The sequence below is a fragment of the Henckelia pumila genome, chromosome 4 (genome assembly GCF_033568475.1).
Source record: "Henckelia pumila isolate YLH828 chromosome 4, ASM3356847v2, whole genome shotgun sequence".
NCBI lineage: Eukaryota > Viridiplantae > Streptophyta > Magnoliopsida > Lamiales > Gesneriaceae > Henckelia > Henckelia pumila.
Window position 1 is genome coordinate 123683675 of NC_133123.1, and position 72089 is coordinate 123755763.

Here is a 72089-nt window from a genome sequence, read left to right on the forward strand (position 1 = left end):
TGGCTGTTCGGGTGTGGGTTCCACAATCGTGGGTGTTTCTCGAACTTCTTCGAGTTCTATCATCTCCCATTTTCTATCCAATAGAAATTCCTTCTCCAAGAAGGTTGCATTCCTAGAAACAAACACCTTTGTTTCTTTGGGATGATAGAAATAATATCCAACCGAATTCCTTGGATATCCCACGAAGTAGCATAAAATGGATCGAGCATCCAATTTATCTCCCACTATCTGCTTCACATAAGCAGGGCACCCCCATATTCTAAGATAAGAATACTTTGGATGCTTTCCCATCCATATCTCATATGGTGTTTTATCAACTGCCTTTGAATGGACATTGTTCAACAACAGTGCCGCTGTCTTAAGCGCATATCCCCAAAAGGATGGCGGCAACTCCGTGAACCCCATCATAGACCGAACCATGTCCATCAAAGTTCGGTTACGACGTTCCGAAACACCATTCAACTGAGGTGTACCAGGAGGAGTCCACTGTGAGAGAATCTCATTCTCCCTAAGATACTCTTGGAATTCAGTACTCAAGTATTCACCACCTCGATCCGATCGAAGTGCCTTGATGCTTCGTCCCAATTGTTTTTCTATTTCATTTCTGAATTCTTTGAACTTTTCAAAAGCTTCAGATTTGTATTTCATCAAATACACATACCCATACCTAGAGAAGTCATCGGTAAAGGTAATGAAGTAAGAATGTCCGTGCTTAGTGGTGATGCTAAGTGGACCACACACATCTGTATGGATCAAATCCAACAGTCCATTGGCTTGCTCCACATGGCCCTTAAAGGGAATTTTGGTCATCTTTCCTTTTAGACAGGGTTCACAAGTAGTAAGAGAATTAATATCAAACATATCAAATATGCCTTCTCCCACTAGCTTGTTCATCCTTTTAAAAGATATATGACCTAATCGAGCATGCCATAAGTGTGCTGGATTTAGAGTATCTTGTTTTCTTTTGGATGTTGTTGATATCTCTTGGACATTATACATAGGAATATCTTTCAATTTTAAATTATAGAGATCATTTTCCAATTGTCATGTACCAATTAAACATTCATTCTTGTAAATATTGCAAACACCTTTGCCAAATAAACAAGAATATCCATCTTTATCAAGCATAGAAATGGAAACAATGTTTTTCACCAAATCTGGTACAAACAAAACATCTCTCAAACATAATTTAAAATCATTGTCCAACAATAAGTAAACATCTCCAATAGCTTTGGCTGCAACTCTTGCCCCATTGCCCATCCTCAAGAAGGTCTCACCATTCCTAAGTCTCCTACTTCTTGCCATCACCTGCAAATCATTACAGAGATGTGAGACACAGCCGGTATCTAATACCCAAGAAGAAGAGTTAAGTGAAATTTTTACTTCAATGTAGAACATACCCTTTCCAGAACCATTCTGATCAAGATATTCCTTGCAATTACGCTTCCAATGTCCAGGTTTCTTGCAGTGATGACATACGTCATTATTCTTGTTAGCCTTAACTGGTGTGGCTACCACAATGGGACTCGGAGCTTGCCTCTTCAAGGGCACGTTCGTTTTGGGAGCATGGCAGGAACGCTTCTTTCCTTTCCCATGTGGTCTATTCTTTGAACCAGATGAAGATCCCACATAAAGAACCGGCTTCTCTTTCTTGATTGTGGATTCAAACGTAACAAGCATGTTAACCAACTCCTCAAGGGTTGGATCTAACTTGTTCATGTTGAAATTCACCACAAAAGGATCAAATGAGCTAGGCAGTGACAAGAGCAACACGTCTGTGGTCAACTCAGTTGGTAGCACAAGATCCATGCTAACGAGTTTCTCCACGAGCCCAATCAACTTCAGGCCATGCTCATGGACCGAAGCCCCATCTCGCATGCGCAAAATGATTAGCTCCTTGACAATCGCATGTCAAAGTGGACGTGTTTGTTCACCAAAGAGTTCTTTGAGATGCAAATGAATGTCAGCAGCATGCTTTGCACTCTCAAAACGTCGCTGAAGCTCATCATTCATAGAAGCCTGCATATAACACTTGACTTTCAAGTCATGGTCACACCAATCCTTGTAAGTCTGTAACTCCTCAGGGCTACAATCAGTCGGAGCCTTATCAGGGGGCGACTCATTAAGTGTATATGCAATCCTTTCTGAGTTCAAGACGATTTTCAGATTTCTTAGCCAATCGAGGTAATTTGGACCGGTCAGTAAATGTTTGTCGAGTATGGTAGATAGCGGATTGCGAATTGATGACATTTTCAAAACTTGTACTGAAAAATAATAACAGATAAATGTCAATGACTATTTTAAAATATTTAATAAGATATAAAGTGTGGACTTTAACTTTATAAATATTTACTCCCACTGTTTTGACATTTTTACTACCCTCTAGTAAAAACGGGAAACTCCTTTCCTCAGTAGGTACATAAGGTCCAATTAGCCAATCATGATCCCGAATAAAATCAGCCAATCATGATTTCTAAAAGGTAGTTTCCAATTGCATCTCCATGCAACCCTTACGTAAACTTTTGTCTCACGCTTGATTAGGACCCAATAAAATGACGTCGTTCATCTTTACGTGTCAAGCCTTACCCATTGATATCGAACCTTAATGGACGGTCGTCATGAGTTCCCCCAATAATATGAGCCGAAGTCATGGGAGTTCCACGTAGTTCACATCACCATGTCAATGGATGTCACAACTTTCCGGCATCCAAGCCCCCCCCCCCCCCCCAACCAAAAAAAATATGAGCCGAGCATTGAATACGGGTAGCGTTCGTCATGCATCCATTGTCGATGGAAGACATGAAAATTATAAACAAATTTATAATTCCCCTTTTCGTGCTTGATATAAATTTTGAATCTAATTCAAAATGAGAGTTTTTTTTTTAATTTTGAAAAGGTCTCATCATTAATTTTTAAAAATCGCCATGTTTGATCGTATGTTTGTCGGATTCATACAACTTTATTATTATAAAATAATAACGCACATACTAATTAACAAGGATGATCAATCGCCCCAAAAACTATTTGGCCCGTGTGAGCCAAACACGGGCCTAGGTCCAATTCTAGGGAATGCATGGGATGCAAATGCAACAATTACATAAGCTTCCAATATTTACATGTCATGGATCTTCATAATTCATCATGACCCACCATCTTCCAATCTTGAACTTTCGCTATAAAATATTTTACATTAAAATATCCATGGCAAATAGGGATACATCTCATGGGGTGGGAACGGGCCATAAACCAAGCCCACTTTATAATTTGATAATTATTACAACCATACAACACAAAATATCCTAGCATACACCTAGCAAATTGGTCTTGGGCTTTTGATCATCTTTTATGCACAATATCACATATCATACACCATCAATTAATTATCACAATAATCAATTGATCAAATATTATATATCTTGGTCCAATTACTAACCACCACAATTATAAAATAAATTAACAAAATAAACAAACACCTTTGTTTACTTTCAAATTAATTTATTTATAATTGAATTTCTTGTAAATCAAAATTTACTATAAATAATCAAAGTCACACTTTAACTATTTATTTTATGAGAAAAATCACATATTATAAAGTTTAAATTTTTCATAAAAATCAACTATAATATATTTAACAATTTAGGGCCTATGACACATGATATTCCAAAACACCTTTTGAAAAACTCAAGTCGTCATAGTCGTCACCGAAACTCCGTCGCCGGATTCCGGCCAAATTTTTTTTATTTATTTATTAGAAAGTATGGGGCATCCCACGGCTGCCCCTAGGACACCTTGGGCTGCCCGAAAATAAAAAAAATAATTTTTATAAAATTTGCCCTAAAAGTTAAAATATTGATTTTCTCATGCGGTTAGAAATTGACCTCAACATAATATCCAACAAATACTACACAAAAGAGTAACCTAGGCTTTGATACCACTGAAGGGGATCGGTTAACTCATGCCCGGAAATGCAGCGGAAATATAAAAAATTTTAATAAAAGAAATCCGAGCATTTGTGTAGTATTCAAAACTCAAACAACCATTGGGTGTTTAGAATTTTACCTATCAATCTCAAAGATTGATTTATGACTCTAACCAAGTTGATAAACAACTAGGCTCTTGAAAAGGGTAGACTCAATCTACAAGCTTCCAAGAGCACTCCTTGCTCATAATGGATTCAACACTTCGAGCCTCCGAATTAGGTCCACGACTAGACGATCTAGATCCGCTCTAAATATGCACTAGAATATTTAGAGAATTTTCCATTGAGATTTCTTTTCTTTCTCCCTCAAAAATGAAAAGAAAAACTTGGAGAGTTTTTGAACAAAGTGCTCGGCCACCATAAGAATTGGAATTGAATATTGTGTAATGTGTGTATATTATATTAATGGAGAATAATTGATTAGATACAATTCAAACCATGCATAGAAAAATGCATGACTTGCATGAAAAATTGCATCCAATCTTCCAACCCTTCAAATTCCATCACACACATACATATATATATTATATATATATAAATATATATATTAAAATGGTTTTTGAACTTATTTTAATTAATTATTAAACCTAAATCCATTTAAGTTTAATCAATTAATCAAATTCAACTTGAACTCATTCAAGTACACTAGTAACAATAATTATATATAACACTATTTTATTTGAGCTCTACTAGACTCAATAGTGTTTATAATTCAACACTTGAATTAATTTAATTATTAAAATGTCTACTAGTGTTAAATTAATTCAATACTTGAATTAATTAACTAAGTTCAAAATAATAGTTTAGAAAATCACCATTTTCATAAACTAATTATTTTAAGTCAACTTTTAATCTTGGAACACATTCACAAATTAAAAGTTACTAATTCCATTCATTCTCCAATTTAGATGTCAAACTTCTAATTTATTTTACTTATAAACTCCTTTATAAGTTGTTCAACACATTGAACTTATTTTAATCTCAACGGGATCTAGAAAGCTAGTACTTGTGTGATCTTCAATGGTTCACTGATACAACTAGCAGTGGGTTCACATTTTCATGTGATTCAGGATCAACAAGTCCCTTATATGAGCATACCCTATATAGCTCCATTCTTATTGATCAACTCATTGATAATAAGAACGTCAGAAAACTCAAGTCTGATAGTACCCCAACCAGTCATGTGAAACGTCTAGCAGCATCGCTTACATGACTCCCTAGGTATCAAATGATAGTGCCTGCAAGAACCAATCAATTATGGTTAGCGTACAGTACGGTCCCTTCAACTCATATATCCCGACCGATTCGACAACCATTGGTTTATCGAGAGTTGTCATTGAATCGATAACTATGTGTCATGCCATAGTTGCATCGAAGGTGTAATTCAAGAAACCCCTTTCTTAATTACCACCTACTCTGATCAGAGATTTCAAGCTACGTATGCATGAGATAACATAGGATATCCATACCCGTAGGTAATGTAGCGACCCAGCCCGGATCCAATACCTAATCAGAGTTTAGGAGCATAATTAAACATGCATTAAATAAATCGCTGCGGAAGACTTAAATTAAAATAGACCGGCAGAATACAACCGGATAAATAAATTCGATTATACAACCCAATCGAAATAAATAACCCTAAAGGCAAAACCTACAGCTAAATCTTGCTGTCTTCACTGGTCACTGGCTACTCCAAGCTCCTGGTGCCCAACCATGCACCTATAACTGCCCCGTCGAATGGGGTGTCCAGAAATACAGAAACACTGGACGTGAGCTCTAAGCTCAATACGAAAGCAATGATATATATATATATATATTATATGCAACACATAAGTGATTTTTTAAAAAAAAATCAGGTTTAAATCACTTTCTCTGGGCGCCTGGAATACACAGTACCGGGCTAGAGAGCGACTCCGCGTGGTACTCGTATATTCCCAAGACACGAATCCTGAGTAAGAATCGCTTCGACTGATGGAAACTGTCATGACTCACATCATCCCGATGCAGTCTCCGTAAAAACATATGCATGTGCTAAAGCCGTAAAACATGGTAAAACATATAGTACATACTCATGCAACACATATAATATATATCATGTTGGCCATCTCAGTCAGTACTTACGTACCTCACTACAGGCAAATCCTAGCAGTCCCACTCTAGGTTCCAAGCCTATCATCAACTCTACAATGCAAATATTTATGCATCATTCAATAAGCTCTAAAAGCCTTAACCAAGCTATTGCATACTCCTAAATAATTTAAGGAGACCATAGCTATACCTGTGTCCGTCGTCAGCCCACTGATGGCGACTATCCCGCAACTAGGGGCACACTCCTGCTGCAGCTCCACAGCTTCGAGCACTGCTCCGCTACACGAGCACTGCCCCGCTACTATGTCAGACACTGTCTGACTATACTAAAATATATTTCCTACTCCAAATCTAAAATAAGAGTACCCAAAGCCCAAAATAGAGCTACTAGGGCGAAAGAGAAGAATTCGGAATTGGCAAGAAATGAGGAGCTCGGACCCTATATTTATAGACGTTGATCGGAAGTTCCGTTCCTTGATCGGACGTTCCGTTCCGGCAGATCGGAAGCTCCGTTCCTTGATCGGACGCTCCGTTCGCCACGTGTCAATTCGGTCCACATGCAACCACACACCTGTCACCGACAGCCATCGGAAGCTCCGTTCTTGATCGGACGTTCCGATCGTCGATCGGACGCTCCGATCCTTGATCGTTGCTTCCGATCCCACTCGAGTCTTGGAACCCTCTAAACCAATTTCGAGTGTCCTGGATCCATTTTTGGGCTCCGTTAATCCTCATAGAATTTCCTTAATCATGTTTTACTTAACCCAAACATAATTACATGATTAATTACTCATTAATCATTAATCACGGATACGGGTCACTACAGGTAAGCGGTGAATCCCCGACTACAATGCATTGACTCCTATATGTTTCGTCACAACACCCAACATTGCCACCTGATGACTCCAGATGAGTCGGTAAACAAGTCAAAGTGAAGCACTAGCATATAGAGTCTCCATGTTGTCCCGGGTCATAAGGACTAATGGTGTACAACCATAAACTAGGACTTCTCCACTCGATAAATGAGAACCACTTGGAAAATCCTTTAGGGAGGGTTGTTCAGTGCACTCTACAAGGAGCATCTATTTGCATGCTTGGACATCTCTATGTCCCCTACCAATGAAACATGGTACTCACATCGCAAATACTAGTCTCAAGCTCGAGCGGCCTTTATCCTTCTTTATGGAGGCTGAATCGACTAGGAACATTTTAGAATATACAGTATTCCAAATATGAGTTTCATGATAGTCATCACATGACCATCTCATATTCTTTATACTATTTGTATATTCAAGGGCTTCATCTATGCAGCTAGCATGAGTATAAAGATAAAGATGTGTCAAATTAAATAATGTAAAATATTATTAAAATAAAGATTGTCATACAAGAGTTCTCTCAAGGACCATCGGCCAACACATTGGCTCGACGGGCACCTACTCTAACAGAAATATGAAGTTTGCTCATCAAAGGTGACATCAACAGATACAAAGAATCATTTGGTAGACGAATGATAACACTTGTAACCCTTCTTGGTTGATGAGTATCCCACAAAAACACACTTAACAGCTCTAGGATCAAGTTTCCCCTTGTTTTGGCTATGAATGTGAACAAATGCAATACATCTAAAGACTCGTGGGGTGAGATTATTTTCTATCTGTAGGTCAGGATAGAATTGAGAGAGAATCTCCAATGGTGATTTGAATCCCAAGATTTTGGAGGGCAAACGATTAATGATATACGTGGCTGTGAGAACTCCTTCCCCCCAATAAATTTTAGGAACATTCTGATGAAAGAGAAGTGCTCGAGTGGTAGCTAGTAAGTGACCATTTTTGTGTTCAACTATTCCATTTTGTTGTGGAGTATTAACGCAGAAAGACTCATGGATGATCCCTTCTGTCTCAAGATATGAGGATAATGTCTGGTTGAAATAATCTCTCGCATTATCCGACCTAAATTTTTTTATTTTTACCCCAAATTGATTCTGAATCATGTTGTGAAAATTTCAAAATACACCACTTATTTCTGTCTTGGATTTGAGAAGAAAGACCCATGAAATCCTAGTGCAATCATCAACAAACAAAACAAACCAACGAGAACCAGACACATTCAAAATATTGGAAGGTTCCCAAATATCGATGTGAATTAAATAAAAAGGAGTAGAACTTATTTTATTGCTGATTGAAAAAGATACACGCTTGTGTTTTGCAAACTCACACACATCATAATGAAGATGTTTATTTTCTAATCCCTTGAACAAAGATGGAAACATAACTTTTTAAAATCCCAAATGATGGATGCCCTAGCATAAAATGTTGAAGCCACAGATTATTGGGGAATGACGAGAGAAAGAATGAATGGGGTTTATTGGTGCTGGTTTCCTCGAGAAGATAAAGCCCATTGGCCTCCTTAGCCAGTCCAATCTTCCTCCCCGAACCCTGGTCCTGAAAAACACATAATGAAGGATAAAATAGGACATTACAATTCATAATATTAGTTGTGAGTTTTTTAATGGATATTAGGTTCGTGCATAACTTTGGCACATGAAGTACATTTTTTAAGGTAAGTAATTCACTAATGTGTATATCACCTATTCCAGCAACAGTAGTGAAAGATCCATCAGCCATAGTTATTTTCTGACTACTAGGACATGGTGTATAGGTTGTAAACTTATGTGGGGAGTGGGCCATATGGTCAATAGCTCCCGAGTCTATAACCCATGAATTTCTAATAGCTTTATCTGAGACGTTTATCCCTAAAGAAATTGGATACTTACCTGAAAGTGCTCGGTAGCAATCTCCAGATTTTTCTCCATCGGATTTCTCGAGAGACGTGATCATGACCTTGAGCTTTTCAATCTCATCTTTAACGTCGTTCTGTTTTGAATTACTTTCCATGCTTGACTGACCGAGATGTGCATGTGCAAGGTTTCTTGGTTGTCCTCCTCGCGGGTTCCACTCATGTGGTCTGCCATGAAGTTTCCAACAATTATCTATTGTATGTCTACTCTTCTTGCAATAAGAGCACCAAAGATCCTTCTTATTGTCACGTGCCATAGCTTTTGGCTGCCCCGCCTTTCCATTTCGTTGAACTGAACGTGAAAGTTCTGAATTTGCCGCTACCATTGCTGATCTATCCAAATGTTGATTTTCCAGCATCACACTCCTTCGACTCTCCTCGACTTGTATTAAGGAGATTGTTTCCTCCAGTAAAGGGACTTCATCCTTTCCAAGGATTTGAACTCTGACTTGATCAAATTCAGAATTTTATCCAGTTAAAAAATCATATACCCTGTCTTTATCAATGAAATTTCTGAGAGTAGTTGCATCTTCTGAATTTTTCATCTCAATCACTCGATATCCGAATGTTCTGTAAATCTCCAATCGACATGTTAGAGTACACATCTTGGGATTGGGTTGACTTTTTTGAGTCTTCAGAGGTCGACATCATTAATAGGAAGAAAACAACAATGGTTGAGGAAGAAAGAAACTCGACAACTCGCGTAAAGCAGCGATGAAGTGGGCCAGAAGTTTGGGCCCAAATATCACCTAGGGTTTTTTTTAAAGGAATATCACCTAGGGTTTGTGATATGAAAATAGGTGAGAAAAAATTAAACTCTCACAAAAACATGCAGCCGGAGAAGATTAGAATAAACGACCGGGGAAATTGATTTTTTTTTTATTTTATGATCTGGTCGACTTTGATACCATGTGAAAAGTAATGGTAAAATTCTGATCTTATTTCTCAACAGTTTACACAACTATTTATACACTTTACAAGGAATAATTTTAGGAAATAATATCACTATAATCTAATCCCTTAATCTATGCTAATCAAAGATACATGTTATCAATCTAAATATTTAGAAGATCAATTTAATTATCTCAATCTCCAACATATCATTTAGGTTGATAGTATAATTACATGAATTGGGTGGAATGCATAATATAAAAATGATAAATTATCAATATATTTGGATAAGATAATGATATATAATATTGAGTTTTTTGTACAACTTGAGTCAAACATTAGACAAAACAAGGATTATTAATCAATCAATCAATATATTATCTTTCATATACGTTCATGATTCATAGCATATATCTACCATTACAAAATTAATCTTGGAAAAAATTATTAGTAACTGTACGTAATGTAATATCTATTTAAAATTTCATGTTCATATTTTAACTGAATAATTATGACCTTACAATTCTCTAAAATATATATGTGATGTGTTTGGCTATATATCTATTAGCTATATGTATTTTTTTGAACAGGTGGGTTTTTTCAAATTATATCACGTAAGTAATTTTTGAATTTATTTTTAGTGCTAATTTTTTGTTTCCCTAAATTCTCGTTCGAATATATCATTGGATAAAAAATTTAATTCGACATGCGTGAATAATAAATCAAATAGACCTTAAATGTAATTTGCAGAAAACTTACAATTCGAAGAACGATGGTTCAGCCTTGATGTTCAATATTTCAGAGTTAATTTTTATGTGTAGTTTAGTGAATGCTTTGGTTAAATTTATATTTCCAAAAATTATTAGGTACTGAGAAATTTTTTCACTTCACGTACTTATTAAAAATATAAAATTCTCTAACACGAAAGCAAGACTTTGATATCATAGAATATATAGTTGGATCGATAAAGTATTCTATATCGACTGACCACCTATATTATTTGATAAACTCATGACAAGTATGATTGTTTCTATAGATCAATTTTTCCTAGATAATATATTAATGAAAATTTTCATAATAATTTTTATTTATTACATTTTCGATTTTGCAAATGTTCAACAAATGTTTCATGCTACAAGAGAAAACCTAAAGATCGGACTACACTCAAATTAACGCAAAGAGATTGAAGTTGAAAAGACTGTGTTGGCGATTAATAATCTCTGTTGGGAGAATGATCCAAATTAGATGTGGGTATTAGACTCTGCCACCGTTTAAAATATTTGTATCATATATATTACTAAATTGTTCGTTAGATTTTTCAATGACAAACGAAGGTGTCTATTATATTTTTCCGTAAAAGCTTAATTAGCTTTAATAATGAACAAATGAGATATTTGTAACGATGAATAAACCCTATATTTCATGTTTGGAAAATATAATTTCTCCCCAGCATCATGTTAACTCATAAGTCATATCAGTGGGAAAAGTTTGACTAATTTGCCCGAGAAAAAGAAAAAAAGAAAAAGAAAAACCGACTTATTAATTATAATAACAATTTTTTTCATAACGTAAGAACTCGCAGCCGCTACTTTTCAGTGTGCGTTAATTAAACCTGTGAAGTAACTCAATAGCTTGCAAATTGCGTTAATCAAATAAACCACACTAATCAAGTTGTGTTATATGCTAGTCCAAAAGGTACCAAATTAAATTTTGACTCGAGTAGAATATCAAAGTCCTTACTCTGTACACACAAATTTAGCGGACCAAATTTAAAATATATTTTAGTTATATATATCTATATGTATATGGAGTTGTGATACTGAACCAAAATATCGACATTTCGGGATACCGTACTGAATTTTTTTCGATATATATATATTTTTTTGGTATATCAAATTTTTTTCGATATCTATACGGTATTAGTATGAATTTTTTTCATGCCAAAATTTCAGAATTTCGATATCGGTATCGGTATGAATTTTTTTCAATTCAATATTTTTGATACGCTATACCGAAAATCCACACCTATATGTATATAATTGATTTATTTTATTATATTTTATCTTGATATTTATCTTATTATATTTTTATAATATATTAATATTTTATTTATATATGCAGTTTATTTAGTGAGTTCTAAATTTAATAAATATGTATATTTATAATAGTACTATATCGTAGATAGAAAAGTATCATATCAATTTATTTTATATTTAAATGTTTTAAAAATATATTATATTTGAGTGCATAATTTTTTATTGAGATATAATAATTTTAATATTTAATTAATTCAAAGAGTATGATATTTTTTTATCATAATATATTTTTTAATAAATATAATATTTTTACAAATTTCAGTGAACAAAACTGTAACACCCGGTATTTTTAATTACATAAATCCGCCTGCATAATTAGGATATTTAATTATTTAAATTTATGATTTATGGGTTAAATAATTATGTGAATTATTTGTGCATGATTTAATTTATTTTTAAGCATTTAACCCATAATTAGTGATTTTTATGATTTTTAGTATTTTTATTATTTGATCGCGTAGACGGGACCGTGGACGGACGAGATGACAACTTTCCACCCAAATTATTTTATGAGCCTTTTTGGAGCCTTAAAATATTATTTTGAGTTTTATTATCTCAAAATTTTAAGTATTTAATTTTATTTAATTTTAGGAGTCATTTTTATCCAAAATTAGTCAAAATATTGACTTTTTAGTATTTTTAAAATTCCCCTAAATTATTATTTCGAGTTTATTTTATATTATCAGATTTCTAAAGGTTTATTTAAGAGTTAACTTGTATTTTAATTATCTTAAAAAACCTTTTTATTTTATTATTTAACCTATATCTTAATTAATACAAAATTAAGCCTAATCAACCCTAAAACCAACTAGCCGATCCATTGTTCCTCCTAGCAGCCGTCATTCACCCCCATCACCTTCTTCCTCACCGATCCAACCTTCAAGGAGACTCCATAGCCATTTTCGAAGGTTCCAAGCAAGCCATCGTCGTCCCGGCGTCCCGAAGTCCGTCCTACGCGTGTTAAATCCTCATTTTCGGTGCAAGGCATGGTTTTTCTTCCCTTTTCAACATTATATCAGATATGTTAGTGTGTGTGTTGTGAAAGCTTCGAAATTCATTAAACCTTTTCAGAAAATTTAATTGAATGTTGATGGTATGCGTTCGTTTCTTGGAAATTTATAAGCATGCTCACGTTTTTCCTCTCTAGGCTTGGTTCGACTGATGGCTAGGTTCCCTGGGGTGTGAGGGCACGGTCTGGGTTCGGTTGGCTCGAGTGGTTCGAGCCAAACGAACCCAGGAGGTCACCTTGTTCAGTATGGGCTTCGGCCGAACACAGTTTAGGGTTCTGAGTTCAGAGGGCTCGGGGTCTTGGCTCGGGCTGCATGGGGACGGGGGCCGGTTATGGTTCGAACCGGCAGGACCCTGGGGAGGTCCTGCCGGCGGGGCTCCGGCCACGGCGGCCGGAGCTGGGCTGCAGCAGGCCGGGAAGGCCTGCTGCACATGGGAGTCGGCGGCCGAGAGAAAGGAGAGGTAAGGGGGTTCGGGTCCTAGGGTTTCTGATGGGTCCGGGTCGGGTCTTGGGTCCGGGTCGGGTCTAAAATAATATGGATTAAGTTAAGTGGGTCGGGTCCGGGTATTTTATTTGGGCTCGGGTATTTTTATTTTTTAAGTTTTTAAGTTAATTAGGAATTTAATGGACTAATTAAATTCCCAAAAATTTAATTAGTACCATTTAAATTATTTTGGTGTCCATTAAATTATTTTGGGTTAATTTAATTATTTTTGGGCTTTTTAATGATTTTTATTTAAATCTTAAGTTGGCCAGAAGTTTTTATGGGCTTGGGAGCCCATGAAAGTTATCGGGCCTGTTAATGGGCTTTTGGGCCCATTGGGCTAGAGACAGTGTTATTGGGCCTAAGCTAGTCTTAATGGGCTTTGATATGTTAGTGGGCCAAGTTTTAAGTTAATGGGCTTGTGTGTAGGGCCAGCAGTCCAGGACCATCCATGAGAAAATTTGCATGTGTCCTGATTATATATTTAATTATTTTTATGCATTTGAGTTATTTTAATATTTATATGTTAATAAGAAATTAAATTAAATATATATGATGGACACACATTTTATTCAAGTACATGCATTCATGAAATAATATTTTATGCATGATTTAATGTTTAAGTTGAGCAATAAAAATATTTTATGTTGGAAGTTGAAGTAGTGTGACAATTTAAGGGGGATTCGTCCCCATATGATTGAAGGGCAGTTTACTGCCAATTTAAGAGGTGATTCGTCACCGGCCACGTACGTAGGTTTCCACGCTGATCAGTATTTAATGTATGATTTAAGGTTACACTACGGATACAACCATGCTATGTTAGAAAATAAATTGCTCAGTATTGTTATGTATTATGTTATGTAGTATGTTTATTTAAGTAAGTTATGTTATGTAATTTTTAAGCATGCTCATTCATGTATATGTATGTATTAGTATTAAATTGGTTTAAATTATTTTAAACCCTTGTTATGTTAGCATGTTGGGCCTCTAGGCTCACTACACTGGTATGGTGCAGGTGAGTACGTTGAGGATGACATTGTACCCACCGGAGGCGAGGACGTATGAGCATGCATGCAGTGGCCCCGTGACCGTGAAATATTCTGAGTCACTATGCATGTTATTATTTTTGTCAGTATGATACAGTTTGTTTATTTTACAGCAGTTGGGAGTCTCGAATATTTTATTTAATATTTTCAGTGCATGCACACTTTTTATTCATTTTATTTATGCAGTATATTTTTAATTATAGGGTCGACTCAGATATTTATTTATTTTAAAGAATGCATTTGATTTAAGTATTTATTATTTATTTATTTAGTTATTTTTAAATCTTTTTCTGTGCATATATGTATGGGCATATATGTACATATTTTATTTAGTAGTAAATAAAAAAAAAAAAAAAAAAATTTCCGCATATTTATTTATTATAGAGTTAGGGTCGTTTCAGTTGGTATCAGAGCACGGTCCTCGGAGGGGTCCTCACTGCTATGCGAGCTCAGAAATCCACGCTACCGGTCTGTAAGTTTTAAATGTTTATAGCATGATTTAATTTCTAGAATTTAAGTTAGTATTAATTTCAAAACACTTAGTTATGCATGGCGATTTACGTAAATAAATATGTGGTGGTGCAGAATGCCTCCCAGACCAGTGAACCGACGTGGGGGGACCTCCACCTCCACCTCCACCGCCACCTCAGCAGCACCCCATGACAGCACTGGAGCAGGCCAGTGCCACGATGATGGCGGGTATTACTGCCTTGCTGGAGCAGCAGGCAGCCCGTCCCAGACTGTCCCACGAGGAGGACGTCGCCGAGAGGTTCCAGAAGAAGGGGCCTAAGGAGTTCTTGGGGACCACCGATCCGTTGGTGGCTGAGGGATGGATTCGCTCACTTGAGTCCATCTTTGACTATATGGGGATCACAGACGCCGACAGGGTGAGCTGTGCTACTTACATGATGCGAGGCGATGCAGCCTCATGGTGGGAGGGTGCAGTACGAGGAGTCCATCTACCTACTCTGACATGGGCGGAGTTTAGGCGTATCTTCTACGCCAAATATTTCACTGAGGATGTGCGCAGTCGCATGATCCGAGAGTTCATGAGTCTCCGTCAGGGGGACAGATCTGTGGTGGAGTACATAAGCCAGTTTGAGAGGGGCTGTCGTTTTGTGCCCATGATTGCTGATAGTCCGCAGGAGAAGCTGCGACAGTTTGTTGAGGGCCTGAAGGCTGAGATCAGGCATGACGTGCGCATGGCAGACGTGTTTACATATGAGTCTGCAGTCAGCAGGGCTTTGCGTTCTGAGGAGGGTCGGAGAGCGATCCAGAGAGAGCAGCAGGGTAAGAGGCAGTTTGTGCAGACAGGGTATCAGCGACCATCTTCGCAGCCACCTGCGAAGAAGCAGTATACAGGGCCGGCTAAGGGCCCGAATCAGCAGCAGAGGCCACAGCAGCAGAGGCCGCAGCAGCAGCAGAGGGGCGGGGCCCCTAATGCCATAGCTCATCCCACTTGCCCGAAGTGCCAGAAGATGCATTCGGGACCTTGCCTATTGGGAGCAGGAGTTTGCTTCCACTGCAGAGAGCCGGGGCATCAGATTGCTAACTGCCCCAGGAAGAAGAACACCGCTGGTAGGGTGTTCGTGATGCAGGCTGAGGAGGTCGATCCAGACACCTCCTTGATCACCGGTACATCATATCCCTAGTATTTTCATAAATTCTCCTTTGGTTAAAGATTTAGTATTTAATTTGAAATTCTTGTTATTTGGGTCATTTAACTGCATGTTAGAATAGGAAGCATGTTTTACTTGTGATTAGAATTAAGAACTTGTAGTGACTCGTTTGGGAAAAAAATTAGAAGTGGTATGAAACTGTTGGGAATTTTCTGCGTGCAGGGAGAATTCTAGTTGGGGGCAACTCCACGTTTGCGTTGCTAGATTCAGGGGCTACGCATTCGTTTATCTCCCTGGAGTTTATCAGACGGGTAGGCATCACACCTGAGAGTAGTGACAGCGGGTATGATGTTACTATGCCGTCAGGGCAGATTATGTCTACCTCGAAGGTTATTCGAGGACTGGAGTTAGAGCTGCAGGGACACTCCGTTCGAGCAGATGTAGTAGTCTTGCCTTTGAGTGGTTTTGATCTTATTTTGGGTATGGACTGGTTGACAGTCAATGGAGCTTCGATTGATTTTCGTCGGAGATCAGTGTCAGTGAGACCTACAGGGGGCGACCCGTTCACTTTTTATGCATCTCAGAGCAGTGATATTCCTCAGGTGATATCCTATATTCAGGCGAGGAAGTTGTTGAGACGGGGTTGCCAGGGGTTTCTAGCGAGTATTGTCACGACTTCAGAGCCATCTAGCAGATCATTATCAGAGTTAGAGGTGGTTCGTGACTTTCCGGATGTCTTTCCGGAGGATGTGGCAGGAATTCCACCAGTGAGAGAGGTGGAGTTCAGTATTGACTTAGTGCCAGACACCGTGCCTATCTCTAAGGCACCGTACAGGCTTGCTCCTACCGAGATGAAAGAGTTGAAGGAGCAGATACAGGAGTTGTTAGAGAAAGGCTTTGTTCGACCTAGCTTTTCTCCTTGGGGAGCTCCGGTGTTGTTTGTGAAGAAGAAGGATGGCAGTATGAGACTGTGCATCGATTACCGAGAGCTTAACAGAGTCACAGTGAAGAACAAGTATCCACTGCCGAGGATAGAGGACTTGTTTGACCAGTTGCAGGGAGCTTCAGTGTTCTCCAAGATCGATCTGCGATCTGGTTACCATCAGTTGCGTGTTAGGGATGCAGATGTGTCCAAGACTGCTTTCCGGACACGATATGGGCATTACGAGTTCTTGGTGATGCCATTTGGGTTGACCAATGCTCCAGCGGTTTTCATGGATCTCATGAACCGAGTCTTTCAGCCATATCTGGATCAGTTCATCATAGTCTTTATTGATGATATTTTGATCTATTCTAGGAGCATCGAGGAGCATAGACAGCACCTTCAGACCGCATTGCAGACTTTGAGGGAGCATCGGTTGTATGCCAAGTTCAGCAAGTGCGAGTTTTGGCTTGAGCAGGTGGCATTTCTTGGCCACATTATTTCGAGAGATGGAGTTGCAGTCGATCAGTCTAAGGTGGAGGCAGTGCAGAATTGGGGCATTCCGAAGAATGCTTCAGAGATTCGCAGTTTCTTGGGTTTGGCCGGATACTACAGGAAGTTCATCAAGGGTTTTTCCTCTATTGCAGTACCCTTGACTTCCTTGACCAAGAAGAATGCGAAGTTTATATGGAGTTCAGACTGTCAGAGGAGCTTCGATCAGCTGAAGGAAGCACTCACTACAGCACCAGTGTTAGCGATGACAGTACCACATGAGGAGTTAGTGGTTTACACCGACGCGTCTAAACTTGGTTTAGGCGCAGTGCTTATGCAGTGTGGTAAGGTTATTGCGTATGCGTCGAGACAGTTGAAGATTCATGAGCAGAACTACCCGACGCATGACTTGGAGTTGGCAGCAGTGGTTTTCGCTTTGAAAATCTGGAGGCACTATCTTTACGGCGAGAAGTGCAAGATTTTCACCGATCACAAGAGCCTCAAGTACTTCTTCACCCAGAAGGAGTTGAACATGAGACAGCGCAGATGGTTGGAGTTGGTGAAGGACTATGATTGTGACATTAGCTACCATCCGGGTAAAGCTAATGTAGTGGCCGATGCTTTGAGTCGGAAGTCATCAGTGGTAACATGTTTGACTGTGCAGTTACCACTACAGACCGAGATTCAGAGATTTGGTTTGGAGTGCTATCCGAGTGGCCATGCACCGAGCTTGTCAGTGTTGACGGTGCAGCCAGTTTTGAGAGATCGGATTAGAGAGGGACAGTCCACTGATGAGGAGTTACAGCGATGGAGACAGAGAGATGAGGCTAGAGGTAATCTCTTGTATACAGTGGAGGATGGCATCGTTCAGTACCGTGGTAGGATGTGGGTACCGAACGTCGATCAGTTGCGAGCTGAGATTTTGACAGAGGCTCACGCATCTCCGTACTCCATTCACCCCGGAAGTACGAAGATGTACAAGGACTTGCAGCTATTGTATTGGTGGCCCGGGATGAAGAGTGACATCGGGAGAGTGGTGTCAGAGTGCTTGACTTGTCAGCAAGTCAAAGCAGAGCATCAGCGTCCAGCAGGACTTCTTAGACCTCTCCCTATTCCGGAATGGAAATGGGAGAATATTACGATGGACTTTGTAGTTGGCTTACCGAGGAGTACGAGAGGGTGTACAGCGATTTGGGTGATTGTGGATAGACTCACCAAGTCAGCTCATTTCTTGCCGGTAAGGATTAACTACACTTTGACACAGTATGCAGAGCTTTACATCAGAGAGATTGTTAGACTGCATGGCATACCAGTGTCTATTGTGTCAGACAGAGATCCGAGGTTCACCTCAGCGTTTTGGAAGAGTCTGCACACAGCTTTGGGGACTAGACTTTTGTTCAGTACAGCTTTTCATCCCCAGACAGATGGTCAGTCCGAGAGAGTGATCCAGGTTCTCGAGGATCTCTTGAGAGCTTGTGTCATCGATTTTCGAGGATCTTGGGAGACTAGACTGCCATTAGTGGAGTTTACCTATAACAACAGCTTTCAGTCGTCTATAGGTATGGCTCCATATGCAGCATTGTATGGGAGGAGATGCAGATCTCCGGTGCATTGGGATGAGGTTGGTGAGAGGATTTTGTTGGGTCCGGAGATTGTGCAGCAGACAGCTGACATTGTGACGCAGATTCGAGATAGGATGAGGACTGCGCAGAGTCGGCAGAAGAGTTATGCAGATGCCAGACGACGAGATTTGGAGTTCGCTGTAGGTGATCACGTATTCTTGAAGGTGTCACCTATGAAGGGAGTAGCGCGTTTTGGACGAAGAGGCAAGCTTAATCCGAGGTATATAGGGCCATTCGAGATCTTGGAGCGAGTTGGCACGTTGGCCTATCGCTTAGCTCTACCTCCACGGCTAGCGGCAGTGCACAACGTTTTCCATGTATCCATGCTTCGGAGATATGTCTCCAACCCGTCGCATGTGTTGGATTTCGAGCCCTTACAGTTGCCACCAGATCTAGTGTATGAGGAGAGGCCAGTACGGATCTTGGCTAGGGAGGAGCGGAGGCTTAGGACGCGGGTCATACCGATGGTCAGAGTCCAGTGGCTGAATCACTCGGAGGAGGAAGCTACTTGGGAGACCGAGGCTGACATGAGGACTCGCTACCCGGAGTTGTTCGGGTAAGTACTTTAATTTCGAGGACGAAATTCAATTTAAGGGGGGGAGAATTGTAACACCCGGTATTTTTAATTACATAAATCCGCCTGCATAATTAGGATATTTAATTATTTAAATTTATGATTTATGGGTTAAATAATTATGTGAATTATTTGTGCATGATTTAATTTATTTTTAAGCATTTAACCCATAATTAGTGATTTTTATGATTTTTAGTATTTTTATTATTTGATCGCGTAGACGGGACCGTGGACGGACGAGATGACAACTTTCCACCCAAATTATTTTATGAGCCTTTTTGGAGCCTTAAAATATTATTTTGAGTTTTATTATCTCAAAATTTTAAGTATTTAATTTTATTTAATTTTAGGAGTCATTTTTATCCAAAATTAGTCAAAATATTGACTTTTTAGTATTTTTTAAAATTCCCCTAAATTATTATTTCGAGTTTATTTTATATTATCAGATTTCTAAAGGTTTTATTAAGAGTTAACTTGTATTTTAATTATCTTAAAAAACCTTTTTATTTTATTATTTAACCTATATCTTAATTAATACAAAATTAAGCCTAATCAACCCTAAAACCAACTAGCCGATCCATTGTTCCTCCTAGCAGCCGTCATTCACCCCCATCACCTTCTTCCTCACCGATCCAACCTTCAAGGAGACTCCATAGCCATTTTCGAAGGTTCCAAGCAAGCCATCGTCGTCCCGGCGTCCCGAAGTCCGTCCTACGCGTGTTAAATCCTCATTTTCGGTGCAAGGCATGGTTTTTCTTCCCTTTTCAACATTATATCAGATATGTTAGTGTGTGTGTTGTGAAAGCTTCGAAATTCATTAAACCTTTTCAGAAAATTTAATTGAATGTTGATGGTATGCGTTCGTTTCTTGGAAATTTATAAGCATGCTCACGTTTTTCCTCTCTAGGCTTGGTTCGACTGATGGCTAGGTTCCCTGGGGTGTGAGGGCACGGTCTGGGTTCGGTTGGCTCGAGTGGTTCGAGCCAAACGAACCCAGGAGGTCACCTTGTTCAGTATGGGCTTCGGCCGAACACAGTTTAGGGTTCTGAGTTCAGAGGGCTCGGGGTCTTGGCTCGGGCTGCATGGGGACGGGGGCCGGTTATGGTTCGAACCGGCAGGACCCTGGGGAGGTCCTGCCGGCGGGGCTCCGGCCACGGCGGCCGGAGCTGGGCTGCAGCAGGCCGGGAAGGCCTGCTGCACATGGGAGTCGGCGGCCGAGAGAAAGGAGAGGTAAGGGGGTTCGGGTCCTAGGGTTTCTGATGGGTCCGGGTCGGGTCTTGGGTCCGGGTCGGGTCTAAAATAATATGGATTAAGTTAAGTGGGTCCGGGTCCGGGGTATTTTATTTGGGCTCGGGTATTTTTATTTTTTAAGTTTTTAAGTTAATTAGGAATTTAATGGACTAATTAAATTCCCAAAAATTTAATTAGTACCATTTAAATTATTTTGGTGTCCATTAAATTATTTTGGGTTAATTTAATTATTTTTGGGCTTTTTAATGATTTTTATTTAAATCTTAAGTTGGCCAGAAGTTTTTATGGGCTTGGGAGCCCATGAAAGTTATCGGGCCTGTTAATGGGCTTTTGGGCCCATTGGGCTAGAGACAGTGTTATTGGGCCTAAGCTAGTCTTAATGGGCTTTGATATGTTAGTGGGCCAAGTTTTAAGTTAATGGGCTTGTGTGTAGGGCCAGCAGTCCAGGACCATCCATGAGAAAATTTGCATGTGTCCTGATTATATATTTAATTATTTTTATGCATTTGAGTTATTTTAATATTTATATGTTAATAAGAAATTAAATTAAATATATATGATGGACACACATTTTATTCAAGTACATGCATTCATGAAATAATATTTTATGCATGATTTAATGTTTAAGTTGAGCAATAAAAATATTTTATGTTGGAAGTTGAAGTAGTGTGACAATTTAAGGGGGATTCGTCCCCATATGATTGAAGGGCAGTTTACTGCCAATTTAAGAGGTGATTCGTCACCGGCCACGTACGTAGGTTTCCACGCTGATCAGTATTTAATGTATGATTTAAGGTTACACTACGGATACAACCATGCTATGTTAGAAAATAAATTGCTCAGTATTGTTATGTATTATGTTATGTAGTATGTTTATTTAAGTAAGTTATGTTATGTAATTTTTAAGCATGCTCATTCATGTATATGTATGTATTAGTATTAAATTGGTTTAAATTATTTTAAACCCTTGTTATGTTAGCATGTTGGGCCTCTAGGCTCACTACACTGGTATGGTGCAGGTGAGTACGTTGAGGATGACATTGTACCCACCGGAGGCGAGGACGTATGAGCATGCATGCAGTGGCCCCGTGACCGTGAAATATTCTGAGTCACTATGCATGTTATTATTTTTGTCAGTATGATACAGTTTGTTTATTTTACAGCAGTTGGGAGTCTCGAATATTTTATTTAATATTTTCAGTGCATGCACACTTTTTATTCATTTTATTTATGCAGTATATTTTTAATTATAGGGTCGACTCAGATATTTATTTATTTTAAAGAATGCATTTGATTTAAGTATTTATTATTTATTTATTTAGTTATTTTTAAATCTTTTTCTGTGCATATATGTATGGGCATATATGTACATATTTTATTTAGTAGTAAATAAAAAAAAAAAAAAAAAATTTCCGCATATTTATTTATTATAGAGTTAGGGTCGTTTCAAAAACAACCTTGAAAAAAGATTTCGGATTTCATTGAATTTAATTGTAGTGATTCATGAATTTAAAAACAGTTTAGACTAAAAAGTAAAATTGACTATTTTCATTTGGGTCGTTTAACAATTAAGCAATTTAAAACTATTCATATACTAATTTAAAAATTTATTAATAATTTGTTTTTCTTTACTAGAATGATTTTAATAATTATCCCATATACGTTATCGTAACTCGTAAAATTAAAACATTTATAACATGGAAACACAATAAACAATGTGGATTTCATTAACTTATCATTGTAATGAGACCCACATTTTTTTTAACATACGTACTCTTACACAAATTAATGCCATGCATTTTATTTCACACATTATATTCTAATTAACATTAGCACATGGCATATTATATATAGTACAATTACTTAGTTATGGGTTCGAGTAAATTTAGGTTGTCTCTCCATGAAGGCTTTGGCCTCTTGTGCGCTGTGGCAACATCGGCAATCCCAACTTCCGCTTCCGCCATCCCATCCCCATGCATGTCCGCCGCCGCAGCAGTTGCCCCATTCGCAAGATCCCGATCCTCCACCACCTCCGCCACCACCATATCCACCACCACCGCCACCACCATATCCACCGCCACCACCGCCGCCGCCTCCTTGACCACCACCTTGCCCACCACCACCATAGCCTACACCTTGTCCGCCACCTTGTCCACCAAAGCCACCACCTTGTCCGCCACCCTTTCCACCAGACCCTTGTCCGCCGCCGCCATAGCCTCCACCTTGTCCTCCTCCTTGTCCACCACCCCCACCAACGCCTCCACCTTGTCCACCACCATAGCCTCCACCTTCTCCGCCGCCACCATAGCCTCCACCTTGTCCCCCGCCCTGTCCACCACCTCCATACCCATCTGAACCATGTCCGTCACCGCTATTAACTACATAGCTTCCTGGCCCGCGGGCTCCATTTCCTGCTTCACACAAACAATTAAAAATGAATAATTAATAAACATGCATGCCTCTGCATGACAGCTTCTATATTATACATTACAAAATCTCAGCTAGCTCGATCTCACCTGAGCTATAGCAATAACGATAACATCGGCCATTGCGCCACCCACCGCAGCACCATTGATTCCGGTAGGAACCACCACCTACCAAATTTTGATCAAAGTTAATTTAATCATATATATGCATTAATTGAGAATCAAATCAAAACCAACCCTTTTCTTGATTTCCTTGGGCTGCTTCCTGAGTCTGATGCTGAGCTTTTTCCTCTGCAAAAGCTGAGCAAACAAGAAGAAGAAGGACCCCGAACACCATAAAAACTAATTTAGACTTCATTCTTAGCTAGGCTCTTTGATGGATATATATTTTACGTAAGAACATGAGATGTATGTTGCAACATGAGTCGACCCTATTATTTATAGGTATAATGCATCAGTAAAAGACATGAAATTAAAGATGGTGAGATCATGAGAGTAGACGCATTGATGGCGGATAGGTAGCAGCAGCTTAATTAATTTCACCGATTCGATTTAGATAAGTAAGTTCGAAGCATTTGTTGAATTTCTGAGTAGATTCGGGGGTTCTTATCGATTTGATTACGTTTCAATGTGAAGAAAAAAATGTGAATGAATACATCAGGAGTTTGAAAGTGGCAATTCACATTTCACATTGCATGGCTGCCGGGTATACATATATGGAATCCTATGTTAGAGAGAGTAATAAAATTTTATAGTTTCCAAAAAATTAATTAATTAAGATGTATAAAATTCTATGATATATTCCGATGACGTGTAGCTCATCTGGCATCAAGGTCCCAAGTATGAGACGAAGAAGTCTCGAGTTCGAGATCCAATTGTGACAATCCTCTTCCCCCAACTAAAAAAAAAATCTATGATATATTAATATGGGAAAATAAGTTTTTTAGTCCAGTAACTTTTTTCCCTTTGGGTTTTGGTACTGTTTCGATGTGGGTTTGGGTACATTAACTTTGCATTTTCAGTGTTTTTTTATCTAACTGCATACGTGTCGGCTTCTGATTGGTCCATGTCTTCATTTTGGACCAATCAGAAGGTGATACATATGTTGTTGGACAAAAAAACACTGAAAATGCAAAATTAGTGTACCAAAACCCACATCAAAAAAGTTAATGGACCAAAACCAAAACATGGACAAGTTAATGGACCAAAAAACTTATTTTCCCTATTAATATCGAGTGCTGCTTAAGTTTGTATACATTAAACTTATTAATCATGATTATTTAATTAGGCCTGTATCTTCAAAGTATCTGAAATTTGGGATCTTTAAGGAAAAATTAAATAAATATAAATATTCCATCCTAATTGATAGATTGTTATATTTTCATCAAACCCTCGAATTTGCTATATATTTTGGGTCGATGTGTTCTTGAAGGCAGAGATTAATTAGAAGAATTTTTGGGGCTTTTATAAACTGATCAATACCCACAATCAGATGAATAAAATTAAGATTGAATTTGAAAAAATGCATTTGGGGAGTAATAATTTCGCAATCGGAGGAGATTGAATAACCCAAATATTGCACTTATTAGCTCGCACTCATGTCTCATTTAAAATAGTTTAATTATTTTAAAATAGTTGAATTATACCGTCAAAAAAAAAAATAGTTGAATTATACTAGCTCCTATAACTATTAACTCATTAGAGATTTTTTTTTTTGAGAGATATTAACTCATTAGAGTTATTGTTAAAATAGCAACTGTTTCGTTCTTATGGGCGGTGGTGCGTTTAGTTGGGTTAAAGCTAAGCTTTAATCCAAAACACGAATAATATTTTTGTAGTGATTATATAAAATTTTCTCTAATGTAAAAGTACTTGATGGGAACTGTATTTTTTATAATATATTTTTAACTCACTGTGATTTTGATTCGCTGTGTTGTTAAATAAAAAATAAATAAAGATATCATATTAAAACTAAATTTTGGAGCAAAGATAGATATATAGGACAAAAGATGCAATTTTTCCGAAGTATTTATTCTCTCAGTACAACGTGAACATTTACTTTAAAACTTTGATATATTTGACATATTTAAATTTTTAGGTAAACAAAGAATCGAAATAAAATAAATAATATGTTTGAAAGTGATCAATAAATCAAATTAACAAAAAAATTAACGTTTAATTGATTGAATCAATCATTGAAATAATCAATTTATATGTCGTCCTATCAAATTTAAGGTAGATCTTGAGTTATATTAATTAAATAATGAGGTTTCTTTCGAACAAATTAAAGAATATGGTGTTGTATATTATCATATAGTAGAAAAATCGTTGATAAAAACTTTATTTTTTTCATTCAATTTAAAATTAAAAGAAAAACTACTTTGTTATCCATTTTTTTCTATAGACTATACGTATTATACGTATCATGTGTGTCATAATTTGTTAGTATATACATAGACCAGTGCGAGAGAAAGATATTTAAACTCCACTAGTTTGACAATTTCTATATTCGTTTACTAAGTTTTCAAAGTTTGACTTTTGACTTTGGTGCACTAACTTTCATTTGTTTTTGGATTTCATTTATATTTTTTCAAAGTACTAAAGTTGCATCAAAAGATTTTGAAGTGATATAAAAAAATGTAGATATCTCATCGAAAAATGCTAGCGCAACATAGAAATTGCTAACTTGCATGTCTTATGACACGTCAACAATTGGACCAAAATCAACGAAAATTACAAGTTAGTGTACTAAAATAAAATTTTGAAAAATTAATAAATCAAAACCCAAAACTGGACAAGTTGTTAGCACAAAAAAAAAGTTATTTTACCTTTTGTAAATGAAATAAGTTAATGGTGTCACCAGACTTGGGAAAATTATATTTTTGCTCCTATAATTTGCCATCTTTTTTATTTTTGGTCTTGTTAATGATAAATTCACATTTTTAGTCATATAATTTGTAAATTTTTTTCCTTTCTTGACCAGAACCCAATCAGTTGGTCGAAAATTGATTATGTGGCGGGCGTAGATGCGGATATGAATTTTTGGAAGGTCGCGTATATTTTAAAAAGAATCATAACACATATGCAAGTTTCCTTCCAAAAATTCATGTCTGCATCTGCATCTACTATATAAGAAATTTTGGACAAACACGATGGACTCCGGTCAAAAAAAGGACAAAAATGAAATAGAAAAAAAAAACATCTACAGAACTAAAATGTAAATTCATTATTAACAAGACCAAAATTTATAAAATATAGATCACATAACTAAAAATATAATTCATTGCACAAAGCATGGAGACATTAAGCAGCAAAATTCATTTCTTACACTTGGAAAATCATGTGTTCAATCACAAGGCAAATACCACGCATACATACATATACATGTAAATTTATATGTATATGTAACTATATATATAGACACACCAATTAAAGAATTTACATTTTCAAAAAAAAAAAAAAAAAAAAAAACTTCATGATCAATATATGCATCATCACCAACTGAAACTGATGGATTCGAAATGCAGGTTTTTGGCGGAAGCAGATGCACAAATTCTTGCAACATCATGTCTCATGCTCTTTGGGCCACAAACCAAAACACCAACATCCGATCCTTTGCATTCAAAAAGAATTCCTGCCACAATTGTATCAAATATCTCTAATTATTTCCAGAAGCACGAATAAAGCACGAAAATTGGGATTTGGGTTCCATAAGTTACTCTATTTTGAATTTTAATTTAATAATGTAACTTGTCAAAGTTTGGTTTTCATCCAATTTTTTTTTTTTTGTTCTTTTTTCGCCAGACACCACTAAAGTCATCGAATATTATTTATTTAACATTTAACACCGGTTGTCCTTTTCTTTTCTTTTTTTAAAAGTAACATGACCGACTGTCTCTTATGTGGCTTATATGAGGACAATAAAGCTCATGATACACATTAAAATTCATCTAAGTGAAAATAAAAGAAAAAAATTAAACTAGAACGACACATAATATTTCAAAATGGGAGAGAAAAAGCTTTTGATCATTTCGCTTAGGTAATGTTGATATATGATATATCTAATAATATAGGCTTCATTATATCGTTACATGAGCTAAGCATTCAAGCAGCAATGATGTCAAATGAACATATTCATTTGTAGTGGTTTCGGGCAAAAAAAACAGAATATATTGTATGAGAAACCAAACTTTGACAAATTACAAGACTAAAATCCAAAACATGCCAACTTATCGAACCAAAATCTTAATTTTCCCCAAATAAATTAAGCAGTGCAAAATATTCTTATACATTTAGTACTACTTCTTCTGCCACATTACATAAATGTTCACCAATCAACTCGTGTTGTATTATGAACAATTTCATTTGTTTAGAGTCAATCTAGCTAGTCGCTGTTGTTGCCATGTTATTTGTACGTTTCGAGTTTTCGTGCCTAATCCCCCTCTCATTTTTCATTTTGTTTACCGGTACATATCTATGTTTAAAGGCTATATGTCCTCTGCTAATGCCTTAATCAACTTACAAAGTTGTATGCATATATTTTGATGGCAATGCTTATTAATCCTGGGCATGATTGAAACACCAAAAGAAAAGATATCAAACTAGAACAGAGAGAGCACTTACTCTTTAAATCAGGTCTAGCGCCAAAATGCACCTTCGTAGACTGTACAAGAGACTGATGAGGGAGACTCTCAAGCTCCGTATCCATGCTACATAACCAAGAAGCCGGCGACATCGTTGGTGTCGCAAAATCGACACTCTGAATCTGTTTCCCTTCAGCAGAAATCTTCCTCTTTTGCCACAAGAAAACAGCACTAGCTGATACAAAAATACAAGCACACACCAGAAACATGTCCCAAAGAATCTTGAAGCTGTAATGGTAATTCTCCTTTCTACGTTCCACCGGATAGATATGGTAACGCGTAACAAGGCCTAAAGTTATCAAAAACAAGACAAATGAGGATGATATTATCACAGCAAGACTCAGCCAGCTATTCTCGCCAAGAACTGGGGAAATAGGGGAATCCAATGGATTTGGCTTGAACAGTATGGTTTGGATTTGTTTCTTGGAATCTTCTATGGGTTTTTCGGTTTCTCTTGTAATGTATGCTTCAATCTGTAGTTGTAGCTTTGAGAGGTCTAAAGGGGTGCCAGATAAGGGAAGCAAAAGGTCAAGCATCGTGAGATCGGTTGTGTTCTTGAAAGCAGAGATTAGGAGAATTTTTGGAGCTTTAATGGTGGATCCTGCAGTGGTTTTGTGAATGATCTCGCGTAGTATGGAGATAAATGGAGTGATGCCGCTTCCTCCGCTAATCATCACCAATGCATCGCGACTGTCACAAGTTTTAACTTCGTTAGCATGTGTGATAAGTTATAGTTGTCAAGAAATTTTTTGAAATTTTGTTAAGGAAAAGCCGAGAAGTGCTTCATAAAAGTTTTCCCAAACACTACTTAAAAGAAATATATAGCTAAGATTTGAATCCGAGTAGCTCAATACCAGCCTAGAGCTTAATCGAATTATAATTATACGTGTTTGAACGTGACTCTGAGAGTGACACAAGGCCTCAAACAGAACATTGATCGGATGGCACGCAATATACAATGATCGAGTGACTCGACTTACGTGTGATGCCTGATCCTACTGGCTTAATTCTGTGAGTATTATATGCTTACCTTAGAAAATGAGACGATGCAGGTCCATAAGGTCCTTCGGTTGATACCTCGAGATGATCCGAAGAAGAAAGCTGTGTATATAGCTTTTGAGTCCAACTGCCTTGGCTTTTAATGGCAACGCTTAGTGTTTGTGGCTCCAGGTTAGAGTTTGAAGTCACAGTAAATGGATGCCACTGCAAGTTGCATACGCTTGGAACATGCAGAAACAGGATACTCGTCGGAGTGTAACTCAACTCTACAAGCAAATAATTAGTTCAGTCAAGGGCTAGCTCGAAATTTGAGGTGAAAAAGTTCGATCAAATATACTAGTAAACAACAAGTGCGGATTGCACGTGAAAGCAGTTTGTGTGCCATCATTAGTTACCCAACATGCTCTGAACATCATTGCAGATTTTGTGCTCACCTGGACTTTTGGCAAACGTAAGTTCCATTGTACCGTTGGGCAAAAGGCGAGTCGAAACCAATCTAGCCTTGCGTCGTGATTGCAAGAACCTCAAATATCGATCGATAATGAACAGAAAGATTCCGGGAAGGATCAAGCATAAGTATGCTACTCCAACATGAAACATGTAGAAGAACACGAACAGAATGTATAGATGGTGAACGTAGAAGAAAACTTCGAACGCTTTCCTCCTAACACGATCAAAACTTGTCACCCACATTCCCAACGACAACACGAATGCGATGACTCCAGCTACATTTGAGAGATAAGTGCTGCTCCATTGAAGCATCTGCAATATCGATTTCGTGTTATCAGATTGTCTTCCTCTAGATTCGCGGCCTAAAAGAAAACAAAACGTGGAAAAAAACCCAAGTATATGTATTATACCAGGTACATCTGATCAGTCATAGCCCACCAGTATATGATAAATCCTACACTGTGAACTGCAAATAGTAAATTTGAAACATGGCCAAGCCAGATGTGATATTTGATGCTAGACTCAGATGTAAGGCCGACCAGAGGCAAGAGAGACGACCCCCGAGTCACGGGGAAAAACAGGAACGCCCAACATGTGTTCCCGATGTATCCCAGCCTCAGGGATACGCTACGAAACTTCGCCCACCACCTACAATATCCAATAAAGTGTATAGAGCATGAATCACTTCATCTTAAAATTCGAGTTGATTAATTAAGGTTCTAAAAAACATACACTTTCTCTCCTGGTGTATGCATGTGGAGATTCCCAAAGCTGATGTACAAATAGTTCGCCAAAGACCAGATCAGAAGTGCCACAAACATGGCTGCAAATGCAAGTTCCACTGCATTTACTATCCCCAACGGCGCCATCACCAGTGCTGGACGTCTCAGGGGGCGGAAACAGCGCCATTTACTGTGACGACGAGTTCACGCTTGATCAGTTGTTAATAATATATCATACACATCAAGGTGACACAATTCTAGAGAGAAAATGCCAAAGGCTACACATAAGACTTGATAATTGTGTATGAAAACGGAAATATATAAAAATTATATAAACTGAATGTCATTTCACATTCAATTGATGTGAGAAAGGGAACTAAGAAAAAAGGTTATAACCAAACAAGTAAAAGGCCGAACCTCGGTGAACTCGATTTCGCTTTGAAATGTAGATATACGCATCCAAGAACAGCAAGAAGCATGATCGGAAAACTGAATAAAAGAAGATTTGTCCCTGAACAAATACGTACCACTGATTAAATTAAACCTGCAGCATGAATGGCAAAAACATCCCATTTATTTTAAAACAGAGGTTAAACCTTGTTCTCTGAAGTAAGTGGAGTTGAGATTTTTATTCAATTTGGGAGTCCAAGTATTCTTGTAAACTTTTGTGGGAAGCATAGCCCATATGAAAATATACCCTACGAACACCACAAGGAATAAACTCTGCCATGCTGCATGGAATTTCATATTTTTCAGAATGTGTATAATCTTGGATTAATTATTTCTCTAGTATTACATGTATTAAATAGGGATATTTCTTGCATTTATATATAGGGCAATCCAAAAAGTTTTGTTGACCTTTAAATTTATATATATGTCAAGTCGAAGAAACGGCATGATTCATGCGGAAGTACAAGGATTTTGTACTCCAAGTTCCTTTTTCAGGCTTCTTGAACTGAGAATGAGGTTGAATTAATTGAGATAATTTATTGATTTATTTTTTTGTAAAGGTCAAAATTAAACTCACGTTTTGTCTTTTACGCTCAAGAGGAGTCATATATAAATTTTTCCACAAATTCTTTGAACAACATCATTTTTTTTGTTAAAATAATCATAATCCCAAACTTACTTTATAGTAGATTATGCAGTTTTAGTTAAAATGTTTTTTCGGAAAAAAAAAATCAAAATTGCCCACGTTCTTCATCCAAATATCCCCATGATAGTTGCAATAATTTAAGTTACTTTAGACATATTTAGTGGACATAAATATTGGAGTGCTTTTCGCTCTAAAGTTGGTTTCTTTCGGGTTAGTCTATGCTACACCGGGAGTGTTTCTTCCCCTATTTTAATATCATTAGATCACGTGAGACTCATATATTTTTATGGAAATTGACATATGTCTTGATGATCCAATGGTTGATATTTGACCACATCATGGGGGGAGAAATACTCCAGATGTAGGATAGAATAATCCGTTTCTTTCTATGTTGCAATCATTTAGAATTAATGTGATGGGAGGATTTTAAATTTATTGATTTTAAATATTTTTTTTTGTTTGAATAAATAAGATCATAAATTTGAAATCTACCTTTTATTATGTTTATATAGTATTTTATGTTAATTAGGAAGGATTTAATACTGTTCTTTGAAATTCATTATATTTTATATAATTAATGTGTAAATAAATAATATATCGATTTAAGATTTGATCTGTTGTTTTATTGATAATTATAATAAAATTATAATTGATTCCATGAATTTGAAATCTTTACAACTAAACACACGTAAAATACTTTAGACTTAACGTTAGCATATTACTGGACATCCTTTTAGTGCTTTACTAAATTAAAGTTGGTTTCTATGATCAGTCAATGTAAATATATTAGGTCATGAGCAATAGTTATTATACGATCTATGAACAATAGACGCAAAATATGTTTATCAGTCATTAATCTGTATTCGTCGTCGTTAGACAAAAATAGCAACCCCATAGAAGCTCATTGTATCCCCTAGCTAGCTAGCTAACTAGTAAACCCATTCGAGCACCTTAATTTAATATGTGAATTGTGATGAGCTTAATTATCAAAGTACGATGCTATAAAGAAATGTATAATTTTGGGATAAGATGTCTATGATTGATTAGTTTATAATTCGTTGACATTCATTTTTGTACTTCATAACTAATGCTAATATGTTTCAAGATTGATAAAAGATGATATTTTGTAATAAAAACAAAATACGTACTGTTAATTATATAGTACATATATTCAATGCTAGTACAAATACAATTGACTTTTTTGGTCTTGGAGTACTTGAGTGCAGTTATGCTAAGGGAATAATCCATTGACATTATGTTGTAATAGAAAATAATCGAAATGATATATTGTAATATTTTTTATTTTTTTGAGACTGATATATGTAATAATTGAACATGGTCAATGTAAAATTCTGTCAGATCATAGACTTTTTATTTGTTCATTTTCTTAAAATGCATAATAGATATATGTCGGCATCCAGCCATTTTTTTGGTTATGGCTTCTACAGCCCTGTGTTAAAAAAACGGAGAAAATGGTTTTTTTTCCCATTTAATCATTTAATTTTAGATTTTGATTCATTAAATGGTCAAATTTTGATTTTGGTAAATAAATCTTAATTTTTTTCGTCTATTTCATTCAAATCATTCATAAGTTAACATTTTTTGATGTCACATCAGATAAAAAACGTCGAAAATTAAAAGTTACTAAACCAAAGATAACCTTTGAAAATTTAGTAATTGAACGAGATATTGGACAAAAAAAACTAAATTTCCTATATATAATTATTTTATTAAATGGTTCTCCTGAGAATTTTTTTTTTTTTTTTTTTGAAACAAACTCCAAACATATATATATTACTCACAATGACGAGATACAATGTTTAAGAACCAAGTTGAAAAACCACTATACAACCAAGTAAGAGGAGTTGAAGTAAAAAAAGTTTTTCTAGCCAACATATGCGCCACTCCATTCGCGGTCCGTCTCATGTGAGATATCGACATGAAATCTGGATAGTTGAATAAAGATTTAATCTCTTAACACCACTACACCATCTAACCCAAGATCATCTTCCGATGTGTTAACTACCTGAACCGCCTTCAGAGAATCCGAAAAGATGTTTACATTGGAGAAGCCATGGTCGACACAAAAATATATCCCAAATCTAACAGCTGCAATCTCCGCACTCAAGACTCTTCCTGAATTCCGAATAACACAAGCCGTGGCCCCTAGAATCTTCCCAAGCGAGTCCCTAACCACAGCACTTACACCGCATAAATACTTGGCTCCATCAAAGTCTGCATCGACATCCAACCGAAGTTGATTTTATAAAGGAGCCTTCCAGATTCGTTCCGATAAAACATTATTCAATAAGTGAGGAGTGTCACAGCTCTCCTTGGCACTGTGAAACGAATCCAGCATAGCCCAAGCCCAATCTAAATTAAATTCTGAAACTTTACCTGCTTGATCATGTTTCCCATTACAAGCCATGAATCTTTGAATTTTTGTCTCGATTTTGTATTATTTAATCCAAATTATTGCATAAATATATTGTTCAGACACTTGAAATCTTTTCCAAGTTCTTCATTAGTTATCTGTAAATGATCAGATTACCTCTGTGACATACAAAAGTAATCGCAATGTTATCTTTTATCTTACAAAATAATCAAAACCACCACAAAGAAATTATAGAATATCATGTAAATTACATATTAATTCAATGTGTAATAATATTTCACCCGGTGTAGCATAGTCTTGTGCGTTTGCATGCATCTCTTTCTCTTACATGTATCTAAGAACTAACGTTCCAAAACCAATACCAAGAAATGTAGCAATTGATATTCCAAATATTCCCACAAGAATTCCAGGCATAACTAATGATCCCCACCCTTTAGCTGTGGCCATTCCACATGCTGTTGTAGGCCCTCCAATATTAGCATTTGATGCTAACAGCAAATGCTTTGAGTCGATCCGAAATAATTTTCCGAGACCAATTACAACGATGAGATGCACGGTCACTTGTACAAAAGCGAACAAGAAAATACCTGGTGCTGTGTTGATGACGTTCCATATGCTGCCACTGGCACCCAAAACCGCGAAAAATATCTGTTTGCAAATGAATAGGTGATCCAAAATGTTGTGTCAAATAACAGTAGTAGTCAACACAAGACGTGCTAAGAAAGTGTAATTTGGTGTAGATCTGGTTTGTCCTCGGGTAAAAAGGAGATCAGAAATGAATATGGAGTTATTTTGCTGTGAGAAATGTAACAAGATGCCAGGTTTTTTGGTATTAAATAGGCAGAATTGTTGCAAGATTACGACAAACTCAAGTCAAATGAAGATATATACTGAAACTTGCATATGCCTATAATATACTGGAAGTTGTATTGCAGAGGCATAATATCATAGTAATTCTAACAATGCAATGTGGTTTTACCTGCATTAATATTACAGAAAATGCATCACCAGCAGGTGCCAAATGGCGGAAGAAACGTGGAAGCAAAGTTGCCAAAACTACAATTATTGCTGTGATTGCAGCAAGATCACTTCCTTGAATCCCGAAGAAATTTGTAAGAGAAGTGGCAGCTTTGCAGATAGAAAAGGAAACAGCAATTGCTGTAGCAACCTGGAGTACTGAGAGTTGGCTCTCATTAGACACGGGACATGAAGAAGCATCTGCATAAGATTAAATAATGTCAACTCCATCAAGTGTTGGATTTACCTTTTATGTTGAACAGCAATGATTGCCTTTACTTATTGTCGCCGTGTATTTGGCATTAAGATCATAATCATTACTTAAAGCATTTGGCATAGCAACAAATGCTTGATTCTAGAACTGGTATCTAAGCCAAGGTCACGTGTTCAATTCTCATGAAATAATCAGTCGAAGTAATTATTGGGAATCTACCGTTTTACATGCTGCCTACATGGCAAAATGCTTGACGTGTGACACTTGTGCTAATGTATCTTTTAAAAAGATTTTGAATGCGACCATCAGCTACAATTTTTAGTACAACAACAAACATATGATTGTATGTTTAAGAAGTAATGATCCAACATGGCACAAGTTGTCGTGTCCCTCATGCCCATTGGAGTTGAGGTTGCCTGAGAACATCCGGAGGAGCAAGTAACTTTCATAGAAAAAAACTTATGCATTGATCAAATTATCATTTTATACTTCCAATGTCGGCAGCACACAAATGCTTACATTTTCTACTATAGGATGAGAATACTTTTAGAATAAAAAGTTCTATCGATCAGTAGATCCATGAATTTCTTGCTTCAAATATTTCAAGATTCAATTTTCTACGTTTACATACCATCAGCCAGCTTTGATACCTCTGGAGGTATTTTGGAGGCTAATGAAAACAAGACAACGAAATACAGAGCACAGATGATATTATCTGCTGCTACACCAGCAGCTATAACTGATGGAGATGTGCCAAGTGCCTCTGAGATTGCAACATAATTGATTGCTGCATGAAATGGAAAAATGATCATAAGGATTAAATGCATAAATTAATTATAGCAGCTAGAACGCAATATAACAGATATTTATGCGCATGACATCAGCAAGGCTTGTATTATCTGTCATGGTTAGTTCCTGTATGGATTTTCTTATATAAATGGATAGAGTTTGAGGAGTCTAAAAGGAGAATGCAAGACGGGCTACGACCCTACAGGTAGTTTCTGAAGGTTATTTTGGTCATATCGGTACAATTCCATGCAGTCTTAAAATATTCACAAGGAATAAATATGATTTTTAAGTATGACTTTGTTTTTCCCTTTTCGATTTTAATAAGGGTTATCCACGTAATTCCTTTACATCTTTTTTTTTCCGTCTGGTTTTTTGTTCGTCGTTCCTAACATAAATTATGAAAAAGCATTTCAATAATCAAAAGAACATGTTTTTGCGACTTGGAAGACATTTAAGAAGGTTGGATAAAGAACTGCTTGCCTCCACCAATATAACTACCCATGAGAGCAGCAGCTATTTTCCAGTTATCCTGACCAAGTGAACGCATAGGCACCATTAGGAATGCCACTATTGTCCCAACGACAGTTGCAACTGAAATTTAAAGTGAAGAAAGGAAAAAAAAATTAGTTAACTTTTCAATGTATAGGACGATCAGATCTACATAACATAGCGCAGTTAAATGGAAAAGAACATCACAATTACAAAAATACCAGAAAATAGCGCTCTGGTGACTAGAAGATGATATTTGCACTTCGTAATTAGAAATATGATAGAACTACAGCAAATAGGTGAATTGCACTTCTATGCGAATTCAGGAATCGGTTTGAATCAATTATGCTAATCCAAAACTATTTGACAAAGAAACTTACAAGTAATTACACTTAACAGTACATCAATCTCCAAACCACCAACGGGAGGACCATGATTCCAAGTTAAGTGCCACTCACATCTACTAGTCTATCCAACTGAGCTGACAGCCTAAAAGACATCAAAGACACTCATGTCAGCGAAACACAGATTATTTAAGCTCTTCATAGGAGATATCAATTTCTAGCTTTAAATATATTATATAAGTTTGCTTGTTATATTACAACAAGAAAGATAATTCTCAAACAGTGATCCTCAAGGGCATAGAAAATCAACTTTTTGTGTCTTGAAAACTTAAAATGAATGATATTTTCATTGAGTCGGCTACCAATAACACCAACATAAGTTATCAATTTATATCATAAATGGAAGTGGCTGTGCGCGACTTAAATACAGCATGTTCCTATCTTCCAGTAAGTTCATAAAGATCCAAGATTTGTCATGGATAAGAGATCTTCAACAGCATTTAAACCGAAACGTAATAAAGGAATGCATTTCCTAAAAAGGGTATATCAACTACTGCCTACTGGATTTAAGCTTCTACAGATGGATTCACCACCTATCAATTTTATACTTGAGAAAAGACTTAAAATCAAACTGAATCAAGCCAAGCTTCTGGAGTGAAGAAATACACCTGATCCTAGTAAAAAAGCCAAGAACAACGTCCCAGTAGACTGTATAACTTGTCGCAAATCAGCTCTAAACAAAAGCATTGGTATTGTTAATGGTAGCAAATACTGAAAGACCATCGTATAGGCCGGTGCGTCGTGAGGAATTATCCCAATATTACTTGCCGCAAGCCCCAGTAAAATGCTGACCAATGCTGCGCTTAACATGCTCCCAATCTTAGTCTTTTCCGACCTACATTAAAATAATGAGTCTCGCATCAAACCAACAAAACCATTTCAAGATTCAAACTTTTTTCTCAACATAAATGAAAATTCAATGTCTCTACAAGAAACCCACAAGCTAAAAACCATATGATTTCTCAAAAGGAAAAAACAATCAAAGAGTAAACAGATAACTAGTCTTTTATGAAGATTGAAATACCAGAGGCCGAAGGTGCCGGTTGCCAGGAGTGCAGTCCATACACCCCAGTCATCATTAGGGGAAATAAATGGCGAATTATTCATATGAGACTTGAGCACTAATGGGGTGTCACCAAACTTTCTTTTATCCAAAAAACTCCCTTTTGATAAAGGAAATACATATGACGACTGTTTGTTGATGGGTTTGCCTCCATTGTGGGCTTTACAGTGAATTTGTGACAACAGAGAAGAGCAGAAGAGAGCACACGGCGACACTACCGCCGCCATCGACGGCGAGCTTAATAGAGCTGATGAATGGCGGCGATTCCTTTGGCGATAATATTTTGGAATATCTTTATACTCTCAACAAAATTATTTTGGAATCTTTGCTAAAAAATTTTGGAATCTTTGCTGCGTGTTCGCGAGCTCAAAAAGTAATAAAAAGCTTGGTCTTAAGTGTTTGCAAGTAAAAAAAAAAAGAGTAAAATTTATTTTCATACACGAACGATTAGTAAAATGTTAAATTGGTATATGAACTATTGAAGGAGTGTTTACAATCACTAAAAAAAATGATTATTAGCTTTTGACTTAAAAAAATCATTTTTGTGTGTTTCTTAAATCTAGATTATGTGTTAGCTTATGCTTAACTTAATTGAAATCCAAAAGCTAGTCATGTGGCGATTATGATTTTTCAAAAGTGATTTTAATAAGAAGGTCATTGTTAAAATAACTCTAATCACTTATTTATCAAACACTACCAAACTTTGATTTTTAGCTTTTCACATTTGTTTTCAAACATTGAAAGGAATTTTAATTCCTTGAAAATCTTTTTCTTAAGCGTGTTACTTATAATATTGAATTTTGCCTTCTAGACAATAGATTTAATTTGAAATTGTTAAATATTCTATGATCTCGAAATTGACTAGGATAGATATTTAACTAGAATGCATATTATATCTTGATTAGGAAATTAAGTGATTTATGTTTATAAAATATTATCAAGATATGATATGATAGGTTGAATATTTATGTGCTATTATCGAAAATATTGAGATAGATATTTGCCTAGATTGAGTATTATCTTGATAAGGAAATACTGTGTATTATCTTTATCATATATTATCAAGATGATATCAAAAGAGTCTAATTCCTAACAAAGACTTATTTTCTTATTTGTGTAGGACTCTACAACGAAATCTTTCTCTGCTTGGACTCTCATTTATAAGTAAAGGATTTCTGAGCACAAACAAACGTGAACTTCAGAGGAGAATTCAGAAGAGCTTTCAAAGAAAATCACATAGAAGAATTCGAAGATTCTGAAGAAGTTTTGCAACCATCGTTGTTGCTTGTCCCCGTGCTGTCGTTCGTGTTGAAGACATCAGAGACAACACTGTGGGAACTGTGTTGATCGAAGATCTTTTCTGTCTCTTCAAATTTAGGCTACGGGAGTTGCATCTGATTTGTTTTATATTCTGATTATTTAGGATGCAAGTTTGATTTCTCAACTTGTTGAAAAATTTAGGATCTAATGACTTTTCGTAAAATCACTAGGATTATTTTTGTAAGACTGATCTTACGTTTACTAGTGATATTTAGCCCTAAGGCACCCGCACGAGTTTTTATACTCGTGCAAAATTAATTTCTTGTGTTATTTATTTTTGTTTATTTTTCGCTGCACTGTGTTGTCGTTGATGTTGTGACACCGCGGACAACACTGACTCTTTATTTTAACCTACAATTACAATACGTTTTCTATCAAGTGGTATTAGAGCCAACTCTTGACCTTACTAAGAGAGATTCTGGTTATTTTTGTTTTGTAGGTTTATCATGGACGTGTCGGTTGTTGACGTCAGATTCTGACCACCGGAAGTCAATAAGTCAGATTTATGTGATGATTCAATTTCCTTGATCTCACAGAAGTTTGAAGTTTATTTGAAGAGAAAAGACAAACAAAAAATTGGACAACAATTTAAGCACCCTAGTTTTTCGGCTCCTGAGAATCTGTTGAGGGTGTCACCTACTCGAGAACCATCTCGACCAAGGTATGTTGTTAATTATGAATCTAATACCAAGAATTTTGATTATGTGCAATGCAGAAAATGCAATGGATATGGACACTATGCAATTGAATGTGCAAATCGATTCCACAAAGGTATGGATGTTTTCTTGAGAGATGATGACTCTGACAGAGATCAAGAACAGAATTATGAAGAAGATAATATCCCCCTGGCTGCATTGCTGAAAGAAAAGAGATGTTTTCAAGTCAACCCACTGGGTGTTGCCTTCGGTGTTGCAACACCAAGTCGCAACACCAGTGAAAAATTAGTTTGCTTGAATACATCTACTCTTGGTAATTTTGGTGATCAGGAAGCTGTCAATGATGATATAACTATAGAGTGTGTACAGAAACTTTAATAGGAGTTGTATGCTGATCGGATCAAACAGAACAATTTGAACATAACTCTCTCTAAAGAAAATTCTGATTTGAAGTCTGCCATGGCCAAGCTTGAAGTGATTCTAAGTAAGAAAAATCTTGAATTCTGCAAGGATAAGGGGGAGCTTGAAAAGGTAACTCTAAATCTTGCTAAGTATAATTCAAGTACATCTAAGCTTGATTTTATAATGGGTAAAAATGGTAAGGCTGGTCTAGGGTTAGTAAACAGAGTGTTTGAAGTTGAAGAATCATCAAAACCAACTGTATTTGTGAAAAAAGGTAGCAATACTTCTAGCACATCCATTGTCGCTCCGTCATTCAAGAATTCTCCATCAAAAGAGTATGTTCCTCCTCAAATGCCAAAGCAATGGAAGTGCCATTTTTTGTGTCATTACTGTTTCAAACCAGATCACATTAGGTCTTTTTGTTTCAAGAAAGCTGATGTTGTTCCCCGTGTTGCACAACACCAGGCGCAACACCACCAAAAACAGACCCACAACAAAGAAAAATTGGGTACCAAAGTTTGATTTTCAGTGTTTTGATGTTTATACTTCCTTGAAAACTAACTTTGCAGGTTACTGGTACTTTTATAGAGGAAGCTAACACCACATTGCAGGTTCGAAAGAACATCTCTTGGACTGCATTGAACAAGAATGTGGTAAAGTGACTTATGGAGATAGTGCAAAAGGAAGGTTTGTTGGCAAAGAAACTCTGAATATGGAAGGACTTCTAAAGCTTCACAATGTGCTACATGTCAAGGGACTAAACTCAAACTTGATTTCTTTTAGTCTATTGTGTGATGATGATTTTCATGTCAAGTTTGATAAAAATTGTAGTGGCCCTACCCGGATCCACTACCTAATCAGAGTTAAGAGCATAATTAAACATGCATTAAATAAATCGCTGCGGAAGACTTAAATAAAAACAGACCGGCAGAATACAACCGGTTAAATAAATTCGATTTATACAATCAAATCGAATAAATAAACCCTAAAGGCAAAACCTACAACTAATCTCGCTGTCCTCACTGGTCGCTGGCCAATCCAAACTCTTGGTGCTCCACCCTGCACCTACACCTGCCCCGTCGAATGGGGTGTCCAGATACACAGAAAAGACTGGACGTGAGCTCTAAGCTCAATACGAAAGCACTGGGTAAAACATACAGATATGATGCATGCAAATGATAGGGTATCCATATCTGGGATAAATGTATATAACTGCTCGGTAATGGCGCCTAGGACATGAGTGGTACAACCCGAGGAGCAAACCCTGTGTACACTGCTCATTCCTACAGGACATGGACTGTGTCCCCAGATGCTAATCACCCATGACCCGTCAGTCACTGGGCATTAGACATCAACCGTCCAAACAGGGCTGAGCGGCCCTACGTGGCTCATCTCATAAGATGGACAGACACAATATGATATGCACATGCTGCATAATAATATGACACAAAAATGCAACATATAAGCATGCAAAACCCGCTGGCTATCTCAGTCTGTACTTGCATACCTTACTACATACAGTCCTAGCAGTCCCACTCTAGGTTCCAAGTCTATATCAGCTCTACAATGCAAATACCCATGCATCAATAATTAAGCTCTAAAAGCCTTAACTAAGCTATTGCATACTCCTAAATAATTTAAGGAGACCATAGCTATGCCTGTGTCCGTCGTCAGCCCGCTGATGAAAATTGCCTCAAAACTAGGCCACAGCTCCGCCTCGACGCCTGGATCTCTATGCCACTTCCGGATTCCCAATAGGATGCCTAGAACTCCCTAGATCTGAGTTAGAAGGCTTAGGAATCAGAGAGAAGAGAGGGAAAGGTGCACTTGAAAATGAAATCTCGGCCCCCTATTTATAGAAGAAGTTTGGAGCCTCCGAACCCGGTTCGGAACATCCGAACACGATCGGATCCTCCGATCCCATCTTCGGAGCGTCCGATCGCTCAATATTACGTCAGCCATGACGTCACCTTGCTGATGTAAGCGATGATGTGTGCCCTGGTCCCGATCGGAGCGTCCGATCCTACCGACGGAGCTTCCGATCCACTTCGGAGCCTCCGATCCTGAGTTCGGATCCTCCGATCCAGTTCGAAGCCTCCTTACTTGGTTCGGAGCTTCCAAACCCTGCGGACCTTCGGGACCTTCCCGGCTATTTTGAGTGTCCTGAATCCATTTTTGGACTCCGTTAACCCTTTTGGAATTTGCTTAATCATGTTTTACTTAATCTAAACATGATTACACGATTAATATACTCATTAATCGTTAATTCTGGATACGGGTTACTACAAAAATACTTGTGAAATTTTTGATAATGCTAACATATGTGTTTTGATAGGTACAAGATCACCAGATTGTTACCAACTTGGAGAGCAACTTGCCTGCAACCACATGAAAGTGGATGATCTTGATTTATGGCACCAAAAGTTGTGTCATGCAAATTTGAAGGCATTGGAAAATCTGTGTAAGTATGAAACTGTTCAAGGTATGCCTATTTTGAATTTTGAAGTTCTATATGTTTGTGGTGCATGCCAAATAGGTAAGAAAACTCTTGTGCTGCACCCCATGTTACAACACTTTGGGACAACACGGTGCCTTGAACTTTTGCATTTGGATTTAATGGATCCTATGGAACTGGAAAGCTATGGAGGTAAGAAGTTTTCTTTTGTGTGTGTTGATGACTTCTCACGTTTTACATGTGTAAGATTCTTCAGAGAGAAGTTGGATACATTTGATATTTTTAAGAATTTACTCACAAAGATTACTAACCTGCATAACTTGAAGGTTGGAAATATCAGGACAGACTATGGTAAGGAATTTGATAAATGTTCATTTTTATCTTTGAGTGATAAGAAAGGCATATCACATAAGTTTTCTGCCCCAAAAACTCCTCAACACAATGGCATGGCCAAAAGAAATAATATGACGTTGCAGGAGATGGCTAGGGTGATGCTGAGCTCAAAGAATATCTCAAAAAGATTTTGGGCAGAAGTCGTGGATACAGCTTGTCGTGTATTGAATCGAGTATACTTAAGGAGTGGTTCTACTATGACTTCCTATGAGATTCCCATGGGAAAGAGGCCAAACCTTAAAGTCTTTCATGTTTTTGGCTGTATTTGTTTTGTTTTGAATGAAAGAGATCACCTAGCCAAATTTGATTCCAAAAGTGAAAAATGCTTGTTTCTTGGGTATGCTTTGAATAGTCATGCATGTAGAATGTTTAAACTGAGAACTGGAGCAGTTATGGAATCTATTAATGTAGTTTTGATGATTTTGCAGATCTCAAAGGAAAAACTGCTGAGGATGATGTGTATGATCTGCTGGAAATTTTCAGTCCATTGAAAGATCCAGGTGTTGCCTCTGATGTTGCAACATCAAGCACAACACCGGGTCTAATAGTGACTGAAAATGAGGATAATCAACCAAGCAATGATTATGTTGTTTTGATAAATGATGGTAAGGACATTTCAAGCAAAATACAGAAGAATCATCCATCATCACAGACTTTTGAAGATGCTTCTGGAACAATGCAAACTCGAATAAAGGACAAAGTGGACTACCTCAAGGTGATTGGGTCAGTATGCATGAGTTTCATGTCCAAAAACCAGGTAAAGTTGATTGAATATCTTCTTGAAATTGGCTTCAAACGGAGGTAAGTTTGATAAAACTTTTTTTATTCAAAAGTCCAAAGGTGAAATACCTATTTGCCAAGTTTTCATGGATAACATCAATTGTTGTGCTTCTTCTGGTCAAAAGCAAGTTGATTATTTTGTTAAATGCATGTCTTTCATCTTTGAATTGAGCATGGTAGTTGAGTTGAGTTATTTTCTTGGTTTTCAAGTTAAGAAAATGCATGATGGTATTTTTATGTCCCAAAGCAAGTATGTCAAAATTTTGGTGAAAAATTTATGTAATGAGAACACTAAAAGCATGAAAACACCAATGAGATCTAGTGAAAAGTTGGGTAAGAATGGTGCTGCGGCCGGTGTTGCCAACACCATGTACCACATCATGATTGGAAATTTTTTGTACTTAACTGCAATTCATGCTGATATCATCCTTAATGTGTGTTTATGTTCTAGGTACCAAATCTGATCCTAAGGTCACGCTTTTAAAAGAAGTAAAATGTATCTTAAGATATACCTCTGACATCTTGGATTTGTGGTACACTAGGGAGACAAATACCATTCTTGTTGGTTTTACTGTGTGTTTATGTGCTGGGATTTTGAATGATAGAAAATGCACTATGGGAGGGTGTTGTTGTCTTGGAGATGAAACTTTTTGTTCACAACCTTTTTTGATGAACCAAATGTTAGAGGATTGTGAATTTAAAAGTCAACCCCCCATTTTTTATTGTGATAATTTGAGTGCGATTGACATTTCAGAAAATCCAGTTCAACACTCTCGCACAAAATCCATTGACATTCGACGTCACTTTATTCGAAATATGGTGGAAAAAGGTGTGATCCGAATGGATTTTGTTGGAACTAATAACCAACTGACAGTTATATTCATAAAAGCTTTAGATTTCGAGAGATTCTCAACTCTTCGGAGGTCTCTCAGCATGTGTGCATTATAACCATTTACTGATGTTGTCTCTGGTGTTACAACACCATAGACAACACTGTTGTTTTTCTTTTCATGCATATTTAGGATTTTAGGCATTCTGCATTCACTTTGTGATGTGTAGTGTTTTAATCTGTGTTACAATTATTCGACTGACACCAAGTTTTTCTGCAAAACATTTTTTTAAAAAACACACTGGCCCTTGTTTATAGAACTCTGACTAAACTACTAAGTAGTTGAGGGATGTATGTGTATTCTGTTGTGAAAATTGCTCGCAAGCGTACGAGTGTCAAGTTTTAATATAGTGAATGAATCAAGTGTCGATCCCACAGGGAGTAAATTGAAAATAATCAGTGCTTGTAATTAAAATAGTCTAAACTTTATCTTGAAAATCAAACAAAGAGTTTTGATTTCAACTTAAAATAAAATTCAGAACTTTTAGAAAAACTCGCACACAACTTTCGAATAATATTAATGAGAGAAAAATGGTCTAGAGGTTTTGATTTTACCTGGTTTCGACAACAACTACTCCTAATTAAATTATTTTCATGAATTCCATTCAATTAATAGCAAAGAACACTTAATTATATTATTTTTCTCTCCCGAGCAACAAATAATGTGTATCAACTAAGATTTAATTTCAATATCCCTATTAAAAATCTAGTCTTAGTGATATGTGTAAAACGATGTTCTTTCTAAAGCTCCATTAACGTTATACACTCTTCCGAGCTATATAAACAATTAACAGTTTAATTTCTAATGATCCTATTCAAAATCCCCTCTCCCGAGCAATGATTTCAAATAAGTATAACAATTCAATTAGTGATCAAGTAATTGGAAAAATAATCAAAGCTAGAAAAACAATTAATTTAGGAGAATTCAATCCAATAAAATTAACAATTCGTAAAAACGTCTCAACCAGGCTACACCAAACCCCTAGACTATGAAAATTTAGTTCATGATCAAAAATAGATAAACACCAGTCATATTCAAAAGTCTAGACATCAATTCAATGATAACAAATTCGAAAGGAAGAAAACAAATCCGAATATTCGACGTCGTGTCCGGTCGATGATCTTCTCCTTTGTTCTTCAAATTCTTCACGTTGATGCACAGATTTTTCTTCTCCAATTGTCACGATCAAGCTTTCTCAATTTTTCTTGTGTTGTCAGGCGGCTCTCTCCCTTTTTATGTTGTGTTGAAATCTCTTTTATATGTCCTCGAAGCCCGTCAAAGAAAGCCCGACAAATCGAGAGTTTTAAAGTTGCAAAAATCTATCAATTTCTCGCACAAAGCGGCGCGGGCGCGCAATAGAGTGGAGAGGGCGCGCCTGAGCCTCGAATTTACACTTATTTTCACGTCCAGGGACGGCGCGGGCGCGCCCTGCTCTCGCATGTCCAATTCTGCAACGCGCAACAATTTTCAAAAAATCATACTCCCAAACTAACTGTCGGATTGAGCTGAAATTTTGACAGCAGCTTCAAAACATTCTAAACTTTATTATGAACGGTGGAGATCGGATTTGGTGTGTCAATAATTCCCAGTAATTTTCTAAAGTTGATACTCCATAATGCATCCTTCCACTTCTTCTTGCTACTTTTCTCCAAATCCTTGTAACTCACAAAAACAACAACAAATACGCATAATATCCACTCGATACATCACAAAAGCCAAGCCAAATCATATATAAATTAAGTGCATAAAATGCACTTATCAAATTCCCACAAACTTAGACTTTTGCTAGTCCCGAGCAAAACAATAATGAGCAATATAGTCGACCTCCGAATTTTTACATTCCAAGATTAAATAAACATGTAGGATAATTTTCTCAAGAGTTCTCGTGTGTGTGTGATTTCGCCAATCTCATCTACCCACCCAAATTTTGATAAAATCATGCAATTCGTAAACTTCACAGATTCATTAATCCCGCCCTCAAGTTTCAGGACACTCTCCACCAAGTTCAACTTCTAATTGCACAGATCAACAGAACTTTTTCGATTAACATTAGCCTCAAGTATAATCAGAAGGAGATAAACATCCATATGTATATCAATATAAACAAGGACTCAGGATTCAAAGCAAAGGGAATTGAATATTTTCAATTTGTGCAGGATGATGAGTAGCTAAAATTTTTTATTTGCATTGTCAGACATTAGTCTTGGCTTTCTTCTACTCCATACATCTCCATCTCTTTTCCTTGTATTTGGACTAGAATTTCAATCCATTTTTTTTCTTTTCAAGGCCTCCCCTCACTTACTTTCTCCACCATTACTTTTCTTTGAATTTTTTAGCTAATCAATTTGTTTAGGATTTTTCATGATTTATATGACTAAGAAATGAATAATGGCTAAAAAGGCTCAACGAATTCAAAAATGCCTAAATCACTTCTGTGCTCTTAAAAATATACCTCAGTTTCAAGTAAAAATCACAAGAGTTAAGAATCAAATCCTCTAATACACATCACAAATCCACATAATTTCTCTAATTGCTAGGAGTATCGAAAATCATGGCATTCGTGCATGTAAGTGAGAACTCAAGATTAAATAGCGCTAACATGAACTTTTCAGCACAAAAAATTATTTTCATCATAGGCCAATCACAATTACATATTATGTCTTCAACTCAACCTAACTCATGAAAATTTTCAAATTTCACACATCCCCCCAAACTTAAATTGTGCATTGTCCTCAATGTACAGTAGTAAATCAAAACAAGGACACATATCTTGGGCACCGAGCGTCAGTACTCGGCACCATCTTAATCACTCAAAACTCTTCATCAGGGTTGGCTCCTAAACTTTTTCACCTACACAATTCAAAATAATTATTGATGTCTAGTTTTCTCATGATAAAAAAACAAAAACAACTAAAATTAACAAATAAAAATAAAGCAAATAAAAAAAAAAGCTTGGGTTGCCTCCCAAGAAGCGCTTAGTTTATAGTCCATAGCCCGACTATACTCTGGTTCTAGCCCGGTTCAGTCTTGTTGGAGGATTTTCCCTTTTCCTTTACCCTCCAAACATACTCAACGATACTCTTAAACTTTGATTTGTTTTTCTTCTTCTTCTTTGAAACCTTCGGATCATTCTCTCTTTGCAATTCTACTTTTCTCTCGACTTCATAGCAGCTCTCCATCTTCTTTGATTGTTCAATGAGGAACACCTTCTCCGTGGATGGATTTTCAGCTTCCTTGAACACATTAAAAGTAACTTTCTCACCGTCTACACCCATCTTCAACACACCTTTTCTAACCTCTATTTTTGCGTCAGCAGTAGCCAAGAATGGTCGCCCCAAAATCAATGGCAAATTTTCATCCTTCTCAATATCTAACACTACAAAATCCGCAGGAAAAATAAATTTATCTATTTTTACCAGAACATCCTCAATGATTCCACGCGGATATGTGATAGATCTATCATCTAGCTGCAACATGATTGTTGTGGGCTTCACCTCGCCAAGTCCTAAGCTCCTGAAAACAGATAAAGGCATTAAGTTAATGCTAGCTCCTAAATCACAAAGTGCTTTATTAAAATTAGAAGAACCAATAATGCAAGGAATCGTAAAACTCCCTGGATCCTTTAATTTTTGTGGTAGCTTCTTTTGCAGGATAGCACTGCACTCCTCAGTCAAATTCACCGTCTTAAACTCTTCCAACTTCCTCTTCTTTGACATCACTTCCTTCAAGAATTTAGCATAATTCAGCATTTGCTCCAAAGCATTAGCAAAGGAAATGTTGATATGAAGTTTCTTAAAAATCTCCAAGAATTTGGAGAACTGTTCATCTAAAGCTTTCTTCTTGAACCTCTGTGGGTAGGGGAGTGGAGGCTTGTACATCGGTTTCGAGTCAGGTTCAGGCTCCTTCTATTTCTCCTCGATTTTTTTCTCAAATTTCTTCTCCGCAACAATAGGGATTTGGACTCCAACTTCTTTGCCACTCCTCAACTCGATGGCCTTACACTGTTCTATGGGATTCAACTCAGTATTGCTTGGGAATTGACCGCGATTATTATCTTTCAGTGCGTTCGCCAACTGCCCAATGCTAGTCTCCATGGATTGCAATACAACACCCATGTTGGCCATGTGCATCTTTAAGCTGTCAAGGCGAGACTCAGTTCTCGCCATCCTCTTACCTGATTCCTGCACAAAGGTACTAACAACGTCCTCCAAAGAAGGCTTGCCATCACCCTTATTTGTATTGTTAGCATATGAAAAATTTTCATTATTCCGCAAACTAGGGTGATAAGTATTGGGAACATGATTACCTCTGTAAGCTCCATAACCTCGGTAGCCATTAGGATTGATATAATTAACTTCCTCTGGGGTATGTGATCCTTCAACTCTAGTTGAATCTGCAACATTAATCTTATTCAAAGAAGCTACCTGTGTAGTTAGTGCAGATAATTGAGCGATGATGAATGTGAGAGGATCCACTGCATACACTCCATCTGGCTTCTTTACTCCCATACGCTCAGATGGCCATTGAAAGCTATTGACCGTCATCTGTTCCAGCATCTCGTAGGCCTGTACATGGTCCTTTGCAAAAATAGTACCTCAAGCCGCAGAATCCACATTCATCCTCGTAGGCGCATTCAGTCCGTTGTAAAAACACTCGATCTGTTCCCAATCTGCAAAATTGTGGTTAGGACAACGTCTAAGTAATTCTTTGTACCTTTCCCACGCCTCGTATAGCTGTTCAGAGTCCATCTGCCTAAATGTGCTGATTTCTATCTTCAGTTGGGTGGATTTGGCAGGTGGAAAATATTTCGCAAGAAATTTTTCTGTCATCCCCTCCCAAGTAGTGATGCTTCCTAGCGGCAGCGATTGCAACCAACTTCTGGCTTGATCCCTGAGAGAAAACGGAAACAAGAGTAAGCGAATAATATCCTCAGACACACCATTTTTTTTTACCGTATCGGTTATTTCTAAGAAGGTCCGCAGGTGCAGGTGAGGATCAGCTGTAGTGCTTCCATTGAATTGGTTTGATTGCACCATGTTGATTAACGCCGGCTTCAGTTCAAAATTGTTGGCGTTAATGGTCCCTCGAGCGATTCCAGAATAGTGAGCATGGATCGTCGGTCTGAAGTGGTCTCTAATTGGCACCAGAGGAGCTTGTTGTGCTTTTTCTTCAGCCATGTTCCTTAATTCTTCTCTTCTAATTCTTCTTAAAGCACGTGCAGTGCGCTCGATCTCCAGATCAAACAGTAGAGAATTCGCACTTTGAGATCGTCGCATAGACTGCAATTAAAAATAAGAAGAATTAATTAGTAACTTAAAAAAAAATAAAAAACTCAAAATTAAAATCTAGACTAATTGGTAAAAAGACTAAAAAATAATCAAAATTTACTCCGTGGCAACGGCGCCAAAAACTTGTTGTGAAAATTGCTCGCAAGCGTACGAGTGTCAAGTTTTAATATAGTGAATGAATCAAGTGTCGATCCCACATGGAGTAAATTGAAAATAATCAGTGCTTGTAATTAAAATAGTCTAAACTTTATCTAAAAAATCAAACAAAGAGTTTTGATTTCAAATTAAAATAAAATTCAGAATTTTTAGAAAAACTCGCACACAACTTTCGAATAATATTAATGAGAGAAAAATGGTCTAGAGGTTTTGATTTCACCTGGTTTCGACAACAACTACTCCTAATTAAATTATTTTCATGAATTCCATTCAATTAATAGCCAAGAACACTTAATTATATTATTTCTCTCTCCCGAGCAACAAATAATGTCTATCAACTAAGATTCAATTCCAATATCTCTATTAAAAATCTAGTCTTAGTGATATGTGTAAAACGATGTTCTTCCTAAAGCTCCGTTAACGTTATACACTCTCCCGAGCTATATAAACAATTAACAGTGTAATTTCTAATGATCCTATTCAAAATCCCCTCTCCCGAGCAATGATTTCAAATAAGTATAACAATTCAATTAGTGATCAAGTAATTGGAAAAACAATCAAAGCTAGAAAAATAATTAATTTAAGAGAATTAAATCCAATAAAATTAACAATTCGTCAAAACGTCTCAACCAGGCTACACCAAACCCCTAGACTATAAAAATTTAGTTCATGATCAAAAATAGATAAACACCAGTCATATTCAAAAGTCTAGACATCAATTCAATGATAACAAATTCGAAAGGAAGAAAACAAATCCGAATATTCGACGCCGTGTCCGGTCGACGATCTTCTCCTTTCTTCTTCAAATTATTCACGTTGATGCACAGATTTTTCTTCTCCAATTGTCACGATCAAGCTCTCTCAATTTTTCTTGTGTTGTCAGGCGGCTCTCTCCCTTTTATGTTGTGTTGAAATCTCTTTTATATGTCCTCAAAGCCCGTCAAAGAAAGCCCGACAAATCGAGAGTTTTAAAGTTGCAAAAATCTGCCAATTTCTCGCACAGAGCAGCGCGGGCGCGCAATAGAGTGGCAAGGGCGCGCCTGAGCCTTGAATTTACACTTATTTTCACGTCCAGGGATGGCGCGGGCGCGCCCTGCTCTCGCATGTCCAATTCTGCAACGCGCGACAATTTTCAAAAAATCATATCTCCCAAACTAACTGTCGGATTGAGCTGAAATTTTGACAGCAGCTTCAAAACATCCTAAAGTTATTATGAACGGTAGAGATCGGATTTTGATGTGTCAAGAATTCTCAGTAATTTTCTGAAGTTGATACTCCATAATGCATCCTTTCACTTCTTCTTGCTACTTTTCTCCAAATCCTTGCAAATCACAAAAACAACAACAAATACGCATAATATCCACTCGATACATCACAAAAGCCAAGCCAAATCATATATAAACTAAGTGCATAAAATGCACTTATCAATTTCATGTTATTGTCCCATGTGAAAGGTGGTTTCGCAAATTCAGTGTTCAGCTTTTTACTAAGTTTGATGACCAATGTCATACTTACAAACTTTACCAATAATCGGAAGAAAATGGAAAAAGCTACCTAATTGAGTCCAATGAAGACTGTTCTTTTAGTGTGCAGGATACCACTTCTGGAAATTTTCTGAAATCAAGGGTAATCAAGTGTGTAAGTTTCAAATACTTTTTGAAAAACTATGGTATTGTTGATGATGTTGTCAACACGAGAGGCAATACTACACTTGTGAACATATCATGTGCATGTGGTTGCATTTTATTTTTATGTTACATTCTATTTTAGTCATAAAATAAGACATGCATATGCATTCAGAATTATGAATATTTTCTGTTCAGGGTTTGACGTTCTAAACGAACAAATTTGGTGAAATACTCTATCTACTGAAAATTGAATTTTTGTGATTAACAATGATTTAGTGGAGTTGAGCCGATGTGGAGTTATTTATGAGAATTTTGATTGCTTTCAATCTCGGATTATTTTCATAATTGGGTTGGATTTTATTTCCTCGATTTGAAAAGTTTTACCCATAAGAATTTTCGTTGGAAAGTATTTCTGGATGAGTTTGTTAGAAGGTGGATGTTTGATTGTTTGAATTTCTTTTTACTGTCCAATGGATTTTTTTTAAGCATATATTTCTCATTGATTTGATCATTCTTATGCTTAATTGGTCTTTGCAATCATCAAATTGCCTTTCTACATTCTCTCGCTTTGATTATATTTAAGCTTATCTGCTTTCTATGCTAATCAGATTGTTTTTTTTTTTGTTTTCTTTTTTCCAAACATGTGCCTACTTATGCTGTCATTGAGAAAGAACCGGATGCAGATATGCAACAGAAACTTGCAGATTATAGGCAAAATTTTTCTGGTAGTTCATCTTTCATCTCTGAGGATGATGAATTTGAGGAAGCGAACACTAAAGATTCTGCTGGTGTTGATGTTGTGAATGGTGTTGCCAACACTGGAGGAAATACTATTTATGCAGAATATGATATGTCACTTGTCTTATTTCACAAGTTGTGTTCAGAAGCTTCTACTGTTTATTGACATATGTATGTCAACCATGAATTCATTGAAGAGAAGAAGATTGATTTGGATGATGCAAGAGGCAGAATTTGGTTGAATTTGTTCAAGACTCGAGGTCTTTTTGCTACTGTCTTTGCTTTTGTTCCTTACAGTCAAAAGCCTGTTTTGGAACTCTTTGCAAACCTCGCTGCTAGCATAGATGCTGAGTAATCTGCCAAGTTTGTCAGAGTGTCTGTGCATGAGCGAATATATGTTTGATTTAGTTATTATCACTGCTCTATACCACACTTTTGATGTTGAAGAGAAAGGGGTTCTGCTGAAAATCAATTAGTGTTGTGAAAAACGAGACTCCTTCAACCAAATCTACTGTGGTAACCAAGTACAAGGTGTGATACTTTTTGCAGTTGGAACTTGATGTCCTTTCAAGTTTGGTGATGTTTCAAGTTCATATTCCAATTTGCTGATGAAGGTTTCTAAAGTTCACAAATTTGCCTTTTCCATCTCTCATCTTTGGGATTCTGGAATTATATGGCTTTATCCGAGATATTGATGAGTCTGTGTCTCTGGTTGGTGAAGAATTGAAGGTTGCTCATATTTTGCTGAAAGGGAAAATAGACCTACTTGGTCTGAATTTGATGTTGTACCTCGTGTTGCCAACACTGCGCGCAACACTGCTCCAACAGCTGATTTTTTGCAGATTACTCATGCTGTTGTACAATCTTTGATGGATCATGTAGTGAAGAAAATAAGTCAGGAGAACGGATACAGTGTATACTAGGAAGCCTTATTGGACGAGTATCGATTGATGATTGAATTTGATGTTTTTGTTCCTCCTATTGCTACTGAGGAAATTGTCTTTTATGATGATGATGAAGCTTCCTTGACTCAAGTTCTGGACATTCTGTAGCAAGGGAAGACTGATATTTATGTGGTTGTTTTTTGAAAGAGATGCTGGAATAATTTGCCGCAATCAGGCCCAATGTATCTTATAATTCCTCCACATCTAAGATGAGTCTGATGCTTAAGCTAGTGAGGAATCAAGTTTTCCGAGAAAGATGATGTTGATACTGATGCTGGTGTTGCTGATGGTGTTGCCAACATCACAGACAACACGGCTGCTGCAGAAATTATTTGACTACTGTCTTTTCCCACAAGTTCTACTATGGAGAAGATATTGTTGTGTGGCTCTTGTATGTGAATCGATGTTGATTGATGAGAAGAATATCGATGTGGATGCCTATGGAAGGATCAATTTGGTTGAATTTTTGAAGGATCAAAAACTATTTTTATTTTTCAGTGGTTCCCTACAGCAGGAAACCAGTGCTGGAATTTTTGTGAGAAAAAAAAGCTTTTTGAGTTCAACCCTGCCACAATCAAGACATATCGGATGTTGAAGAAGGGAACCACCCTAATATTCATGAAGTTACTGCTTACTCATTGGTGGTTTGCTCAAAAGTTTCCTGGACAACTCTCTATTGCACAACTCACATCCTTTTACTCTATCTTATGCCATTGGATGCTTTCTACAAGCTTCAACGTTGTGACTCGACCACAAGCATTTGTGTCATTTGTTATAAGGACTGAGAGCACTTTCATTTTTTAGCAAAGCTCGTATTCAAGACTATACTTCAGTTTGCAGATGGAAGCTTAAAATCCATCGAGTGCCTTTTCCATCTTTGATCTATGGAATTTTGGAGTTTCAAGGTTTGCTTTGTGATATTGGTGAAGGTATCTCTGAACTGACTGAAGATCTACAGGTTGCAGCTGATTTATTAAGAGGGAAGAGAAAGTTTGACCTTGACCTTCCTTGGTCTGAATTTACTGTTGTTGTTACTGATGTTGATGTTGTTCCCGGTGTTGCCAACACGGGAGACAACACTGAACAACCTGAAAAAACTGTGCCTCACAAATCCACTCTGGATCTCTCTCTCACTATCATTCAGGCTCTCATGGTTCATGCTGAAAACTGTTTGCCCAAGCCCAGGAGGACTTGGATCTTTATGAAACCTTGTTAGATGATTGTCGTACTAAATTTGGCATTTCTGGCCAAAAAGGGGGAGAGAATGCACAACAAGGACGATGAGGATGAGGACACTGAAGATCAGAAGGGATCTGATACTGATCAATTTTGGATTGATTGGTGTCACCCCATATTTTTTTTTCCTTATCTCATCTTTGCTTTAATTTTTTGATTATTATATCTGTTTTTGTTTTGCTCTAGTTATGTGCCTTAATTGCTCTGATATACTTTAACTAGAATAACTACTTCTACTCTACTTATGCTCTGATATATGAATTATAGAATCCCTAAGCGTCAAGGTTCGTGTTATCCTTGGTGTTGCCAATACGAGGAACAACACTTTCAGGGGGAAACTTAAAATTCAGGGGGAGAAGTGTTTTAAACTCAGGGGGAGTTTATGTTTGAAATGTTTGTGCTGGTTTTGTCCAGAAAGGCAAAAAGGGGGAGATTGAAAGAAATTTTAATTCCTTGAAAATCTTTTTCTTAAGCGTGTTACTTATAATATTGAATTTTGCCTTCTAGACAATAGATTTGATTTGACATGGTTAAATATTCTATGATCTCGAGATTGACTAGGATAGATATTTAACTAGAATGCATATTATATCTTGATTAGGAAATTAAGTGATTTATGTTTATAAAATATTATCAATATATGATATGATAGGTTTAATATTTATGTGCTATTATCGAAAATATTGAGATAGATATTTGCCTAGATTGAGTATTTCTTGATAAGGAAATATTGTGTATTATCATTATCATATATTATCAAGATGATATCAAAAGAGTCTAATTCCTAACAAAGACTTATTTTCTTATTTGTGTAGGACTCTTCAAGGAAATCTTTCTCTACTTGGACTCTCATCTATAAGTAAAGGATTTCTGAGCACAAATAAACGTGAACTTCAGAGGAGAATTCAGAAGAGCTTTCAAAGAAAATCACATAGAAGAATTCGAAGATTCTGAAAAAGTTTTGCAACCATCATTGTTGCTTGTCCCCGTGTTGTCGTTCGTGTTGAAGACATCAGAGACAACACTGTGGGAACTGTGTTGATCGAAGATCTTTTCTGTCTCTTCAAATTTAGGCTACGGGAGTTGCATCTGATTTGTTTTATATTCTAATTATTTAGGATGCAAGTTTGATTTCTCAACTTGTTGAGAAATTTATGATTTAATGACTTTTCGTAAAATCACTAGGATTATTTTTGTAAGACTGATCTTACGTTTACTAGTGATATTTAGCCCTAAGGCACCCGCACGAGTTTTTATACTCGTGCAAAATTAATTTCTTGTGTTATTTATTTTTGTTTATTTTCCGCTGCACTGTGTTGTTGTTGATGTTGTGACACTGCGGACAATACTGACTCTTTATTTTAACCTACAATTACAATACGTTTTCTATCAAACACCATCAACTTTTGATTTTTCTTAACTTTTTTATAATCTATAAATTAATCACTTTTACAAAATCATAATCTATTGCAAACACTTCCTAAAAATGGTTTAATTGGTACATAATCAACTTATAAAGTCAATTTTACCCTTTACCTACATTATTTTAAAATCTAATATTTTTGTTAAATTAAAATAGATACACATTTTATTTTTCAAAATTATTTTATTAATAAAATTATAAGCATAAATTTATATTTATTTAAATTTTATATTATAAACAAGGGATCGTACATTGTAAATATTAATTAATACAAACATGCACATACATACATATATATAACAATTGATAAATTATAAATTCAAAAATAATATATATTAAAAATATATAATAAAAGATATTTTTTTGGTTTATCTATGTTATAATATTATTATTTATATTAATCAAAATAAAAATGATATATATGTGTATGTTTTTTCATTTATGATCTACAAATTTTACGTTGAATATTTTTTTATATACATAATATATAATCTTCTTTTTATAGTATAGCATTATTAATTATTACATAGAATTTATTTTTATAATTATAATTAATATAATAATTTAAAAGACAAAAATATGTATGTAGTTCAATTAATCAATTTAATAACAATATTCAACTTAAAAGCAATTTAAGTAAAGGACAAAATTGACTTTTGAGTTTGATCATATATCAATTAAACCATTTTCAATAGTTCATGTACCAATTTGACATTTTATCAATAGTTCATGTATCAAAATATTTTTTACTCGTTAAAAAAATAAGTTATTATGATTTTTTTTTCATTTCATTGTGCCAACTGCCAAGTGGCATAAAAAGGGAATAAATAAATTTACGAAAATATCAAATAATTAATTTTTTAAATTTTGTTGATTATGGAACCAAGTTTTATTACAAATTTTAATTTTTTATTTTGACAGATATAATTGTATTTTTAAATAGTTTAGATAAAAATAAATAACTTAATAATATTGATAATGGAGTAATAATAAATATATTAAATAAATTAATAATAATATTATAATAGTTCAGTAATAATGTCAAAAAATATCTAAAAAGGAAAATATTTGTCCAAATTTTTTTTAAAAAAATTATAATAAAAAAAAGTACCCGAGGAAAATTTAAAAATAGGACAGTTTTTAAACCCCAAGTTCCCAACCCCATCACTTGAATACATAAAAAAATGAGTAAAATGTACTTTGGTATACGAACTATTGGTAAAATGTCATATTGGTACACAAACTATTGAAAATGGTTTAATTGGTGCATGATCCAATTAAAAGTTTAATTTTACACTTAATAGGAATTAATATTATATTTATTAATTTTAAAATATCATATTTATTTAAAAATTAATTGAGTAAAATTTATTTTGATACACAAACTATATGTAAAATGTCAATTTGGTACACGAACTATAAGAGAATGATTTAATTGGTACATGATTTAACTAAAAAGTTTAATTCATCCTTTAGTAATTGATTTTAAGTTCAATTATTTTTAATAATAAATTCAACTAAGTTTACATTTTATTTTTTAAATTAATTTTTATTTATTGTAAATTAAAATTTATATTAATTTAAAAATAATAAAAAATAAGTATCTTAATATTTTTATAATATATTTATATTTTACTCATTAATAAATTATTTATATTTTTAAAATATTAATAATATAAAATAAAATGGTATTTTTTGCTATCTATGTAAATAATTATCCATTTAAAAAATTGATATAAATTATATAATAATAAAATCACAAACTCAATAAATAAATCATATGCAAGACTAAAATATATTTAATAACGATAAAATATAATTTAATAAATATTTATTTATTTATATTTAATTTAAGTATGAGTAAAAAAATATAAAATTACAAATTATTAAATCGAGTAAAAAAATTTTGGGTTATTCGAACTACGTAAATTGAGATAATGAGTGAGATTTTTTTCTGTGATATTTGTTTTCTAATGATCTAATCTTTAATGTTGAAAATTTTTATACTAAATTTTGAAAAACTAAAATGCTGATTATGCTTGTTTCAATCATTTAAACATAAGATCAACAGACTTCGGTGATATATATTTTTATAATATCATATATTATAATATTTATTGTATAATTTGACTTAACAATTGTTTATCATTATATATATAATTAATTTTTAAATAAATACGATATTTTAAAATTAATCAATATAATATGAATAGGACTATTAAGAGTAAAATTGAACTTTTAATTGAATCATATAACAATTAAGCCATTTTTAATAGTTTGTGTACCAATATGACATTTACCAATAGTTCGTGTACTAAAATACATTTTACTCTTTTAAAATTAATAAATATAATATTAATTCCTATTAAGGATAAAATTGACCTTTTAATTGGATCATGTACCAATTAAGCAATTTTCAATAGTTCGTGTACCAATATGACATTTTACCAATAGTTCGTATACCAAAATACATTTTACTCAAAAAAAATTATATTTTTTATGACTTTGATAAAACCATCTGTCTTATGTACTCCAGATCATGCTATAGCGAAAATTTTATTTTAGTATCTAATAATTAATATGAGTCTTTCATATACATGAGTTTCATAAGAAGGTTATATAGGGAAAAATTGTATTTTTGATTTTATATGTTTGTTATTTTGCGATTTCAGTCATCTATGTCGTAAAATTTTAGTTTCAGTATGCTATCATAGTCTTTTTTTTCAACGTGACGCTTACGTGACATCAATGCAGTGCTGATATTCAGCTTGGCGAAGATTCGAGAAAGTTTTAAAATTTTCAAAAAATGACTTAAAAGTGAGATTTAAAAACATAAAAGACTAAAATTACAAAATAACAAAATCATGGAACCAAAATTACAATTTTCATCTTATATAATGGATCAACTCACCGGGTGTAATTGGACATAAATTTTCCCATGGTCCATCAACCTTCCTCTGCCTGCAAAATCATTCTTGGTATCATTTATAAATTCTTAATGACTCTTAAAATGTGATTAAAATGGTTCATCAACACACATTTTACAATCATATATTAAGCACATGCTTATAGCCTCGTATATTATAATTTCTTGTCGGTACACTTATTGTTAGTTTTTTTTTTTGTTATAATGAAATCCTCAAGTCTTATCTTTTGGTGTACACTAAATCAACTTTCAAACTAACTCAATAATTTGTAAGTCATCAATCATTAACGTGCACCTTACACGATCCATGTTATTTTCCAAGGCTTGACTAGACAAAAAAGATTTAGAACCATGAAGAAGTGGAGCTTGAAATTTGAAAGATATTTTGTGATGCTTGAAAACTTTTTTTATGTATCGATATTGTAAATTTTAATCGCTTACGTGAATTTTTATTTAATCATTTAGTTTAAAAAAATAAAGGAACAATATTGCAAAGTAAAAATGCAGACTTTACCTTGCTCTTCCTTTCTATACCTTCTTATTCCATCCAATCGCTCTCCCTATTCTTAAAATACCTAGCTATGTTTGGTACGTGTGACGGGATTATTAATGTAAAGATAAATTGTGGGATAAGTATATTTTTCAATATAATTATTAAATATATTTAAAAAAAATTAATTTGTTTGTTTGATTTTTTATGCATAGAATTAAAAGTTGGACTATACATATTTTACCCAATTTGCCCTTCATCACTGGACACATCTAGGGCCATGTGACATTTCAGAATAAAACAAGGGTGGTGAAATTATAGCCTCATGGGTGAAGGGTATAATGGGAAAAACATTTCCTTGTCTATTCTACTGTAGAGACACGGATTGTAATACCCACTAAAACAATGGGTTTATTTTCCTTGCTTTTCATTCTTCAACAATGCGTTTGACCGGAAAGTCTATGCTATCCTGGCACTGTCCTTAGGGTGACGTGGCAATTCGTGATTGGTTAAATTTAGTGGGCACTTTTCTGCGTTGGACCGAGCATTTCACCTTTTGCACAAAAAACGAGTCAAACATAGGACTCTAGTATATATCCCAATCTAAACCCACGTACCAAACATTGCCTCTAAGATACCGTTTGATTAAAAGATAGAGTAAATAATACATAGACAAGTAATATAATACAATAAAAAATAAATAAAAAATGATAGTTAATATATTAATAGATTTGATTGATAGATTATAGTTTATTTGATTTGATTGATTAAATTTTATATAAAAATGTTAAATGACTTTTTGTCCTTGTAACTTTAAATAAAATATAAATAATATTATTTATAAGGGGTAATATAATAATTTAAATTCAATGATTTGATTGATGTATGATAAATTATTAATGATTTGATTGATGTAAAATTAATACTTCATCCGTCCCAATTATATTGTCCACGTTTCATTTCTTGTTTGTCCCAAATATATAGTCATATACCATATTTAGTAATATTTTTTTAAATTTTTTTTACTAATATACCCCTATTAACTACACCTTGAAAATTATGCAATCATTTTGTAATACATTAAATAGGGATAAAATAGGAAGTTTATATAAAATTTGCTTTCTTAATACATTTTTCTAATCTGTGTGAAAATCCAAAGAGGACAATATATATGAGACATAGTGAGTAATTAATAGATGAATAAATAATATAACGAAAAAAACGCGAGATTGAATGAGATAAGTTATACATAATTAATAATGTTGTGTATAATTAATAATGTTGTGTATCAAACGGTACCTAAAAATATATAGGAATATAAAGAATCACAAAGAATTTGGGGGCATTTCCATTTAAAATATATATTCTAACGATATGGTTTGCAAGTCAAATTTGCTACTGTTCTTGCTTAGGCTTTTTCCACTTAAACAGCAAGTTCTTGTTGTTTGTTGCCGAAATAATGGTCCATAATCGGGTTTTAATGACCCCACCAATTAAAATCTTGTACAGATCTCACTAAATTTTCTTGCAAGCGAAAGCAACTCCATGAGTTGTCTCTACAGATCCTCAGATTTGTTCAAGAATTTTCTCAAGATTGTCTGTAACGCACTTCGCAGAGTGTAATTACCAGACATTATCCAGTTGCGAGGAATCCGAAGATTTTAGCGTAAAAATCATTTCTTTTTTGCTCGATTACCAGTTATTCCTCAAGTTATCAGCACCCTTTTGGTTGAAAGTTCAAATCCACTAGAATCTTGTGTCACTTTCTAATAATTTTTTGGTTCTTGTTCATAAAAATAGTTCACTTTTTCTCTCTGTCACCCACTCAGATCCACTCGCTACAATTCATTCGTTCTTGTTTCTTGAAAAATCCATTTTCAAATTCCAACAAGTTTTTTCCATGGACGTGAAATTTCTCCAGTTTCTGTGTTTAACTTTGTGTAAATTTCTTCTCACACGTGCTTTTACACCCCAAGATAATTACCTTGTCAACTGCGGATCAAGTGCAAGTGCTGTAGTTTCTGATAACAGACACTTTCTTGGGGATGCTTCGAAGAACGGTTCAACGTATTTGTCTGGAGGTAAATCGATTGCTCTAAAAAATCCAAACCCTTCTCCCAATTCTTCTGTACTTCACAGCACAGCTAGAGTTTTCATTTCTGCTTCAAGCTATGAATTTGACGTCAAGAATCTTGGGATCCATTTAGTTCGGATGCATTTCTCTCCGTTTATTTCTCAGAATTATGATCTGAAAAATGGTAATTTTAGCGTTTTGGCAAACGGGATTTCACTTTTGAGCAACTTTGGTGCTAATATTACTGTTCTTAAAGAGTTCTTCTTGATGGTGGATAAAGAAAATCTTGAGATTTTGTTAAAGCCTAGTAGTGATTCAAATTTTGCGTATGTGAATGCAATAGAGTTTTTTTCAGCCCCTGAAGATTTTTTCATTGATGCCGGTGAGCTGGCATTGATTACTTCTGATGGGATTCAAGAATTTAAGCAGAATATCTCATCCCAAGTTTTAGAAACTGTTCATAGGATTAATGTTGGTGGGTTGAAAATAACACCATTCAATGATACCCTCTGGAGATATTGGATCCCAGATGAAGATTATCTTAGCTTGAAATCTGCTGCAAAAATTGTTACTACCAATGATCCACCAAACTATCAACCCGGTGGGGCAACGCCGGAGAATGCCCCTGATAATGTGTACATGACTGCACAAGAGATGAATATAGCTAATGGGAGTTTGAATTTTTTGTTCAATATTACATGGGATTTCCCAGTTCGATCTGAGGATGATATGTTCGTAGTCCGGTTACATTTTTGTGACATTGTTAGCATTGGACTTAGCGAGCTGTACTTTAACATATACATAAATGGGATCACTGCATATAAAGATGTTGATTTGTCTGTTCTAGCTTTCCACGAGCTCGCCTCGCCTTATTATATTGATTTTGCGGTTGAAAATGCTAAAAAGTCTAATGTCATGCGTATTAGTGTTGGTCCTTCCGATTTGAGTAATACTTTGAGGAAAAATGCTATACTTAATGGGGTGGAGATCATGAGAATGGTGGATTTTGTGGTTTTAGCGAAGACGTCTAACAAGAAACATGTGTGGATTTTGGTTGGTTCAGTTGTTGGAGGATTTTTTGCGCTGATATTTGCTTCTGTGGCTATTTTTGTTTGTCTCAAATGCAAGAAAAAAAGGGTAAAACCAAAACCAAGACGTTCCGAAAGTGTAGGTTGGACTTCTGTTCGTGGTAGTTCGTATGCAATTTCCGAAGGAACTGCACTTGCCTCTCCTGGCCCTTATGGATATTATGGTCTGAGGATTCCCCTTTTGGATATTCAGGCGGCAACAAATGATTTTGACAAGAGTCTGGTTATTGGTTCAGGTGGTTTTGGCACTGTGTATAAAGGAATTCTTAAAGACAACATTAAGGTTGCTGTGAAGCGAGGGGTGCCTGGTTCGAGGCAAGGATTACCTGAATTCCAGACTGAAATTACCGTGCTGTCCAAGATTCGTCACTGCCATCTTGTTTCACTTGTGGGCTATTGTGAAGAACAATCTGAAATGATTCTTGTTTACGAGTATGTGGAGAAAGGGCCATTAAGACATCATTTGTATGGAACAACTTTACCACATTTATCATGGAAACATAGGCTCGAAATATGCATTGGGGCGGCTAGAGGCCTTCACTATCTCCACACCGGTTCGGCTCAAGGTGTCATTCACCGTGATATCAAATCAACCAACATTTTACTTGATGAGAACTATGTTGCTAAGGTGGCGGATTTTGGTCTCTCAAGATCCGGTCCATGCCTTGATGAAACTCATGTAAGCACAGGAGTAAAGGGTAGTTTCGGATATCTAGATCCTGAATACTTCCGGAGACAGCAACTTACGGATAAATCGGATGTTTATTCGTTTGGGGTCGTTCTTTTCGAGGTTTTATGTGCCAGACCAGCGGTCGATCCATTGCTTAACCGGGATCAGGTGAATCTAGCCGAGTGGGCGATGGAGTGGCAAAAGAAGGGGCTCATTGAGCAAATAGTGGATCATCGTATACTAGACCAGATCAAACCGAGCTCATTGAAAAAGTTCGGGGAAACGGCAGAAAAGTGTTTGGCTGATTATGGGGTCGACCGGCCGACAATGGGGGACGTTCTGTGGAACTTGGAACACGCATATCAGCTTCAAACAAATGAGCCACAAACTGTGACGGACAACGTTTTATCTGATGATCCAGGAGCTACAAGGCTCGTTCGGGGAGATCCCACGAGCAGTGAAGGTGTTGGTCGTGGGGATAGCGGGGACGGTAGTTCGGACATATCGACGACTCGAGTTTTTTCCCAGCTTCTGACCAATGAAGGCAGATGAGATTAGAGACTCATATCGTGTGAATTTTTTAATAAGAAACAGTTTATCATGCGGAAAAAGGTTGTTGGGATACTAAGTATAGAAGTTAGAAGTTTTTGTTATCCATTATTCTTGTTTTTTTGTCACTTTCTTGAAATATATAATATCGTATACATTTTTATATATATTTTTAAAAAATTTGACATGTTTGGAACTACAAATAACTTGTGGTTTTATATTATCTTATATTAGCCGGTTCCAGTAAACTGCAAAATGTGTGTGTATGAGAGTCGATGATTTATCGTTCGTCTGATATTAAACATAAAGTTCTAAGATTAAACTCTAGAGTTTGAGATGAGTTTTCAGCTTGAAGACCGTTTGGTTTGAAAAGCTGAGGTGATAAAATCATTTAAAAAAAATATATTTTTCTTAAAATTGTTGTGTTTGATTACAAAAGTTATTTTAAAAAAACATTTAAAAAAATATTTTTTTAAAAGCTAAAATTTTTAGTTTTTTGGATTTTTACTTCTAAATATTTAAAATTTTAAATAAAAGCATTTTTTTAACATTTATCCAAACGTCAAAATCACTTTTGCTTTTTTTAAATAAAAGTACATAAAAAGTTGAACTTCTTTAAGTGTTTTTTTAAGGTTCCAACTTCTGTATACAAACTGGTTAATTATAACAAATCTTGTTGATTTTTTTTTTAGGAAAAAAAAAACTTGGATTCCTTGGACGTTTAAGTTCGATTTATATAACTGGATCATCAAATAAGGTTGGTGGGAAGTTGGATTGTCGGCCATTTACCTAATAAAAATAATAAATACTATTTTTATTTATTATAATTATGGTAGTATTATACCACCAAAACGATGTATAATTCATAAGAATATTTTAATAAACCTGGACACATGATACACTAATGATAGATGATTTATAAAAGGAGAATATTAAGTATTGTTAATTTTGTGTAAAATGTAATGTTGTAATATTGTTTCGATATAAATGTTTTTTAAGTTTTATTTTCTTCGTAAAAATAAGGATGATGTGCCAATTATTCCTTGGAGAAAAACTTGGCAGGTTTTTTTTGTCCAAATGCAAAAGAATGCGATATTCGAACCTAAAACCTTTTCCTTCTAAGGAGGGGTCATGTGGGTTGACATATCGTATCGAAATATCGAAATTTTGGCATATTGTATCGAAATTTTTTCGATATACAGACATTTTTTCGGTATACCGAATTTTTTTTCGGTATCTATACGATATCAATATGGATTTTTTTCGTATCAAAATTTCGAAATTTTACTATCGGTATCGGTATAAATTTTTTTCATACTAATATTTGTAGTAAAATATACCCAAAAACCACCCTAGGTCACTCATGCTATTAAGCCTCTGTCTTTTGGTACATGTTTTAAAAGCTAAAAAAGTTTGTTTTTTTTTTTTGGGTTAGTAGCACAATGTAGACATATAATTTATCCAATTCGAAGGTAAAATCAGAGTAATTAATCTACCAGAACTAGACTTAGTTCAATTATAAATGTAGAATGAACTCATGTGCACTCGTATTTTTATTTTTCGGGTTAAAAAATTGAAAAAAGATTTATCATAATTAAATTTGAAGCTCACGACTTCGTTCCAATTATGAGACGTTGATGCTAAATGAATTATCGATGGGATACTCGTGAAGTTTGTGGCTCACCAATAATGACTAAATTGTGGGCAAAGGAAAATCCACTAGGCCGATGGATTAGTGGCTATCCACTAATTTGGACTCCATTAATTTGTCTTCTACTTTGCGTATTTTCCGACTCACATATAAATATTTTAATTTCACTAATATATATTATATCTAATATTATCACCATATTATAAAAAGTTCGGTCATTATTGCTGCATGGTCTTTCCTTTGGGCATTATTATCATTTACAAAACAAATTGACCCTCGATATAACTAACTAGTTATTATTTACAATTTCGCAAAAAAATTAAAACACTATGATTATTATTAGGGAAAACTATATTTTTTATCATGTAATTTTGTAATTTGCGATTTTGGTATCAAATTTAAGTTTTAGTTTACATCTTCTGATTTTTTAAAATTTGAAGTCTTATAAAATGAAAGTGTTGGTGTGACATTACACGTAAATTCTACACCGGCATCATTAGAAAAAAATAAAAATTTAAAAAAAAAAATAAAGATAATAATTAAAATTAAATTTTGATAAGATGAAACATAAAAATCAATAATGACAATAATAAATTAGGGAAAACAAAACAAACAAACAAACAATTGACTCTTTTATAAAGTCACATCTTATCCAAACAATAATTATAAATCACCATAAATTATTTACACACTGCAAACAAACAAAAAATGAACACAAATATTTCTACAAACCTGCTCGATTTTTATAATAAAATTTACACTGATCAAGAAAAAAGAAAAACAAATTTTACAAAAACGAAATTTTGTAAATATATCTACTAACTAAAATACTCAAATTTAGATCCTTCAATATCTTTTTTAGTATTAATAATTAGTTGTTTAATTGTGAAAATTCTTTGTAGTAAAATTGGATTTAAGCCTATAAATTTAAAATTAAAAGACGACAAAATAGGTCGGGCCACCTCCTTTCTCAGTTGACGTAATGTGGCAGAGTTGTCGTCTCGAGAAAAGCAATTAGATAAGATTACAGCCAAATGCTCGCTCCCCATATAGGAGTGTCCAAAATACAAAATAATTAGACCCGTCGATCCAATACAAATCTACAAAAAAGTTTTATTTACTTAAGTTGATTAATTATATATAATACTAATATTATTAAAATAATTTTATAAGATGTGAAATAATGATGGATAATTGATCAATTTTATGATTGAAATTATAATTAAGTGACGAATTATAATTTTTTATTTGTTTATAATATATAATATTATTTTTGTGTATTAACAAAATTGAGATTGTAATTTTTATTGAAAAATATAAATTATTATTAATCCACATGTAAATTATTTTTTGACCAAAATTATGGAGTATAATTATTATTTATTTTTTAAAACAAAAATTAATAAATCGAGTTAAAAAAATGTTTCCCATGAATAAAGATAAAATCCAATGAAATGTATTAATCATATTTTAAATTGTTAGAATTTTTATTCATCTTATATAATTTTAAATGATTTTTTCATATATTATAATCAAATGAAAAATGTATTGAATATATCTTAAAGTATTTGAATTTTTTATTCATGTTATAATTTTTGAAATTAGATTTTGATATATTATTTTTTTGGTAATTACTAAATGATATTAATCTAATTTTTCTCAATTAGAAAGATAATTAGTTAAAAATGATTATTTATCACACGTGTTATTTTTTATAAAACATTAAGATTTAAAATTTAATTATGTAAATATGGATGAACCTTATGAGTTAATACGTGATGCGATCATGGATAGCTCTCGAAGCAATCAAGCTAAGAAGAATTGAGATCCGCTAGAGGTGTCGCAAGGTCCAATAACGAGGGGACGAAACAAGAAGTTTAAAAGGATTCGTGATGAATTATCAAAAGTGTTTAACAAAATATCAAGACCGGAAGGATTTGAGATTCATGACAATCAAGTTGAAAGACATTTCAACATCATTGAAGTGCTTGGTGATGAAGGGAATGAAATACTCTACGAAGCCATGCACGGTCCCAAGTCCGGACCTCCTTCCAGACCCCCACACGGACCATGCTCGGACCCATGCCATGTCCATGCATACCTCCGTGTATTAAAATTTGGAGAATGCGAAGAGGCACAAACCCCCTTCCGGACCCCTTTTCGAACCAACTTCCAAACCACCTTCCAGGGTTCTTGCATAGGTCTGCGCATACACACAGTTCGGTGTGTATTATGTGTTACGTGATTTTTTTTTTATTTTGTGCAATTTTTAGGGTTTTCTTATTTAAGAAAACTTTGTTTTTACTATCTTTTGAGTATTATAAGTTTGTAAACTTATTGATTATTTCAAGAATTGAAGTTTTATATATTTTTATCAATAAAAAAATTATCTCTAGAATTTTGCGAAGTTTTTGCTTTGTTTTTCAAATCAAACTTATCAAAGTTCATATTTTGTGGCGTTTGTCAATTGATTATCATTGTGGATTATCAAAGACTAGTTCCTTTGAAGGTTTCATTGTTTTTAATTTTTTATCTCGTGTTTATTTGTTACTAAAATTCATAGTTTAGGGGTGAATATACAAATTTTACTTGTTTCAAAGATCGGGACAACACTTTGGATCTTTTATTCATTGAAAATTTGGTGTTCATCTAGCATTAAAATTTTTCCTTGTTGCTTTCTATTGTTGTGTACTTGTGTCATATTCGAATCTTTCGAGTCACTCGTTTTGTGTGGTCAACGTGATTCAATTTATAAGTCTCTACAAGTTTGGACTTGTGAGTTTGATATACATAAACTACAAAGCATAAGCGTATTTCATATCGTGATTTCTCAATTTCAGTGAAAATAATACTTGTTGGGCGTTTCATTTTGGAGTGATTGTGAGTATTTGTGGTAAGGAAAAAAAAGAGTGTGAGTGATTTTCTTTGGAGTGACTTGTGAGGATTTGTGTGAGGTAAATTTTTATTGCTAATCTTTCTTGCAGGTATAATGTCTAATAGAAAATTTGATAAATAAGTTGGGGATCGTTCGAACCACGGAATTTCCGAGGTTCAAAGGGAAGCATTGATGAATCATATGACTAAAAAGATGAGAGCGGCATTTGAACCATTACATAATAAAGTGAGTAAGTTGGAGGATGAATTTGACATGAGAGGTGATGATGAAAGTTATGATAAGAATATAAGAGGGAGAAGAATCAATGGTTGTAGACAATCATGCATGGATAGGGATAGATTTAGGCGTGACGATGTTTTTCGTGGAGGAAGAGATTGGAGATATAAGATGAAGATCTTTTCGTTTCATGGGAGTTGGATTCGGAAACGTATTGGGAGAGGGAGAAAAAGTTAGAAAGTGTATTTGATGGTCATGATTATTTCGAAGCTCAGAAGATTAAACTTGTCACAAATGAGTTTATCCATTATGTTGCTATCACTTGATAGGATCAATTGGTGTTGACTAGGATAATATATGGAATGATTCCTATAGTAACATGGGATGAGGTGAAAAGAGTGATGAGAAAATGTTTTGCGCCTAATCACTACGATTGGAGAATTGATAGAAGTGGCTTGCATGAAGCATCAACATGAAGATCGAGTGTAGAAGAGGAGATTGTGACTACACCAATGATAAATTCAATACATGAAGTTCCCAAGCATAGATAGTAACGTACATCTAAAATTTTCAATACTCGTACTTGTGATATTATATGTGATTGATGTCAATAAATTGGACATGATTTTAACCAATGTCCAAGTGAATTGATGATAAAAATAGTGGATTCTCAAGTAGAGCTTGAATCTAAAGTTTTAATTGATCTCGAGTCTAAAACTGGAGTTGAGAATGATGATATTGTTTGATGATGTGAATGTTGAGAAATATGGAGGGGAGGGTGAATCGTTATTTGATCAAAAAGTTTTCAATATGCATGTTGTGGATGATAGTCATATTGATATTACTAGTGAGGCTAATAATGATTTATTGGAGGAACCATCAATTTATGTTTTTCAGTTGAGTCTAAAAGAAGTCCTTGAGAATCAATTAGAATTGGAACCCTAAATTCTGTTATAAAATTCACATGTTCTACGCTGCTGAGTTCACGCAACAAACCCCAAATTTTGAGTCCCTCAAACTCGGCACAACAAATTCATCGGAAATAATAATGAATCAGCTCAGGATGGTAGTACACATTTTATTCAACCATGGTAATATTTCAATTTTTCGGTGTCCCAATTTGATGTTTTCCCCGATTTCTCAAAACTTTAAAAGTTTCTCAATTTTTTTTTTCTGTGATACAAAGTTTCCTTTCCATTATTCCAGCCAGCATCGTTGAATATGAAATTCTCAAGTTCTTATTTGCTTTTCATTTCCAGCAAGATTCATATCATTTGTTATTCATTGAAAAACGGTTTGAGACAAGTAAGTTACAGTTTCAATATTTTTGATTCTTCTTCGTTCTTCTTTTGAGTTTATTCCTTTTTTATTTTTTTACGTTCGTTTCTTTATTTGTCTTTTCATACAAATTTCATTGTTACTTGTGCTACAAGCTATCAAAAAAACAAAAAATTCAAAATTAAGAAAAAAAACAAATCGGTAAAAAAAAAAAGGAAGGGGAGGACGGAAAAAAATTTAAAAAAAGAAAAGAGTTATATACATATAGTGGTTGAAATTTTGGTGCTCATCTAACATTAAAATTTTTTCTTGTTGCTTTCTATTGTTGTGTACTTGTGTCATATTCAAACCTTTTGAGTCACTCGTTTTGTGCGATCAACGTAATTCAATTTATAAGTGTCTTCAAGTTTGAACATAAGCGTAATCCATATCGTGATTTCTCAATTTCAGCGAAAGAAGATACTTGTGGAGCGTTTTTTTTTTTTTTGGAGTGATTGTGAGTATTTGTGGTAAGGAAAAAAAATAGTGAGTGATTTTCTTTGAAGGGACTTGTGAGGATTTGTATGAGGTAAATTTTATTACTAATATTTTTTCCAGGTATAATGTCTAATATCAAATTTGTTAAATAAGTCGGGGATGGTTTGAACCACGAAATTTTCGAGGTTCAAATAGAAACATTGATGAATCATATGACTAAGGCGATGAGTACGACATTTGAACCATTACATAATAAGGTGAGTAGCTTGGAGGATGAATTTATCATGAGAGGTGATTATGAAAGTTATGATAAGAATATAAGAGCGAGAAGAATCAATGGTTGTAGAAAATCCTGCATGGATAGGGATAGATTTAGGTGTGACGATGTTTTTCGTGGAGGAAGAGATTGGAGATATAAGATGAAGATCCCGTCGATCCATGGGAGTCGGATCCGGAAACGTATTGGGAGTGGGAGAAAAAGGTAGAAAATGTATTTGATGGTCATGATTATTCCGAAACTCAGAAGGTTAAACTTGTCACAAATGAGTTTATCCATTATGATGTTATCACTTGATGAGATCAATTGGTGTGACTAGGAGAAGATGTGGAAGGAGTCCTATAGTAACATGGGATGAAGTGAAAAGAGTGATGAGAAAATGTTTTACGCTTAATCACTACGATAGGAGAATTGATAGAAGTGATTTGCATAAAGCGTCAACATGGAGATCGAGTGTAGAAGAGGAGATCGTGACTAGACCAATGAGGAATTCAAGACATGAAGTTCCCAAGCATAGATAACAAGGTACATCTAAAATTTCCAATACTCGTACTTGTGATATTATATGTGATTGGTGTCAAGAAATTGGACATTATTTTAACCAATGTCCAAGTGAATTGATGATAAAAATAGTGAATTCTCAAGTAGAGCTTGAATCTTAAGTTTTAATTGATCTCAAGTCTAAAAGTTGAGTTGAGAATGATGATACTCCAATGTTTGATGATGTTAATGTTGAGCAATATGCGGGGGAGGGTGAATTGGTATTTGATGAAGAAGTTTCCAATATGCATGTTGTGGATGCTAGTCATATTGGTATTACTAGTGAGGATAATAATGAGTTATTGGATGAACCATCAATTTTTCCATTTCAATTGAGTCCAAAAGAAGTCCTTGAGGGATCAATTAGAATTGGAACCCTAAAACCTGTTATAAAATTCACCTCTTCTACGCTGTTGAGTTCACGCAACGAACCCCAAAATCCGTGTCCCCCAAACTCGGCACAGCAGATTCATTGGAAATAATAATGGATTCAGCTCAGAATGGTTGTACACATTTTATTCAACCATGTTAAGATATCAATTTGTCAGTTTCCCAATTTGATGTTTTCCCCTATTTCTCGAAACTCTAAAAGTTCCACAATTTTGTTTTCTATGATATAAGGTTTCTTTTCCATTATTTCAGTCATCATCGTTGAATATGAAATTATCAATTTATTTTTTTCTTTTCATTTCCAACAAGATTCATATCATTTGGTATCCAGAGCAAAAATTTTTGAGACAAGTAAGTTACAGTTTCAATAACTTTGATTCTTCTTCGTTATTCATTCTTCGTTCTTGTTTTGAGTCTATTCCTTGTTGATTGTTTACGTTCGTTTATTTATTCGTTTGTCGTCCAAATTTTATTGTTTTTTTTAGTACAAGTACAATATTTCATCAATATTACAATTACATGCTACAACAATGTAATGAAACCGCCCGCACAACCGACAAAACTTGAGCATTGACTCGAGACTTGCTTATCTCGATAAATGAAACTACTTAAATCTACTTAAATAAATTAGAAAACCTACCCGCCATCAGCGGGAATCGAACCTGATACCAATTGGTCTCAG

The 72089-nt window shown here is 35.2% G+C and overlaps 3 protein-coding genes across 5 annotated transcripts; 1 reads left to right on the forward strand and 2 right to left on the reverse strand.

Annotated features, from left to right (window-relative positions):
• Positions 1–26789: 26789 nt before the first annotated feature.
• Positions 26790–30856, reverse strand: LOC140863923 (ferric reduction oxidase 4-like). Its single transcript, XM_073267718.1, has 8 exons — positions 30706–30856; positions 30527–30620; positions 30120–30299; positions 29798–30035; positions 29372–29699; positions 28969–29203; positions 27919–28628; positions 26790–26929 (listed from the first exon to the last, which is right to left on the reverse strand). Exons 1-8 carry the CDS (start codon positions 30854–30856, stop codon positions 26790–26792), a joined length of 2076 nt encoding a protein of 691 aa, XP_073123819.1.
• Positions 30857–32982: 2126 nt separating this feature from the next.
• On the reverse strand, positions 32983–37895 carry LOC140863924 (uncharacterized). 3 transcript variants are annotated; one of them, XM_073267719.1, is made up of 7 exons: positions 37538–37895; positions 37122–37348; positions 36101–36211; positions 35463–35618; positions 34580–34818; positions 34188–34248; positions 32983–33440 (listed from the first exon to the last, which is right to left on the reverse strand). In XM_073267719.1, the coding sequence occupies exons 1-7, from the start codon at positions 37801–37803 to the stop codon at positions 33172–33174; spliced, it is 1329 nt and encodes a 442-aa protein (XP_073123820.1). In that variant the 5' UTR covers positions 37804–37895; the 3' UTR covers positions 32983–33171. The 3 variants fall into 3 exon arrangements, with proteins under 3 accessions (XP_073123820.1, XP_073123822.1, XP_073123821.1); XM_073267721.1 differs by having other exon boundaries at positions 33300–33758; XM_073267720.1 differs by having other exon boundaries at positions 33304–33440; positions 33882–34248.
• Positions 37896–60701: 22806 nt separating this feature from the next.
• Positions 60702–63868, forward strand: LOC140859882 (probable receptor-like protein kinase At5g24010). Its single transcript, XM_073262490.1, has one exon. The coding sequence runs from the start codon at positions 61202–61204 to the stop codon at positions 63683–63685; it is 2484 nt and encodes an 827-aa protein (XP_073118591.1). The 5' UTR covers positions 60702–61201; the 3' UTR covers positions 63686–63868.
• The last annotated feature ends 8221 nt before the right edge of the window (positions 63869–72089 follow it).

Coding starts and splice junctions, on each gene's coding strand:
- LOC140859882 (XM_073262490.1), top strand. CDS start 61,202: ATGGACGTGAAATTTCTCCAGTTTCTGTGTTTAACTTTGTGTAAATTT.
- LOC140863924 (XM_073267719.1), bottom strand. CDS start 37,803: ATGGCGGCGGTAGTGTCGCCGTGTGCTCTCTTCTGCTCTTCTCTGTTG. Junction 34,249..34,579: donor TTTCTGTAATATTAATGCAG/GTAAAACCACAT, acceptor ATTTGCAAACAG/ATATTTTTCGCGGTTTTGGG. Junction 33,441..34,187: donor CGTCATCAACACAGCACCAG/GTATTTTCTTGT, acceptor ATGTCGATGCAG/ACTTTGATGGAGCCAAGTAT.
- LOC140863923 (XM_073267718.1), bottom strand. CDS start 30,856: ATGAAATTCCATGCAGCATGGCAGAGTTTATTCCTTGTGGTGTTCGTA. Junction 30,300..30,526: donor GCGAAATCGAGTTCACCGAG/GTTCGGCCTTTT, acceptor TCGTCGTCACAG/TAAATGGCGCTGTTTCCGCC. Junction 28,629..28,968: donor GCATCGTCTCATTTTCTAAG/GTAAGCATATAA, acceptor AACTTGTGACAG/TCGCGATGCATTGGTGATGA.